Below are 61,931 nucleotides of genomic sequence, written 5' to 3'. Positions count from 1 at the left end.
TGCCCAGCCCCACAGAGTCCGGGGCAGCCCACCCGACTCCACCCCAGAGAAAACTGCACCCACCCCATCATCCAATCATCTCCCAAACTACACAAGACAATAGACACCCAGGTTGAGTTCATTCTCCCCCTCTCCTATATCTCTCCCCCCACCTGCAGAGTGAGCTCCTGTAGTGAGGAGACCACCTGCAAAGATGTAACAACCTCCCCACCAGTTAGAGAGCCCCCTAGTTGGGCTGATGCACCAGAGGTCCCCTGCACTGGGGCTGAGCCCCCCTGCACCCACCCGCCCACTACTCCGGCGACACAACAGCCAGGACCCAAGCCCCCAAGGCCCGGCCAGCACCCCAGACCGGGGGGCGGAGCACCCCCAGACCCCCAAGCCTCCACGCCCGTCCCGGACCCTCCCAGGGGCAGCCAGGCTACCAGGCCAGTAACCAACGTCCGCCAGCACAGACCACAAGGAAAACACCATCCAAGAGCCCCAGAGCTTCTAACCAGGTCATGGCCACAGCCCCCAGGTTAGGCCCTCCAGGGAAACGTCCCTAGGGACTCCCCAGACGCCCTAAGGCCGTCCCTACCCCCACATCAACCATAATAGCGAAGGCAGGACCAAACCATGACCCCCCACCCCCACTAGGTGATGAAGCCGATCAAAGGAGCCCAAAGGGATTGATCAAATGTGATGGCAGAGGTTGTATCAAGACTAATGTGATCTATTAGATGGTTTTTATATTGGTTAGAATTAAGATTATATTTATTTTTTACCAGTTAATGAGGACCATTTTCTTGGCAATGCATAGGGCCGTAAAAACAACGTGGGCTGTGTTTATTTCTGCAGTGACCTCATCCAAGTTGCCCAGCAAGCATACTAAAGGGGAGGCTGGAATGTTACATTTCAGACACTTTGATAAGTCTTCACATATCTCACGCCAAAATTTCTGAACTGGTGGACAGAACCAAAGAGCGTGGATGTCATTGTCCGGTGTATTTGCTGTGCAGTGTGAGCAGTTGTTGGAAGGCGTATAGCCCATCTTGAACATCCTATGACCAGTATAGTGCACTCTGTGTAATATTTTGTATTGTATTAATTGCAAACTGGGATTTCTGATCCATTGAAAGGTTTTTAAGCATATCTGAGACCAAAGGTTTGGGTCTACGTTGATTGATAAATCTGCTTCCCATTTTGCAATAGGAAGGGATATTGATTCATCTATTTTAGAAAGTGTTCTGTATATTTTAGACAATAATTTGAGGGGTTTTAGACTAAGAAATTGTACCACACTTGGTGGTGTTTGTAATTCAGCTTCACTGGGATTAAATTTCTTTTTTACTATGGATTTAATTTGTTGATATTCCAAAAATCGTTTCTTGTTGATCCCATATTGTGTAACTAGTCTGTCAAACGAAATAAAGTCTGTTCCTTCCAATATATGTTCCAAGTATTTAATTCCTTTGCAACTCCAATCTGAAAAGTTTATCATATTATTGTTTTGTAATATGTCCGGGTTGTTCCAGATAGGTGTACGTTTGCATGGGATTAATGAAGACTCTGTCATTTTTAGAAACTCCCACCATGCTGTCAGAGAAGAGCTAATATTGATGCTTTTAAAGCATTCATGTCGTTTGATGTTTGAGCTGATAAATGGTAGGTCTGAAATTTCTAGGTTATTACATAGTGCCTGTTCTACATCTATCCAAGGTTCATCTAAGAAGGTGTGTTTAAACCATCTAGAGATGAACTGAAGCCTGTTGGCTAAAAAATAGTGATTAAAGTTAGGCAGATCTAATCCTCCTTTATCCTTGGTCCTTTGTAGTGTTTTTAAGCTGATACGTGGGGGTTTATCTTTCCAAAGGAATTTAGAAATGTACGAGTCTAGAGATCTGAACCAATCTTGTGATGGCTTATTTGGGATCATTGAAAATAAATAGTTTATTTTTGGCAAGATCATCATTTTTATAGCGGCGACCCTTCCCATGAGTGATATGGGTAAAGATTTCCATCTAGCCAGGTCGCCTTCTACTGTCTTTAAAAGTTGGATGTGGTTTAATTTAGTTAATTCTGAAAGTTTAGGAGAGACATTAATACCTAAATATTTTATATTTCCACATTGCAGTGGGGAAGGAGAAGAATTATGGAAGGAGCAATTAATCGGAAGAACTGTTGATTTCGACCAGTTAATTGAATAATCTGAGACAATTGAGAAGGAATTTATCAATGCAATTACCCCAGAGATATTGGTTTGTGAGTTTTGGAGAAAAAGTAACACATCATCTGCATAAAGGCTGATTTTATGTTCTATATTCTTACATTTTATGCCCTTAATTGTTGTAGCCTGTCTAATTGCTGCTGCTAATGGCTCAATAAAAATTGCAAACAGTGAAGGGGAGAGTGGGCATCCCTGTCTGGTGCCCCTCAGAAGAGAGAAGCGGGAGGATGTTTGGTCATTTGTTCTGACACAAGCTGTTGGGGAGTTATATAATATTTTTAACCAGTTTATGAAACAGGGTCCGAAACCAAATTTATGTAAAGTTGCAAATAGAAATTTCCAGTTAACTCTGTCAAATGCTTTTTCTGCTTCTAAAGAAAATATTATGGTTTCAGTGTTTTTACTGCATGAGTAGTCTATTAAATTAAGTAATCTACGTGTATTTGTTGATGAGTGCCTACCTTTTATAAAACCAGTTTGGTCAGGATGAATTAAAAGGGGGGTTATTTTCTCTAATCTCTTTGAGAGAGCTTTGCAGATTATTTTAAGGTCTACATTAATAAGGGATATTGGACGATAGCTTGAGGGATATACAGGGTCTTTGCCTGGTTTTTGTAAGAGACTGATATTTGCAGAGTTCATATTTGGTGGTAGTCTACCATTTTCTTTGATTTCCTGCAACATCCTGTGAAAAACTGGTGCCAGAATTGTCCAGAATTCTTTGTAAAAATCTGTTGGAAAACCATCTGGACCTGGAGCCTTATTATTGGGCATACTTATCAGAGCTTCCTGGAGTTCACCTGGCGTCAGTGGCGAATCCAGTGCCATTGCTTGGGTGTCTAATAATTTTGGAAGAGTTATGTTGTCGAGAAATTGATCAATTTCGTTTTTAGATGGGTTTATTTGTGGTGTATATAAAGTTTCATAGAAATCCCTAAAAATGTTATTTATTTTTTTAGGATCTAGATATATTGTATTCCCAGATAAATCTTTAACAGCACATATAGTTGTTTTTTCTTTATTGATTTTTAACTGGTTAGCAAGAAATTGTCCGGATTTGTTACCGTGTTCATAATTTTGCAGGCGAAGTCTTTGTACTACGAATTTAGTCTTTTTATTAATAATTTCATTTAATTCTAGTTTTGTCTTGCGTATTTTGTTTAATATTTCTTGGTCTTGGTGTGACACATAGGCTTTTTCTAAGGATTTGATGTTTTTCTCTAGTTCCTGAATTTTTTTGTTTTCTTCTTTCTTCTTATGTGATGAGAAAGAGATTATTTTACCTCTCATCACGGCTTTCCCTGCTTCCCAGAGGACAGATGCTGATGTTCCAGGAATGTCATAAAAGCCTAAATATAGAGTCCATTCTTTTTTAAAGTATTTGATAAACTCTTCGTCTTTGAGCAGTGATGTATTAAATCTCCAGTTTTTTCTTGGTGTAGTATTATTCATCTGTATTAGTGTTAAAGATACAGGAGCATGATCGCTGACAGCTATAGGATGAATCTCAGTGTCTGTAATGTTACTCAGCAGTGAGCTGCTGACCAGAAAATAATCCAGACGAGAGTAGGAGTGATGGACATGTGAGAAGAAAGTATATTCCTTACTATTGGGGTGAAGGGAGCGCCATGCATCGCAAAGACCAAAGTCGCTCATATACTGTTTGATTATATTTGTGGACTGCCAGTTACGCTGAGTTCCTGCTGTATTGAGCCTATCCATTTCTTCATTTAGTCCCAGGTTGAGGTCTCCCCCCAGAACAATTGTGCAGTCTAGGTGTTCGGAGAGTGTACTAAAAAAACCGTGGAAGAATGAGGGGTCATCAACATTTGGACCATATATACCTACAATACCTAGCTTTTGGTTAAGTATAGATAGTTTGACGTTTAGGAATCTGCCCTCTGGATCTATAACTGTATCGAGTACTGTGAAATTAATATTTTTATGTATTAGAATTGCTACTCCTCTTTGTCTACAATTATAACAGGCTGAGAGGAAACTCAGGTGTTTTAAGTTTATTCAAACCTGTGACAGGCATGTGGGTTTCTTGTAATAAAACAACGTCTGCCTGTAATTTTTTAAGTTGGTTAAGTATTTTTAACCTTTTTTCCCTAGAGCCAGCTCCATGCACATTCCATGTGACAAATCTTAGCATGCCCATAGTTGTGTGTTTGTGGCTAATGATGTACGCTGTGTGTCTCGCTTAGACGGGTGAGGAAAATGGAAACACATCATTTTTTTTTTTTTTGGTAAGTAAAGAGAAGAAAATGCGCGGCAAGAAGCTCCATAGGTCTGACTATGTGTGTGCATAATAACTAATATGAGCAAATGTGTGCATGTGTCCTATATCTGTGTGCGCTGTGTGGCTGTTGTAAATGTGTTGCCTTTAAACGCATGTGTGTGTGTGATCGTGCAGAGTAAGCATGTAGAAATAGACAGTGCCGTTTGTGAGTGGATAGGGAAACAGGTGATCGACATAGTGATAGAAAAGAGAAGCAAATATAGATACTATGCTTATCTAGTCAAGCATGCAGGTGTGACTTCTCAAAACGTTGTGTTCTCTACAAGGTCGTTTCTTACTCTTGGGTGGCGGTTTCCTGTTGCTGACAGATAATATGACGGCACACAGTTTCCGTTATAGAGCAGAGAGACAGCGGTTAACTATGCAGCTGGTTGAGTACAAACAGAAATACAAACACTCTTAGCTGATTATTATATGAATAATAAAACCTTTAAAAGCAAAAATCCTTTGACATTTATATATATATATATATATATATATATATATATATATATATATATATATATATGTATGTATTAGGGGTGCAACGATACACAAAATTCACGGTTCGGTTTGATACTTTGGTGTCACGGTTTGATATTTTTTCGATACAAAAAAATGTTCATGCCTTTTTAATTTGTCATTTATTAAAATTATAAATATATATTTTAACTCAAAAGTACAGTTTTTAAATTTAATGTTGCTGAAACAACAAAGTAATAAAAAAATACATCTATCTGATCGAGGAATCACTCATCTTTGGAAAACAGATTTTATTACAGAGAAATGGCTCTTTTCAAAATAAAAGCTATACTATACGCTTCTTCTGGGCTATATTCTTAGCAGCATATTAAACATATCAGGTCCCCATAAGGAGAATCATGTGCTAACGGCTGTCTAAATGACTCGGGTAAAATTTGTAGCATGCGTGCTTGTTGTTTTTGTCTGCTGTCTTTGCACTAGGATGATGTCGGAGTAAATGTGCAGTCATATTCGTTGTGTTCCCACTAGTGCTGTCAGCGTTAATCTGAAATGACGTTAACGCCACAACATGGCAAATCTCCGTTAACGAGTTACCACGGATCGCCCCGTGCGTGGGGCTGGACGGCCAACACGTTAACGAGCTAACGCACTAGTTCCCACCAATGTAATTGAGCATTGCGTGGCACATCCAACATACTGTTTTACTTTTGTCCATGACGCGCTTACCCACATGGTCATACGTCACATGAAAACCAAAATAGTTCCAAACGCCACATCTGAATGAGGGTGGGGGAGGTTCAATTTGCCATGTTGCAAGGAGAGCTTAACTTCTGTCTCGCTAGCTTGCCCTGTGCTCAGTGAATCTGCGTTCAACTACTCCGCCTAGGCTGCACTGTCGAGCGCAGATCCACTGAGCGCTCAACACAGACAGCATCGTCAGAAGGAAAGTTGATCAAATAAATTAAAAATTTTGTATTGTTCGATACATATGCGTACCGAACCGAAAGCACTGTATCGAACGGTTCAATATCGATACGATACGTTGCACCCCTAATATATATATATATATATATATATATATATACTACTACGGAATGGAGCAGTTGTCAGCCACTTCCTGTACATGGATGACATCAAGCTGTATGCCAAGAGTGAACGAGACATCGATTCACTGATCCACACCACCAGGATATACAGCAATGACATCGGAATGTCGTTCGGGCTGGAGAAGTGTAGTCGGATGGTAACAAAGAGAGGGAAGGTAGTCAGAACGGAGGGGATCAAACTACAAGAAGGCAACATTGCAGACATAGAGGACAGTTACAAGTACCTGGGGATCCCGCAGGAGAATGGGAACCATGAAGAGGCCGCTAGGAAAGCTGCAACCACCAAGTACCTGCAGAGGGTCAGGCAGGTCCTGAGGAGTCAGCTGAATGGTAAGAACAAGATCCGGGCTATCAACACCTACGCCCTGCCCGAGATGAGGTACCCTGCTGGGGTAATAGGCTGGCCAAAGGAGGAGATAGAAGCCACTGACATCAAGACAAGAAAGCTCTTTACCATGCATGGAGGGTTTCACCCCAAGTCCAGCACCCTGAGGCTGTCCGCTAAGCGGAAGAAAGGGGGCCGGGGACTGGTGAGTGTCAGCACCACAGTCCAGGATGAGACAACGAACATCCACGAATACATCACAAAGATGGCCCCAACTAACAGCGTGCTCAGTGAAACCCAAGAAAGTGGAGGAAGGCGAGGAACCATCATGGAAGGACAGGCCCCTGCACGGTATGTACCACCGGCAGATAGAGGAGGTGGCTGATATCCAGAAATCCTACCAGTGGCTGGACAAAGCTGGACTGAAAGACAGCACAGAGGCACTAATCATGGCAGCACAAGAACAAGCTCTGAGTACAAGACCCATAGAGGCTGGGGTCTATCACACCAGGCAAGACCCCAGGTGCAGGCTGTGTAAAGATGCCCTTGAGACAATCCAGCACATAACAGCAGGGTGCAAGATGCTAGCAGGCAGGGCATACATGGAACGCCATAACCAAGTGGCCGGCATAGTATACAGAAACATCTGTGCCTGTGATGAGAGGTAAAATTATTTCTTTCTCATCACATAAAAAGAAAAAAGAAAACAAAAATATTCAGGAATTAGAAAAAACCATCAAATCACTAGAAGAATCCTACGCGTCCCACCAAGATCAGGAAACATTGAACAAAATACGCAAAACAAAACTAGAATTAAATAAGATAATTGATAAAAAAACAAAATTCTTAGTACAAAGACTACGCTTACAAAATTATGAACATGGTAATAAATCCGGTCAATTTCTAGCAAACCAGCTAAAAATAAAAAAAGAATAAACAACTATATGTGCTGTTCAAGATTCATCTGGGAACACAATATATGAACCGAAACAAATAAACAACATTTTCAGGGATTTCTATAAAACGTTGTATTCACCACAAATAAACCCATCTAAAAAGGAAATTGATCAGTTTTTGGACAACATAACTCTTCCTAAATTATTAGACACTCAAGCAATGGCACTGGATTCGCCACTGACATCAGGTGAACTCCAGGAAGCCCTGATAAGTATGCCCAATAATAAGGCTCCAGGTCCAGACGGCTTTCCTGCAGAATTCTACAAAGAATTCTGGACGATTCTGGCACCAGTTTTCTACAGAACGTTGTTGGAAATCAAAGAAAAGGGAAGACTTCCATCAAATATGAATTCTGCAAACATTAATCTCCTGCTAAAACCAGGCAAATACCCTGCATATCCCTCAAGCTATCGTCCAATATCCCTTATAAATGTAGACCTTAAAATAATCTGCAAAGCTCTCTCAAAGAGATTAGAGAAAATTACCCCCCTCTTAATTCATCCTGACAAAACTGGTTTCATAAAAGGTAGGCACTCATCAACAAATACACGTAGATTACTTAATTTGATAGACTACTCATACAGTAAAAACCTTGAAACTACAATATTTTCTTTAGATGCAGAAAAGGCGTTTGACAGAGTTAACTGGAAATTTCTATTTGCAACTTTACACAAATTTGGTTTTGGATCCTCTTTCATTAACTGGTTAAAAACATTATATAATTCCTCAACAGCTTGTGTCAGAACAAATGACCAGACATCCTCCAGCTTCTGTCTCCTGAGGGGCACCAGGCAGGGATGCCCACTCTCCCCTTCACAGTTTGCAATTTTTATTGAACCACTAGCAGCAGCAATTAGACAGAATACAATAATTAAGGGCATAAAATGCAAGAACGTGGAACATAAAATCAGCCTTTATGCGGATGATGTGTTACTCTTTCTCCAAAATTCACAAACCAGTATCTCTGGGGTGATTACATTGATAAACTCAAGAATAACAGATTACTCAATTAACTGGTGAAAATCTACAGTCCTTCCGATTAATTGCTCCTTCCATAATTCCTCTTCTACACCACTGCAATCGGGAAATATAAAATATTTAGGTACTAATGTTTCTCCCAAGCTTGCAGATCTAACTAAATTAAACCATATCCCACTTTTAAAGAAAGTAGAAGGTGATCTGGCTAGGTGGAAATGTCTACCCATATCACTTATGGGAAGGGTTGCCGCTATAAAAATGATGGTTTTACCAAAAATAAATTATTTATTCTCAATGATCCCAACTAAACCGCCACAAGATTGGTTCAGATCTCTAGATTCATGTATGTCCAAATTCCTTTGGAAAAATAAACCCCTACGTATAAGCTTAAAAACACTACAAAAGACCAAGGATAAAGGAAGATTAGAACTACCTAACTTTCAGCACTACTTCTTAGCCAACAGGCTTCAGTTTATCTCAGGATGGCTAAAACATACCCTCTTAGATGAACCTTGGCTAGATGTAGAACAAGCACTTTGCAATAATCTAGAGATTTCAGGTCTACCATTTATCAGCTCAAACATCCAATGACATGAATGCTTCAAAAGCATCAGCATCAGCTCTTCTCTGACAGCATGGTGGGAGTTTCTAAAATTGACAGAGTCTTCATTAATCCCATGCAAACGTACACCTATCTGGAACAACACTGACATATTACAAAACAATAATATGATAAACTTTTCAGATTGGAGAGGTAAAGGAATCAAATATTTAGAACATATATTAGAAGGAACAGAATTTATTTCATTTGACAGACTAGTTACACAATATGGGATCAACAAGAAAAGATTTTTAGAATATCAACAAATTAAATCCATAGTAAAAAAGAAATTTAAACCGGGTCAAGTTGAACTACAAATACCACCAAGTGTGGTTCAATTTCTTACTCTTAAAACACCCAAATGACTATCCAAAATATACAGAATGCTTTCTAAAACAGATGAATCAATATCACTTCCTATTGCAAAATGGGAAGCGGAAATATCAGTTAACTTAGACCAAAACTTCTGGTCTCAGATTTGCTTAAAAATCTTTCATCTAATTAGAAATCCCAGTCTTCAATTAATTCAATACAAAATACTACATAGAGTGCACTATACAGGTCATCGGATGTTCAAGATGGGTTATATGTCTACCAACAACTGCTCACACTGTCAAACCACTACATTGGACAATTATATCCACGCTCTTTGGTTCTGTCCACCAGTTCAGAAGTTTTGGCGCAAGATATGTGAAGACTTATCAAAGTGTCTGAAATGTAACATTCCAACTTCCCCTTTAGTGTGTTTGTTGGGCAGCTTAGATAATGTCACTACAGATAAGAATATAGCCCATATGGTTTTCACTGCCCTATGCATAGCCAAGAAAACAGTCCTCATGAACTGGAAAAATAAAAATAATCTTAATTCTAACCAATATAGAAATTATCTAATAGATTACATTAGTCTCGATACAGCCTCTGCCACCACATCAGATCAATTGCTCTGGGCTCCTTTGATTAGCTCCATCACCTAGTGGGGGTGGGGGGTCATAGTTTGGTCCCACCTTAGCTGTTGTGATTGGTGTGGGGGTAGGGACAAGCTTAGGGTGTCGGGGGATTCCCCAGGAGCATCTTCCTTGGGGGGCTCAACCCGGGGTAGCGGTCATGGCCTATTAGGGGCTCTGATGGCTCTTAGGTGATGGTTTCCTCGTGGCTGCGTGCAGCGGGGCTAGGGAAGGGTCTGTGCTGACGGACGTGGGTTACTGACCTGGTAGCCTGGCTGCCCCTGGGTGGGTCTGGGACAGGCGTGAGGTTCTTGGGGTGCTCCGTCTCTGGGCTGGGGCCCTGGCCGCGCCTCAGGGGCTTGGGTCCTGGTTGGTATGTTGCTGGGGTTGTGGGCGGGTGGGTGTATGGGGGCCCAGCCCTGGCGCAGGGTGCCGCCGATGCATCGAGCCACCTGGGGGGCTCTTCAACTGGTGGGGGAGGCTGTTACATCTTGCAGGTGGTCTCCTCTCTTCAGGAACTCACTCTGCACAAGGGGGAGATACAGGAGAGGTGGAGGAAGATCTCAGCCTGGGCGTCTAATGTCGTGTGTAGTTTGGAAGATGAGTGGATGACGGGGTGGGTGCAGTTTTCTCTGTGGTGGGGTCAGGTGGGCTGTCCCAGGCTCTGTGGGGCCGGGCGGCGCTGCTGTTCTGGGCCCCCTTTCCCTGGCGGGTTGCGGAGTATGGGGGTGCCTACTGGGGTCAGCGGGGGAGCTGGCCCAAGGGAGGGGTCACTTGCCCCTCCCTTCCTTCCCTCCCCATCTCCAGCTGCCTCCCTCTTCCCGCTCCACCACAATCATCCACACATGCAGGGCCTTGGGGTAAAGGTGTGTCACCAGGGTGCAGGGGAGGCATCCCCCCCCCCTCTGTCCCCTTCTGGCTGCCTGTGCCTCAATTTTATCTCACAACTTAGACACTCACATTACTCACACTCTCATAACACATACATATAGGATCTTGGGGGTGGGCACGCTACACGGACTCCAAAAAGATCATCAGGGTGTACACCTCACCCCTGACGTCGTTGCCCACCTCTCAAAGGGCTATCAGGAGGGGCTATGCGCTTACCTGCTGCTCTCTGGCAGGTAGCTCCATGCCCTCCTGGGTTTTAAATGCACCTTAGAACACACATGCCTCAACACTACATATGACTGAGCGGAGGGAGGTTTGGAGTCTTCTCACACCCCCGTTCTCTGCGACCTTCTGGAGTGGGGGGCCAGGAGGAGGAGTTGGCCGTCCGACTGGGGTCTGGAGTGTGGGGCCTCCCTGCTGCTGCGGAGTCGGGGCGGTCTGCTTCTCTCCACCGCAGGGAAAAGGGTAACACCACCTGGGTGTGGGTGCAGTTTCCCCCTCCAGGAGCAAGGGTACCTAGACCCGGTTCTTAGAGTACGCTTGGGGAGTGTGATTGTGTGTACAGTGTCTCTCTATGTCTGTCTCCATAATGGGTGAGTGTTGAGTAATTGCATATGAGAGCATGAGGGTGGGAATGGATGTTTGTATCTGTGTGTGCCTGTATGTCTGTGTCTATATGTCAGGTTGGGTATCAGACGCAACCTCTCTGGGGACATCTCAGGCACTCTAAGGTATGGAGGCCTATCTCCCCCCACCACTTCCCCTGCCGGTGGCAGACGCCCTCAGACATCGGTGCGCTGGTGGTTCTTTCAGGTGGTGGTTCTGTCCAGGGGTGGGCGTCCAGGTACACACCGGCTCACTCCTTGGTGGCTGCTTATCGGGGCCTGGAGACTGGGGCTCGGTCACTCTGGCACAGCTGGCTGCCGGCGGAGCTCACGGGCATGTCACTGCAACCCCCCCTGACTTCTGCTCCGCGGCTGCTGAGTGACCCCTCATCTGGGACTCTCCTCAGCTCTTTCTTGGATAGTGGCGCAGCTGCCCCTCTGTTGGTCTTCCTTGGTCTCTTGTGTTCTGGGGGCCTCTGGACGTCTGGAGTCTTGATCTCCTCCATACCTGCTTCATGCCCTGGAGGACAGGGCTGTGGCTCCCCACACCCTCTAGCAGATCATTACATGAAGGAACCTTTTAAAAACAAGTGCGTCCATGCTCACAGGTGTACACACGGGTGCTCACACACAAAAACGACACCCTTTTTGGCTCCTACCTCAAAGCACACTGTGCGCTGTCGATATTACGTGCTGCACAATAATGTTTAATATTTAGTATTTACTGTTATATTCCCATATATCATTGTGATGTTGTTTATTGTATTGCTCTCGTTTTCTTCTGCTTGTTTTCTTTTCTTCCTCAACAGGTGATCCAGGTGATTGATATATGTATATTTTTTTTTTTGTCTGCTTATTTAGTTGGTTTTTGTTTTTTTGCCCTTTATCCCCGTCCCTCTTCTCCACTGTTTTTTCCCCCCTCTTCCTTTCTCCCTTTTCCTTTCCTCATTCAAGTCTGTCCTGTATCTAGCAAGTGAAAATAAAAAAATAAATAAAATAAACAATAAAAGGTGAATCAAATAGACCATTACGGCAAGTCTGGGATGGTCAATTTGGTAAAGTAAATCCGTTGGGTATCTTTCTTTGCCTTTAGACAATAATTCTGATGGCAAAAGAACCAAACGGGACAGGCAAAAAAAACAAAAAAACCCATCTGTGCCGAATATTGCCTGGAAGTGCCGAGGCCAAAATGGGAGACGCCCTCAAGGGTGGTGGAGAATGACCGAGCTAAGATCCTGTGGGACTTCCAGATACAGACAGACAAAATAGTGGTGGCTAACCAACCGGACATAGTGGTGGTAGACAAACATGAGAAGACGGCCGTAGTGATCGATGTAGCGGTTCCGAATGACAGCAACATCAGGAAGAAGGAACAGGAGAAGCTTGAGAAATACCAAGGGCTCAGAGAAGAGCTCGAGAAGATGTGGAGGGTGAAGGTGACGGTGGTCCCAGTGGTAATCGGAGCACTAGGTGCAGTGACTCCCAAGCTAGGCGAGTGACTCCAGCAGATCCCGGGAACAACAGCGGAGATCTCTGTCCAGAAGACCGCAGTTCTAGGAACAGCTAAGATACTGCGCAGGACCCTCAAGCTCCCAGGCCTCTGGTAGAGGACCCGAGCTTGAAGGATTGACCGCCCACAGGGGCGAGTGGGGGAAAAAAAAAAAAAAAAAAAAAAAAAAAAAATATATATATATATATATATATAATAATAATAATAATAATTATTATTATTATTATTATTATTATTATTATTATTATTATTATTATTAAATAAATAAATAAATATATATATATATATATATATATATATCCTCCTCACTACCAGCAATGCAAATTTGTCCTCTGTAGAGGACCTTTCTAAACCTGAATATCTCCCATGCACTGCATACTACAGAAGTGCCTCCTTTTGGTATCTACAGAGGACATTTAGGGCTTTCCAATGATACCAAATGTGAAGGGGTGGAGCTTTGGGAACTTTAGTTTTTTCATTAAGGAACATGGCAGCCATCGCTGCAAGCACATTTTATGGGAAGAAGAAAAGTAAGTGCATAAAACTTCTTATTAAGCAATTTTTAGCTATAAATGTTGTTAACATATTTTAAATAAGTCTCTTAATAACACATTAAAACATAGTATGCTTAATTCTAACTTCATTTTAGTATAGTATTGAAGTGTTTAAAAAATGTCCTCCGTAGTGGACATTTGTAGTCATTTCCTCCATTTTGTTCTGTTTTTTTAAATGACCAGAAAAGGAGTCCTTTTTAGAAGCAGAAAGAAATTTATTGCAGTTTGATGAGGGAAACCCAGATCTTGAGTTGTCTGATGAAGAAGATCATAGGGAATAAGCCCTTGAAGAAGAAAGAAGGAGGAGCATCAGAGATGGTACTCAGACCTGAACTTGCTGTCATTAAGTGGTTGGACAACAAGCCAGTTGTCATGGCATCCTCTGCCTATGGCAATCAACCTCAGGACAGACGCACAAGATGGTCTAAGAAAAACAAAAGGTTTGTCCATGTGCCAAGGCCACTGGCAACTGCTGAGTACACTACCAATATAGGTGACGTGGACCTTGTTGCTGAATGTTGCGTTTCTACAGGATGGTCTCTCATACTCAGAAATTGACAGTATGTGCAGTTCTCTACTTTTTGATCTGGCAATCACCAACTCGTGGCTTCAGTATAGCAATGACTTGCAGTTTTGGGGGAAGAAACCACTACAGTTCCTTGAGTTCAAACTTCTCCTTGGTGAACAGTTGAAGCAAATATTTGCCATCAAAGTTCATTTTTACATGTTTGGCCTTCCAATGTCCTCTGCAGTGGACATGTGATATCTAAAAAATGTAAACTTTTTTTTCCCAAAAAATTATTTCAGTCTTCTAATTACCTTACAAACATTGGGGGATTTAAATTTTTTTTTGATTGGACAACATTTTTTTTCCTGGTAGTCAGGAGGATATATATATATATATATATATATATATATATAAAGCTCTGACTTGTATTATGAGTATGAGTCTGTGGTCTGGGATAGAGTCCTGTAACTCTGTCTGCAAAATACAGTATATAATGACCAATGTTGGGCAATTAATTATGTAGTTACTTCTTCAAAAAAGTTACTGAGTTTTGCAAACAAAGTTTTTTGCAGATGTTTACCTAAAAATGCAGCCAAGGCATTTCAAAATATTTACAGAACAATCAGCTCTTCTGCATCAAATTATTTGTGCCACTCCAAAAAAAAATTTCTGTCAACACGTGTTGAATTCTATAACATAAAGCCATAAATATGTTTCTCTGAGTGTTTTCTTAACAATTACAGGTATCTTCATAAAGTTGTACAAAAACGCTTTATTTCGCCAAGATGACGCTATTCTTACTTTGAAATGCATTTCAATTTGAGTTCTCACCCAAAACAAAGTATAGGTTTTCATTTTGTGAATAACTTGAAAATCTTAGCTCAAACAGTGGCAAAAACCTATTTGCCCAACACAGGGGTGTTGAATTCTAAGATTAGGCCATGAATGTGTTTGTCTGAGTCTTCTTCGCCTCTGTCAGTGCGCCCCAGGACAGCTGTGGCTACAATGTAGCTTGCCATCGCCAGTGTGTGAATGTGTGTGTGAATGGGTGAATGACTGAATGTAGTGTGAAGCGCTTTGGGGTCCTTAGGGACTAGAAAAGCGCTATACAAATGCAGGCCATTTACCATTCTTTCAATAGTTATAACTGTCTATATGAAGTTGTTCAAAATTACTTTATTTTGCAAAGACAACTCTATTCTTACTGTGACATGCATTTGAATGGAGTTCTTGCCCAAAACAAAGTATAGGTTTTCATTTTGTGAATAACTTGAAAATCTTAGCTCAAACAGTTGTAAAAACCTGCTTGGCCAACACGGGGATGTTGAATTATATAAGATTAAGCCAGAGCATCAGGTTTACATGTAAAGTCAATGGAAAAGTGCGATGACACGCGATCGCGGGTCCTGCGAAAATTCGGAAGCAGATTTGCGACGCGAAAACGCGTGAAACGCGCGTCAGTTTACCGCGTCTGGCGAGTTTGACTCGCGATTAAAACCACGCGCGTCAGTTTTTGTGTTGCATTTTGTGCATACGCACGTATCGCGTCAACCGCTCAAGTTGGAAAAATCTGATCTCCAGCATCAATTCGCTCCGCGACAACCAATCAGGGGCCTGGTGACGTGGCTCTGAAGGGGTTAGATCCAGCCAAAGCCCTTCATTCTTCATTCAATATGAAGGAAAGGATAATCAACGCCGTAGCAAACAACCCGGAGCTGTACGACACCAGCTGCTTTCTTTACCGAGACAGGAATATAAAGGACCGAGCTTGGAGTAAGATATGTGAAGAGATCGGGCAACCTGGTAAGTTCATTCATTTCTCTTTTGAAATCTTTGACTGACCCGGGGAAGCCGCACAAAAGTTAGCAAGCCACCGCTATTTTCCCACTGATGTACAAATACCGTTCTGCTTTTATGCATGTTGTCATATAGGAATATATTTTGTTTATTAATGTAGCACCCCACCCGTGATATGGAGTCTAAATCCACTTACCTCAGTTTGGACTGAGGTAAGTGGTGTTAGGTTCATTACAGCCTAGATACCACAAATGGTTCTGGTATACAGGGAGTGCAGAATTATTAGGCAAGTTGTATTTTTGAGGAATAATTTTATTATTGAACAACAACCATGTTCTCAATGAACCCAAAAAACTCATTAATATCAAAGCTGAATGTTTTTGGAAGTAGTTTGTAGTTTGTTTTTAGTTTTAGCTATTTTAGGGGGATATCTGTGTGTGCAGGTGACTATTACTGTGCATAATTATTAGGCAACTTAACAAAAAACAAATATATACCCATTTCAATTATTTATTTTCACCAGTGAAACCAATATAACATCTCCACATTCACAAATATACATTTCTGACATTCAAAAACAAAACAAAAACAAATCAGCGACCAATATAGCCACCTTTCTTTGCAAGGACACTCAAAAGCCTGCCATCCATGGATTCTGTCAGTGTTTTGATCTGTTCACCATCAACATTGCGTGCAGCAGCAACCACAGCCTCCCAGACACTGTTCAGAGAGGTGTACTGTTTTCCCTCCTTGTAAATCTCACATTTGATGATGGACCACAGGTTCTCAATGGGGTTCAGATCAGGTGAACAAGGTGGCCATGTCATTAGTTTTTCTTCTTTTATACCCTTTCTTGCCAGCCACGCTGTGGAGTACTTGGACGCGTGTGATGGAGCATTGTCCTGCATGAAAATCATGTTTTTCTTGAAGGATGCAGACTTCTTCCTGTACCACTGCTTGAAGAAGGTGTCTTCCAGAAACTGGCAGTAGGACTGGGAGTTGAGCTTGACTCCATCCTCAACCCGAAAAGGCCCCACAAGCTCATCTTTGATGATACCAGCCCAAACCAGTACTCCACCTCCACCTTGCTGGCGTCTGAGTCGGACTGGAGCTCTCTGCCCTTTACCAATCCAGCCACGGGCCCATCCATCTGGCCCATCAAGACTCACTCTCATTTCATCAGTCCATAAAACCTTAGAAAAATCAGTCTTGAGATATTTCTTGGCCCAGTCTTGACGTTTCAGCTTGTGTGTCTTGTTCAGAGGTGGTCGTCTTTCAGCCTTTCTTAACTTGGCCATGTCTCTGAGTATTGCACACCTTGTGCTTTTGGGCACTCCAGTGATGTTGCAGCTCTGAAATATGGCCAAACTGGTGGCAAGTGGCATCTTGGCAGCTGCACGCTTGACTTTTCTCAGTTCATGGGCAGTTATTTTGCGCCTTGGTTTTTCCACACGCTTCTTGCGACCCTGTTGACTATTTTGAATGAAACGCTTGATTGTTCGATGATCACGCTTCAGAAGCTTTGCAATTTTGAGACTGCTGCATCCCTCTGCAAGATATCTCACTATTTTTGACTTTTCTGAGCCTGTCAAGTCCTTCTTTTGACCCATTTTGCCAAAGGAAAGGAAGTTGCCTAATAATTATGCACACCTGATATAGGGTGTTGATGTCATTAGACCACACCCCTTCTCATTACAGAGATGCACATCACCTAATATGCTTAATTGGTAGTAGGCTTTCGAGCCTATACAGCTTGGAGTAAGACAACATGCATGAAGAGGATGATGTGGACAAAATACTCATTTGCCTAATAATTCTGCACTCCCTGTAGACAGGAATCAAGGAAACTATCAGTAAACCTTTGCCTGCAAGTTAGACTTAACCAGTAGTAAAAGAATCAACCCCAGACAACTCTTTAACACAAACCAAACGTTTACTGAATGTAAGGGCCGGAAAAGTAATGTACAACACACCCTTTTCTTAACTCAACTCAAATGATATCCAGCTCCATAAACAAATGAAACGTGCTGTGTAAATGAAATAATTCCCTTTGAAATTATGTTAAACAACACAACTTATGTTATCACCTCTTGGTAAGTGACTCACTAATATACACTCGAAAATATGCTATATAAATCCACTAGATACACAATATTCACACATGGGCCCCACACACACTCACATTCACACTTGTTGCAGGCCTGTTTGCTGCTCATGGCGGACGATGGAGAAAAATCCTCTTCTCCCCAGTAAGAGCACAAAAGTCCGACTTACAGTTCAGTTGCTCGGTAGGTTGCCGTTCACCAGTCCCAAACTAAATCCACTCTCCGCTCTCCCTGCGGACACGATGCTGTCTCTGCTACAGCGCGTTAGCCAGTCACTGTCCAGCTCTCCGACAGTCCATCGCGGCTACCTCCGTGGCGCAGCCAAGCAGTCCGGGCTAGCCTTTAGCCTCGGCGGTCATAGCTGTAAACACAGTTTTTCACGGTGGTGCGACCGTTGAAACAAAAACTCACTTCATCCACACTCTGTTGCGAAGCTCTCACACGGTTAACTTTCTAGTCATACACTCTTTTGTGCTAGTTAACCTCAGTAAAACTAGCTGAGTCTCTCACTTTGGTCCAGCTAACCTCGTGCATCTCTCCATGCCGTTCTCTTCTCCTCCTCCATTGCAACAGATACACAGGTCCCGTTCTATGCTACCTTCACGGGCCTCCAGAAACTCTCTTCAGAGTTACATACCATAAAATAATACTTTATGATTAACATAACAGTTTCATTGCTCTAATTACCTGTATTTATCTTGTGACATATTACAGGGCAAATTACATTCAGGGTACAGTTACATCACATAAAATTAACTGTGAACACCTTATGTTACTGTGGCGTTTATGTCCATGGGAATTATGAGTATCTACTCCCAAATTCCCATCTGGGCTACATTAATAAACAGCACACAGTGGTCCTGCTGTTCATCCGTCACTGCCTCGCTTTTTCGCAGATTTTTTATTGCACCGTACGGCATTGCATTCTGCAGGCCGATTGACAAATCTCCTCCGTGCTGTGTCTCCTGCGCTTGCCAAATTTATCATGTTTGGTTTTGATAACCATCACGTCCAATAGAAAAAACAGCACAAAAACACCCATAACTATGATTACTGTATTCAACCTGTTAACATTTAATATTGTCTTGATAGAACCAACTGATTCTGCAGCAGAGCATCCCCTGTTGCTTCTCCTGGCTCCCCAGTCCTTGAGCTCCTGCTGCTGCACCCACAGGTATGCAATTGTAGCATCAGATGTACAGCAAGCACTGATAGCTTTTTACTCGGTGGGATTCCCTTATGATCACCTTTACTAAATATCTACAACAAATCTGATTATATCCTGGGGTTTTTTTCAATGTTGAAATTAAAATCTAGTAGCAGCCTTCTCATTTCTTTGTGTTTTGTGCTGTGTTTTACAGGCCCACAGAGGAGGACAGCTCCGAGGCAGATGAGGGACGGGTCCCAGGACGGTCCATCGGCGGTGGAGCTGGCCATCCTGGTGTCCCTGAAGAGGCCACACCAGTCTCCAATGGAGTATTTCCTCCTCAGCCTTGTTCCTGTTCTGGAGAGCAGCTGGGTCCTTTTTATTCCTGTCTCTCTGTAAGTACTTATATTTTATATATTTGTGTTTTATGTTTTTCTGTTTGAGAATCTTAATGTTATTTCAAATAAATTTTTATAATGACTAATGTCTCAGTTCTATTACACAGCAAATGTTGGCACACAACTTGACACATGTAGAATTTATTTCATGTTATACTAATGACAAAATATACTAATACAGTGGGATGCAAAAGTTTGGGCAACCTTGTTAATAGCCATTATTTTCCTGTATAAATTGTTGGTTGTTACAATAAAAAATGTCAGTTAAATATATCCTACAGGAGACACACACAGTGATATTTGAGAAGTGAAAAGAAGTTTACTGGATTTACAAAAAGTGTCCAATAATTGTTTAAACAAAATCAAGCACGTGCATAAATTTGGGCACCACAAAAAAAGAAATGGAATAAATATTTAGTGTTTATCAATGTGTGTGTCTCCTATATGATATATGGGGTGCCTTTGTCTGGACGTGCTTCCCATCCAGAGCTCCACAGCAGAGAGGGTAGTTCCAGCGCTCCTGGAATCCCTCTGTGATGGACCGCCAGTCTCCAGGTGAAGGCACAGCCATGAAGTCGTCCACTAGACAGTCCCAGATGGCCGTCGCTACCTGGGGGGTGATCTGGCACACCGTGGACACACCGACTCTGAAACTGAACGCGATGGTCCTGAAGGAGTCCCCGGTGGCAAGGAACCTGGACAAAATTGTTCAAAATTAGTATTATGTGTACTGCAGTTACAAAATACATTATTCAAATTCCAAAATATTTTTGTGATGTCAGATTTAAATTACAAAACATAAATCTTACATAAAACATTTTGTAATTATAAGGATAATTGCATAATATATATTAGATATAATATAAAACAGTCAGTTGTGTTTTGTTTTAACTTTAACATATCATAATTTGATTGGTAGCAACTTTTACCACTACAGTGTGCCAATCACTCATAATTCCTAGACATGTCAATCAGGTAGGAATGAAGTAAGACATTAATAGAAATAAAGAGTTGTATGTTGACATGTAGCCCTTTCCTTGCTTAAATCATTGTTAATATTTTTGAAAAATTAACCCGTGATAAGACATAGCATATTAAGATAGAATATGCTAGATAGAACCATATAACTAAAGATGAACCAAACTGTTCACAATTTTATCTGGCTCTCAGTTTTAAGAAAGGCATGCAGATTGACAGGCGCTCTGCAGGTGGGATTGAGCGCCTGTAGTTGGTGTCTAGGCGGGCGATGCTTGGACCAACGCGGGACAGCAGGTACTCAAACTGGGTGAGGGAAAGACGGTGGTACCGCTGAAAGCCGCGGTCGTCCAGGCGCAGCTCCTGGAGCAAATGGTGAAACTCACCAAACTGCTCACGCCTCTGGAGGACCTGATGGACCCAGGTACAGCGAGGACGTCCTTAACGCCGCTGCTCTGCTCTCCACAGTAAATAGAGAAGGAAGACTCTCTCTTCAAACGCTAGCTAGACAGCTGCCATCTTGCAAAGATACCATCTGGCACAACTTCCTCCCACATTCCTCCCACATTTACGGTTCACGCGCGATTGATTTGTGTTGGACACGCGTCGAGGTGCGAATGTGCTCCCATCAAATTAGGGGCGTTTGGCGCATTTTTCGTTCGTGTCTATGGCATTCGGTGTGAACACACCGTAAAAAGAGCCGGAAATCCCATCACTAGAGCACTCGGCTGTCGGGGAAACTTGTTTTGTAAAGTCCGTTTAGCTCATCTGTGCAGGTGAATGACTTTAGCCTGATTAAAGAAATCAAGAGAAAAGCACCGGGCTGCTCAGTCACTGACTAACTACCGTTACTGTACTGTAGTATTAGTACTTTAGTATTATACTGTAAGAGCATCAGGCTTCAGCTCCTGTGCAGAGCCGATCATTAAATATGTGCAAACAGCAGCATGTTTTCAGTCTCTTGCCACATCTGAAAAGACAGTAACACCAAATTTTTAAAAAAGAAGCTTGCACTTAAGTACCATATTTTTCGGACCATAAGGCGCACGGGATTATAAGGCACACTGTCCACAAACGGGTCTGTTTTCATACATACGGCGCACCAGATTATAAAGCGCATTAAATGAAACAAAACTGTCTTCTTGCTTCCTCCACTTCCGTACCATTGATTAATTAATGTTGAATTCTCTGGTAGCTGCTCTATAAACACTGGAACAACAGTATATGTTGTTCAGTATATGTATATGTATAACAGTATATGTATATACACACCACTCAGGAAAAGGGCAAAGCCCACCATCAGAACTATCAACACCTTTTCTGAAGATGCTCGGGCTCAGCTGCAGGACTGTTTTGCCCTCACAGAGTGGAGTGTCTTTGGATATGTTGACATTGAGACTCACATCACTGAGGTGCTGGGTTACATCAATGGACACTGTCATCATGGAAAAGTGGGTCCGGGTCTATCCCAACTGTAAACCCTGGATGACAAGTTAGGTTCAGGCACTGGCATACAACTTTGCATATAAATCTGGGGTCCAGGATATGTACAGCAGAGTAAGAGCAGACCTTAGAAAAAGCACCAGAGCAGCAAAACTGGACTATTCAAATAAACTATCGGATCATCTCTCAGATAATAACTCCAAGAAGGTATGGGAGGGCCTGAACACATCACCAACTACAAAGGCAATGGGACAAATACAGATAACATGGACATTTCATTAGCACAGGAACTTGACTACCTCTTCACCCGCTTTGAGAGAACTATAGACACCCCTACCATGCACACTGCCCTGCCCATAGCCTCCCCTGAGCACAGCCCACACACACTTACTCTCCAAGAACATCAGGTTTGCAATGTGTTCAGAGCAGTTAATCTGTCACGGTCTGGCTGGCAGACCGTGGGGGTGTAGGGAAGGAGGACCCAGGCGCGGTGCTCTGTGTATAAGTGGTGCGTTTATTTACAGTGTGATAAATATCAATGCACAATTAATCCCCGTGTTCCCCAAGACTCCCGTGTGTGTCTTCCAGTGGCGTCCGTGTTTGTGCTCCCTGCTGTCGTGACTCTGCACACCCTGTGCGTGCTGTCCTTCCTCTCCACGCTCCTCCTGGGGGAAAACAATGGAAGCAGCCGTTAGACACTGACCCCTGCGGGCCAACACGATCAGTATTTCCTGGACTAACACACTGACTTGGAAGTCTAACTCAATGATCCCGCGTCGGTGGGAGCTCCAAGACTCTCCTAAGTACCTCCCCCGATGAGCCCTGATCAGCAGCAGGTGTCTGGCTTTGGGTGTGGCCAGCAGTGTTGGTCAAGTTACTTGAAAAAAGTAATCAGTAACTAATTACTGATTACTTCCCCCAAAAAGTAATCCCTTTACTGATTACTTATTTTCAAAAGTAATTAATTACTTAGTTACTTAGTTACTTTTTAAAAACACGATTTACAACCTGAATAGGTGATAAAGCGATAGATCTGTCAGCCCAATCCTACTTTTTCTGCATAATACATCATACAAAATGTAATCAAATGGAAAAGTCTCTTTTTTTTAAACTTGTTTTATCAGTTTTAATCTTTTAACTTTATGCATCAAGTAAAAATTTAATTATATGCACCATTCTCTGACTTGAAGAAATTAGTTTAACATTTAAACCTATTTTCTGCACATTCCAGCACATAAAATAAAATATTTTTTGTGTTTACACTCACTCTTTCAAATAGATGCAAGTAAAACACAGCAGAAAATAAATAAAATCAAAGACTAGCGGTCCTGTTGCTCTATTTTCACCTGTAAAGCAGGAATGGGGTAGGCGGTGTGCTCTGGTGCAGGTGTGCCGCAGCGGTCAGTTGAAGAATCCGCGAGTTTCTCTGTGAATTTCCCATTACGTCGTTGCGCACTCGGAGCTTGTTTAGGGTTTTTTTCGCTGTAAAAAGAAGTTTTCTTCCCACGCACAACGGACGCTAATGTTTTTGTCACTTTTTATGGAATCAAACTCAAAGTAAGGTCAGTACTTCCACGCTTTAAACGCTGCACGCTCATACTCTCTCCCGCACTCGATATATGATCCATTGTTGATCTGCACACAGCTGTTGTCACGAACGTCGCACTCGCTTACGTCACTGTCATGAGACATTCTCGCAAAAAAATCACGGTTTTAGTAACGCAGTAACGCAGCGTTCCTACGGGAAAGTAACGGTAATCTAATTACCGTTTTTGCAATAGTAATCCCTTACTTTACTCGTTACTTGAAAAAAGTAATCAGATTACAGTAACTTACTGCCCATCTCTGGTGGCCAGTCCCCTAGCAGGGCCACACCCACCAGCCCTGAAGGCGCCTTTAAACAAGAGTTCAGACACACCTGCACCCATACACACACCCACACACACACTCATATCTACAAACATGGAGAAGAGGGGCAGCAACACCAAAAATACATATAATATAACAAGTCCATAACTGCTCAGGGATCCTGGGTCGCTCAGACCCAGGACCCTGACATAATCAGAGAAAAGCAGCTGGCCCTGGCAGAATACCTGGGAGAGTTCTCCACCAGCTGGGTCCTGTGTTCACTAGACTATTCAACCTCTCCCTCACTGCCTGAAATCAGCAACAATAGTCCCAGAGATCATCCTCTCTGTCACTCAGCACTGACTCACCACAGGGATGTGTGAGTCCTCTCCTATACACCATTTACACCAGTGACTGCATCTCCACACATCCCTGCAACATCATCATCAAATTTGCAGATGACACCACTCTGATGGGACTCATCACCAACAATGACGACACCGCCTACAGAGATGAGATCCAACGTCTGACAGAATGGTGTGACTACAATAACCTAACCCTCAACACCAGGAAAACCAAGGAAGTGGTCATGGACTTCCACAAGACAAAAACTGATCCCCCTCCCCTCTCCATGAAAGACAACTTTGTGGAGAGAGTGTCCTCCTTTAAGTTCCTCGGTACCCACATTTCGAGGACCTTACAAACACATTAGCCCAGGTGAAGAAAACCCAGCAGAGCCTCCATTTCTTGTGGGTTCTGAGTTGGAACAGGCTGCAGACTGACCTACTAGTGTCCTTCTATCGAGCACACCATCCCCGTATGGTACGCTGGTTGCACAACAGCCAATAAGAAGAGACTCCAGAGGGTCATCAGAACTGCAGAGAAGGTGATCAGGTACCCACTCTCCTCCCTGCACTCCATTGCCAACTCCATCCTAACGACCATCTAGTCAACATCCTGCCCTCTGGAAAAAGGTTTAGATACATCAGGTGCAAAACCAACAGACTAAAGAACAGCTTCTGCCCGTGGGCTGTCAGAATGCAAATTAAGAGTGTGAGCAGACCTCTCCCACACAATCATTCTGTCGCTGCTATTTGCTATTTATTATGTTGCTGCCATGTTTTTTCTATGCAATAGCCCTTCCATCCTTATTTATTATTTATCATACTTTATTACTTTATTACGATGCCCTTGTACACACCCCCACAATGCTTTCTGTAACCCAAACATCGTGTATATACATAGGGTTCTTATATTGTTTTTCTCTCAGGTCTAACAACTGTGTGTTGACAAAATAATTACACTTGATAGTAAACATAGAAAAAGAACTTGAAAACAGAAAACCACTCACTCTGTCCCCAGCTCCATTCACTCCGCCATTCATTCCACACAAAACAGAGATGGTCACTGATCTTAGAGCAGTGAAAGTTGAACAGGCAGCAGCTTGCCTATGATTCTGCTCTACGCCACCATATTTCCAACTAAAAACTTAACCACACTTAATCTATCAAATTAACCCAGCATCAACCAAATACTTCAGAGTAACAAAATTTTGCCTTGTTATGTCATCTATTATGTGTACTTGTAGACACATATAAATGAGAAGAGAGAAAGAGAGAGAGAAAAATGAGGCAGGCAGGAAGGGAGATAGGGAAAGGAAGAGAAAGGGCAAGAGAAACAGCTGAGAGGAGAGAAAAAAATGGGGGGGGAAAGAAAAATAAGAGAAAGAGGTGTAGTTACAGAAGACATCAAGAGAGAAAAGACAATGAACAAAAGGAGAGGTTAGAGAGACAGAGAGAGATGGTGAAGGACAGCAGAAGGAAAGAAAAGTGAGGGACAGAATTTGCAGAAGATCCCATAGTCAATCCACCAGAGATCAAGAATGGAAAAGGGAGAAGAAAAAAGGAGAAGAAAGGAAAAAGAGACAGACAGGGAGAGAGAGAGAGAGAGAAAAAAACAGCGAAAGGGAGAGGGAGAGAGAAACAGAAGGTTGAAGACATGGGTCAGTAGTGGTAGATGTGGTTACATCTGACAACCACAACCAGGCTTTCACTGGCTCCTCCCTCTACCTTAGCCCAACTGCAGCAAAACTGTGGTTATGGGTTTAAAAATCATACTCCGGGTTGCGCTCTACCTTTACGCTGCTGATTTCATTAGTTGGGAGGCCAAAGAGAGGTTGAAGACAGGGACCAGTGGTGGGAGATGTTGTTACATCTGACAAACAGAACCGTGCCACATTAGGATTTTTCAAATGGAGGACTTTGGATAGATAGCTGGGTGCTAAATTGTTTAGAATTTTAAAAGTAAGCAAAGCACATAGTGCGCGGTCTATCTTGCGTGCTGCACAATAGCGTTTAATATTTAGTATCTACTGTTATCTACTGCTAGCTAGTTTATTGTGATGGTGCTGTATTTATTATGTTGCTCTTTCTTTGTTTGCTTTCTCTTCTGTTTTTTTTTCTCCATACAGGTGATCCAGGTGTTTTGTTTGTTTTTCTTTCTTTCTTCCCCCCTTTCTTACCATCTCTTCTCCCCTCTGTTTTTCTTTCTCTCCCTCTCTTTCTTTCATTCTTTCTCCCTGTCCTATCCCCCAGTCATGTCTGTCCCGTTTGTAGCAACCGAAAATAAAATAAATACATAATTATAATAAAGGTCAATCAAATGGACCAATATGGCAAGGCCATGATGATCCACTTGGAAAAATAAATCCGCTTGGCATCTTTATTGATCTTAAGACAACAATTCTGATGGCTAAAGATTCAAACGGGACAAAAAAAAAAAAAAGTAAGCAAAAGAATTTTTTAACAGGAAGCCAGTGTAGGTTGGCTAAAACCGGAGTGATGTGATCATAGATTCTAGTACCACTTAAGAGACGCACAGCTGCATTTTGAACTAACTGGAGCCGGTAAAGAGAATCGTGTTCGAGGCCCAAGTAGAGGGAGTTACAGTAGTCAAATCGGGGAGTGATAAATGTGTGAATATGCTTTTTGAGGTCCTTCAAAGGAAGGTACGGCTTTGCTTTAGATATCAGGCACAACTTGTAAAAACTGTTTTTTTTTTACCACAGTGGAGACCTGTTTCTCAAGTTTAAATGAGCTTTGCAGGAACACTCCGAGGTTTCTGACGGTGAGCAAGAGATGGCTAGCAAGAGGACCTAGGGCATCAGCTAACTAGTCCTGCGGAGTGTGACTATGAAAAACTATGACTTCTGTCTTATTCTCGTTCAGTGTAAGAAAAGTATGTGATAACTAAATTTTAGCCTCATGGAGACAGTTGAACAGAGGTTGCAAAGAAGCAAAGACATCAGATGTCAAATGAGAATAAATTTGGATATCATCACTGTAACAGTGGAAGGAGATGATACATTTTTTAAAAATTATTCTCAATGGCAGCATATACAAGGAGAAAAGAGCTGGACCGAGCACAGACCCTTGAGGCACACCACAGTAAATAGAGGCAGAGGCCGAGGAGTGTTGCCCCATGGCAACAGAATGACCTCTCAGAGTGATAAGATTTAAACCACAACAACAACAACAAAAAAAAGAAAAAGAAAAAAAAAAGATTTAAACCAGAATAAAACTATGCCTTTAAGACCAACAACATGTTCCAATCTAGATAAAAGAATGTTTTGGTCAACCGTGTCAAAAGCAGCAGTGAAGTCTAGTACAACTAAAACCGCGGAATAGCCTGAGTCAGCGGTTAAAAGAAGATAATTTAAAAAACTCCAAGTAATGCTGTCTCAGTACTGTGGTGAGGTTTAAAACCAGGCTGAAATTTTTCGTTGATGCTATTTGCATCTGAAGGTCTAAAGTTTTAAAAGTTATTTTAAAACTACTTTTTTCCAATATTTTGGGTATAAAAGGGAGTTTGGAGATTGGCCTGTAGTTAGTGAGAGGTTGATAAGCAGTTAATGAGACACTTGACATCTTGAGGAATAGGAACAAGTCCAGCAAGATTTCTGTATTTGTCTCTGCTTTGCTGATCATTCACTAGCTGCATGTGATTATCTTTTTTCTTTATCTTGCCAGCTTGTGCTACGTAATGTTTGCTCTCAGAGAGCCTCTTGGAGACATTAATGATGACCCAACATTTCTTCTAACAAGCAAGAATATTTTGTGTCATGGTCCTGAATCTGGTGAGTCAGTGTTTGTGTTTTTGATTATTGATATTCTTTGTTTCAGTTAGTTTCTGGTTATACTTTTAGATCTTAGGTTTTTGTTACTTTGCCTCACGTGTGTTCCATGTGTCACATCGAATATGTTTTCTTGTCTGTTCTTTCCCAGTCTCTAAGCTCATGCATCTCCTGTGTCTCCCCAGTCAGTCGTGTCTCCATGTCACAATTTGTTACTCTTGTCTCTGTGCTCCATGTTCGCCCTGTTTTCCTGTTTTATTACGACAGTCTCATGTCCTGTGTTCAATGTTTTCAGTTTTGCTTCCACCCTGTCTCATTTTGTCAGAGTAGTCCCAATTGTGTGTCCCTCCTGTTTCCCATTCCATTGTTACTCCCCGGTGTATTTAAGCCCTTTTCCTCTGTCCATTGTCACGTTGTTACATCATGTCTCTGTGATTTGCCCTGTCTTCTTGTTCCCCATAGCTGAGTGTTTCCTCCGAGTTCCCAGTTTTAGTAGAACGAGAAGTTGTAGTTCCAAAGTCTCTATTTCTAGTTTTGGTTATGTTTTCTTGTATTGAGTTTTTCACAGCTATTAAAGCTGCCTGCTACAGTTAAACTTTTTGTTTCGAGTCCTGCATTTGGGTCTTCCTGCCATACCACTAGTCATGACATTGCTGTTGGGAAGTTCAAGACATGAATTCAGGAGGCTGAAAGGTCACCCTGCCACCTATTACAAAATGTAAATTCTTAACTTACTGACATATACAGTATACAATCTGAAGAGGAGTATGTTTTTAATGAATGAGATGTTGCATCAGAAGAACCATGTGAAATTACTGATCTTAGACGTGAAGGATAAAATGAAGATGAATGAAACAGTCGGAAGATAAATGGGTGAAAAAAGAGTAACCATGGAGAGCTAACAATATGTCTAAATCCTATCAGCTGGGAGCACATTCCACTGATTGATTTGGTCTGTCTGCCCTATTTGCTTTGATGGGAAGAGTTCTGGCCTGGTGAATCCACTTCATCACTTTTTTCCTGGGAAAATACAGAATGTCTGCAGAGAAAGAAAGACAAAAAAAGACTATTTTAGGAAAACTCTGCATTTCCCGTGATGGAGACAGATCTCCGTGCTGCTGTCTGTTCCTCCTCTGGGCTGAATGCTTGAAATGACAGCTTACCCAACGGCCACTGACAAGGATGACATGCCCTCACATATGCTTGTATGTTATCTTGGCTCTTGTTATCATGTTGAGAAATCTTCCCGATGCTGTCAGTCATGGTTTTATGCCATGCCCACACAGATAAAGCTATGCCAAATAGTCCAAACATTTATTCAGTTTAATCCTCTACAGCAGGGGTGTCAAACTCCAGGCCTCGAGGGCTGGTGTCCTGCAGGTTTTAGATCTCACCCTGGGTCAACACACCTGAAACAAATGATTAGTTCATTACCAGGCCTTTGGAGAACTTCAAAACATGTTGAGAAGGTAATTTAGCGATTTAAATCAGCTGTGTTGGATCAAGGACACATCTAAAACCTGCAGGACACCGGCCCTCGAGGCCTGGAGTTCGACACCTGTGCTCTACAGCCTGTACTGTACTTCAAGAATGTGGGCCTGTTTTCGAGAATGTGGAATTTGTGTAAGTGGATCACATTCTCTTTCATTTTTTCTTGCATTGTAACAAATACTGAAACCTGCCAGTATCACAGGAGGTAGCGATGAGATTTTTAGAAAAGGTTGTCTGATATGAAGTTTTTGGAGAAGTGGTGCTATTGACCTCTTATTCATGAAAAAACGTACAAATATGGAACATATTCATCACATGAATTTGTTTTGATGACATAATATAACAGTCAAGTTATTAAATGTACTTCTCAAAAGAATTAAAGAAAAACCTAAAATCACAGATCAGATCTTGATGAACGAAAGCTGAAAATCTCTACAGATACAAATTGCATCATTTTATGACAATAAAAAGACAGCAACTGAAGAAAGTGTAGCATTAAAAAAAGAAATCGGTTGAAAGAGGCATCAAAGGGCAAGAACTAGTTATAACAATAGTGTTCGATGCTGTTACTTGCTGCCAATTACAGAAGAATGTTAAATTTTTTGGATGTGTTAATAATTCAATTTATCTCAGTTCAATTTGTATCTAAGTAAATTAATCTAATCTGAAAAATATCATCTAATTGAAACAACAACATTGATGTTCAGAATACTTGCCCTGTAATAGTTAACTTAACAAGAATGACATTTATATGTGTCTACAAAGTACACATAATAGATGGCAACAAGGCAAAATTTTGTTACTCTGAAGTATTTGGTTGATGCTGGGTTAATTTGATAGATTAAGTGTGGTTAAGTTTTTAGTTGGAAATATGGTGGCGTAGAGCAGAATCATAGGCAAGCTGCCGCCTGTTCAACTTTCACTGCTCCATCTCTGTTTTGTGTGGAAACAGGACTACCATTAGCAAGTAGACGAGTAGTCTCACTTGTCATTACAAAAAATTAGTTTTCCTTTCCTACCATGTGAAAGAAATTTTAGGCAACATATGATGTGAGAAACTTTTAAAAACTTGTTTATCATGCTAGTAATGAATGCTTTGATGATGAAGCGGCGAATTTTACGATTGATTATTAAATTCTGGCTCTTTACTCATTTACTTATGAGTGCAAAGATAATTACATCAATAATACCAGGTAATTATATATCATTATTATTATAATTATTTTTACTATTGAAATATAGTAAACTGTGAATAAAGCCTTTACCTATCCTTAAAGATGGTTCAAATAAAAATGGCTCAAGTGACCCTGTCTCTATAGAAGCTAATGTTGTAAACAGAGATTATATCATGTCCTTCTGTCCTTGTTTGTCTGTGTTCTAACCCTGAAGGTCTGCATCTGTATGTAGTCTGTGTCATATTTACTCCCCCAGGTCATATGAAAGGTGTCTGGATTGGTGTTTGAGAATAGTATACTGCACTTAGGTCTGTATTTATATTAAATATTAAATCCAATTTAAATACAAAATTACCATATGAAATATTAAGTGAGACTGTAAATATTTAATGTGAGCCCTTTACCAATGGCCTGGCATTCATTAGTGCTAGATTTTAACAGGCAATTTCCCTTGAGACTGTGTGCACAGGGGTCCGTACTCATCATGTGAAGCAGCAGGGGACGCTGTTGCTCTGCACTCCTTTCGACAGTGCCTCCAAAAATTGAAAGAAAATAGAGGAGATGAACTGAGAGACAAGTCTGAGTAAAAAACTTGCATGCTTTGCAAAGTCACAATAACTGTTATGCTAACTCTCTCACTGATGATGGATTTTTCAACGACTGAATGAAAGAAGTTACATGTATTGTATTATCTGTTTTATGTGAATTAAAATAAGCTGGAGTGAAGTCTAACTTTACAGAACAAATAGGTGAAGAACAGAAAATATGAAGCAGACTCTTTCCTGGTAACTCCTCTACAGAACCTTCAGCATTTCTATTCCCATTTCTGCCACTTGGGGTCAGGCTTACACTATGAGATGACACCTTTAAGACACAGTTTATGTTATTTAAATGACAGTTTTTAGAGGGAGAGGTGCCTGACTGTTTCTGTTTGGTTCTGTCTATGATTGATCCCTTCAGCACACAGCCCTGGCGTTTATTGTCTTGCCATATTACAGTATGAGGGGATTTCCACCTAAACTTTTGCACTGTAGTGGCTTCAAATGAAACTGGATGTACTTCTCAATACACTGTCTTTACAAAAAATTAAATCCATTATTTAGTAACACTTGACTTGTTAGAATTGAATTAAAATAAAAGCAGATGTTTCACAAAAGAAATATAAATTAAAGAAAAGACAATATGAAATGCAAAAAAAGAGAAACTGTGGGGTGAAGAAATTGGCTTTATTGAGTGCTGCGGAGGTGTACAGGGTTAGAGATGCATAGGCATGCAACCCCTCTGAGGAAAGTCAGGGAGGAACATTAATCATTGGGAAACATCTGTTCATTCTGCTGCTTTAAAGTTCTGTCAAAGAACTTGGACTCCCCCCACCATCCCAGCCCCAAACCATCTACTCACAGAAAACTTGTCTTCTGTTAAGCATGGACAGGCAGAGTGAAACATCAGAGCTAGTCTCCACTAAGCACTGACTTCAATTTGATTTCAATTTGATTCCTTTTTAAACAAACAATACACATGAATAGAGGAAAAGGTTGCAGTACATAAATAAGTTCTGTTATCGCTGGGGCCATAAGTTTCATGGGCAGACTTGCACATCATGGGGCAAACTGCTGGGCATTCTTATGTGATGCATGGTTAAAAGCAAACTTCAAACTGCGGTATGAAAAGGGGGGAAAAAAACCCAAAACTCTTGGACACTGCTAGCACGGGGCGCCCACACAAACGCAAAGCAGGAGATGAAGAATCGCTGAATATGTTTCCAAACCAACTTCATTCTAAGCCAAAGACTAGAATATATGGTTCCCTTTTGTTTCACCTGCACAAGTGCCAAGGTAGGTCTCCCCAGCATAATTGGTTTTCCCTTTGTCGGGAGCACACACTGGGCTCTTCAAATCACGGACAAACAGTATCCCACATTCTTGATTTTTAGTTCACAAACACTTGTTGTAATGACTAACTATTCCTGACATTTCGGAGATGTTAGCTCTTTATACAGTAAAGTTACATCGGGATACAAACAATATCAGGCTGATCCTGCCACGATTTGTTCCCCAGGTTCAAATCGCGGACTAACAGTATCCCACCGTTGTTTATGTTTTTGAACCCATTTTGCACAGAGAGGCATTTTTTGAAAAATGTATTGATAGCAATGTTGAATATTACACAGGAAAAAAACAACTACACGTAAAATAATTACACTGTGACGCCTCTGCCTTTCTAAATGGAGGGACAGTAACTGCGTGTGTATATGTAAGCGTGTAAAAACTGAAGATAGTCAGATTAACAGTAACAGTATTTTGTCTCTATTTGCCATTCTGCAATTCATTTCTGTCATGGGCTGGGTCTGTGACCCAGTGTTTGAGTTCTTATATATTTTGGTATTCATTTGTGCCCTAGTTTAGTTCATCTAGTTAATTTCGAGGTTGCTGTTTAGTCCTTTGTTTCTTAGTTGTTTATGTCATCTCCTCCTGTATTCAGTCTCCCTGGTCCGTGCGTCTACCTGTCATGCGTCATGTCTGTGTAGTCAGTGTTGGGGAGTAACGGAATACATGTACCGCCGTTACGTATTTAAAATACAAAATATGAGTAACTGTATTCCGTTACAGTTACCATTTAAAAAGGTGGTATTTAGAATACAGTTACTTTGTTGAAATAAATGGATAACACGGTGGTATTTTCCTGTTTCATATTGTCGCAGGTCAGGACTGTTTGGGTTTTGTTTGACAGCTATGTTCTGTTGTTCCAGGCGGCAGCGTTACGGTTGCCATGGTTACAGGATGACGCGCTCTCTGGGACTGTGTTTCCTGGGTGAGAGAGCACCTTTATGTTGTTGTGCTAAGCTAATAGGCAGAATGCTACAGGTATAACCCTAAAGACTGTAGCCTCACGGGCAGTGTAGTCCGTGCTGCAGGGGGAATGGACTGCCATACCCGTTATGTGTCTGTGAGCGCGAGGAGGGAGAAAAAGGAGAGTGGAAAAGTAGGAGCTGTCATCGAGCAGAAACGGGAGCTGGAAGCATGTAAATATAATAATAACCACTGCAGCCAAGAAGAGTGCCTGATGAGCCCAGTTGTAAGTAAGCTATTAAGACTCGACTGTACACTGTGTTCGTGTTTTCCTCCGAAACAATAAGCTCCTTTGGAGCAGCCTTTAACCGCCTCTCTCTGTCTCTGGCTAGCAAAGTTGACCCAGACAACAAAGTAAAGCTAGTTTTCGGCTACGAACCCGACGTAATAGCAAGAGGTCCCTTTACTACGGTTCGGAGCCGCGGACCATCAGTAATAGTAATACATCACACAGTAATAGTACATTCATGTAGTTGTAAAAAGCATGATAATATATTAAGTAATCCAAAGTATTCAGAATACGTTACTCTCATTGAGTAACGGAACGGAATACGTTACAAAATACATTTTGGGGCATGTATTCTGTAATCTGTAGTGGAATACATTTTAAAAGTAACCTTCCCAACACTGTGTGTAGTTATGTTCAGTTCAGGTCACGTCTAATCCCCATGTTTCCTGTTTTACTTTGAAAGTCTGTGTCTAATGTCAGTGTATGTAGTTTCACTTTCCCTGTCCTGTCATTAGGTTCATGTGTATCAGCTGTTCCCCCTCATGTGTTTCCACTTCCCTTGATCATCCCTTATGTGTATTTAGTCTCTGTGTTTCATTCAGTCTGTGTCGTGTCGTCTGTGTTCCCACCCTCCATGTTTTCACAGCCAGTCTTTGCAGTCATTGTCATAGTTCTCTGAGTCTCCATAATTTATCACAGTATTAGTTTCCCAGTTTAGCTATAGTTTAGTCACGGTATTTCTGCTTTGTTTGAACTCTATTATGGCTGATGACACAAAGGCTCGCTTTCAGTTTAAGTTCACTCCCGTCTACTCACTTGTGTTCGCACCTGGGTCCACCACACACACCACCGCACGGCCTGTCTCCACAGACCGTGACAGTACGACGCAACGACACAAGCGACACAAGAGAAGGAGATCACCCGGACAGTGGAGTCGCTATGCGGCAGATGGCTGCAGTGTTCCAGAGAGGAGGAACGGGAAAAGTTAGCTTGCCAAGTAGGGGTAAGCGTGTCCGTATTCCCCTGCCTGCAACAGCAGCTGCCCTGTGTGTGTGATTCGTCGCCAGAGCCATGCTGTTGCACTGTTTCCCTGCTGCCTCGCGAGCCAGAAGCAGTCAGAGTCGGAACGGTGAGACTCACCGCCGACACACAGTTGGCTCACGCTTCATCGGCTTCCGCATCTTCGCCACCGCCTGACTGCACTACGCAGGAGGAGCTCTCGCCAGCCGCCCCGCCTCGAACCGGCCGCCCAGCCTCGTCGCTGTGATGGACTACTCATCTCCTGCTACCTTTCTAGCATGGATGTGGTCGGAGGACGAGGAGCCGGTCGCCATGGAAAGTCACGTTTTGTCCACAGCCGCTTCAAAGAGGAAGCGGCGTTCACGCCGTCGCGCATCACTATGGCATGTCTCGCCCTCCACAGTGTGACAGGAAGCTGCTGTGGAGATCATTTAATGTTTGTCCAGGAGCCTCACCCTAATGGTCTAAGTCTTGTTTTTCGTATGGACTGTTTTTCACCTGCTCTCTCTGTCTGTGGGATTATGCCTCAACAGCCTGTTTTTCCTCAGCCTTTACCGCAGTTAGCAGCTCTGCTCCCTGCCCATGTGGAAGCTCTGCTCCCGGTCAAGCCAGGGGCCTCCATAACTGTTCATCCTGCGTCTGCTGCTGGATGCCCGGGTGTGCCTACCCGGCACCCTGCAGCATCTACACCACTTCACATCATGTCAGCTGGAGGGCCCGAAGAGCCCGTCCAGCCTCTCGCCCCGTCAGCTGGAGGGCCCGAGGAGCCCGTCCAGCCTCAAGTCTCGTCAGCTGGAGGGCCCGAGGAGAACCGGGAGAACCCAGCCAGCACATCCTCATGTCTGCTGACGGTCCGGGGAAGTCTGTTCAGCCGTCACCTGCTGTGTCAACCCCTGCGGCTGCCAGCTTCTGCTTCGCCGTCGCCTGGTCCAGCTTCAGCTTTGCCTTCGCCTGGTCCTGCCAAGCCATGTCCACGACTGTACAGTCACTGGCCGTTTTCTGGGCCATTAGCTGGACTTCTTTGCCGTCCACACGGTCGGCCGCCTGAGCTGCCTCCGCATCGCCGCCACAGCATTTCTGCTTTGTTTGAACTCTGTGTCATCAGCCATAATAAAGGCTCGCTTTCAGTTTAAGTTCACTCCTGTCTACTCACTTGTGTTGGCACCTGGGTCCACCACACACACCACCGCACGGCCTGTCTTCACAGACCGTGACAATCTCATGTAAACAATAACGTGGCGCACAGCGTGACGTGAAAAAAGGCACATACCTTTGACGTTGCGTGACAAACTCTGTATTCCTCGTCCACACGTAAACGCAAAAAAGGAGTTTTAAAAAATGTCAGTTTTCGGTGATTTGAAACGCCGTTTATGTGTGGACGAAACAGCTGCGTTTTCAAAAATACCCATGTAGGTGTGGACGTAGCGTAAAAGAGTTAGTAGTTTATTTTATTACTACCAGTAATTTATTGCAGATTACTTGTATTTGCTTAATTGTTTACTAAATGTTTGAGGTGTGAAATAAACCGCAATGGAGCAAAAGATGGGTGTGTGTGTTTGGAGGATGTGTTTGTGCGTGTGGTGCGCACGCGTGGGGGGGGGCATGTTTCTCGTAAAACATAGGGGGGCCTAGCAGAAAAAGTTTGGGAACCACTGGCCTACAATATGTTCTGTGTTATGTACATGTAACTTGTAGTGCCAAGAACTACAATCAAGCATTTGTGATAACTACATTGTGACACCTTAACAAGCTTTCAAGCTTGTTTTCAAGCTTGTGTGTCCTGTTTAAGGTCATGCCAAAGAATCTCAGTCAGATTTAAATCTGCGCTTTGATTCGACCCTCTCCAGTATCTTCTTTTTTCTTTTTTATTGTGTTGGTGGTTCTTTGGAACTTTGTTCTTTCTTTATAGAGAGAGTAGAATTCATAGTTCTAGCAGATAAATCGTGAAAAGGTCCCCAGGTCCTAAAGCCACAAATATCTCACACCTACATCTAAGTTTTTGTTCTTTTTATGAAATTCTTTCATTTTAGACCTGATGTAATTGGACGCAGAAAGTACAGCTTTTGTCTTGTCAGCCGCTAGTAAAACGTAGTTCTATTAATCTGCGCTTGATTACTCTTGAACCGGAACCGGATGTAAGTCCCAAAAAACTGAATTTTGGAACTGAAATTGAATTGTAGAACTGAAACTGAATGGTGAGAAGTGAATCTGAAATTATTCCAGAGCTAAATTTTTAAAGCATAACATACGGTTTCAAAGCAAATTAATTCATTTTCAAAATATAAATTTCAATTTCAATTTAGTGATGATCATTTTCAAACCAATAAATTGAATTTTAAAATAGGCTAATTCATATTCAGTTTTTAAAAGCATTTATTCAAGTTACAATTCAGATTCAATCCGAGCAATTCAAATTCGAATTTAACTTATTCAAATTCAGTTTCTGATGGCACAGATTTCTGTCCATAGCAGTCTCCATCGCGCTGCACTCTGTCCTCTCACACCTGGACAATAACAACACCTACGCCAGAATGCTGTTTATAGACTTGAGTTCAGCGTTCAATACAATCCTCCCCTCACAACTCATCAGGAAACTGACAGACCTAGGCATCAGTTCCCTCATGTGTAAATGGTTACTGGACTTCCTGACCAACTGGCCCCAACATGTCCGGCTGGATAACCACTGCTCATCTACAGTCACGATGTGGCACAAGGCTGTGTGATGAGCCCTTTCCTCTACTCCCTCTTCACCCACGACAACAGACCTACCAATGGTTCCAACACCATCATTAAGTTTGCAGATGACTCCACGGTGATTGGCCTCATCAATGACAACGACGAGGCCGCCTACAGGGAGGAGGCGGATCGTCTGGCTGAGTGGTGCGACACAAACAACCTGCTGCTCAACACCGAGAAGACCAAGGAGCTCATCGTGGACTACAGGAGAAATGCTGACCCACATCCACCCATCTACATTAAAGGGACGGCTGTGGAGCGTGTGAGCAGCTTCAAGTTCCTGGGTGTCCACATCTCCGAGGATCTCATCTGGATGACCAACTGCTCCAAGCTGTTCAAGAAGGCTCACCATCATTCTGTACAATACAATAATTATAATTCTACAACTGTTTAAAACTGTTTATAACTTGCATATTTCTGTATAGCTTTATATTTCATATTTCTGTATAGTTTCATATTTATATCCTGTTCATAGCCTGTACATAGCTTGTATACCCACTACAGCCTGTACATACTTATAGTTATAGCATATTCATAACATACCTTCATACCGTGTACATTGTAACATACCTATAACAGACCCATTTGCAAGAATCCTAGTTGGATTTTTGTTTCCACTCATTTTTTGAACCAAATATTGAGAACAACTCTGATAGACTGGATACCTGGCCAGGGTGTACATTACCTGTCACTCAAGGATCCCAGGACAGAGCCCTGCCCCACCATGAGCCTGGGTGGATATGTGGTTATAATATAAAAGGACTGATACTGAATATGAATATTTCAAGAAAATCGAATTATAATACAAATTCCTAGGTGTTTGTTATATCCAGCAAGAGTAATATTGATTACATATTTCTGAATTGCTAACCCTAACCCTAGCTCAAAAAAACCACAATTCCCTGGACTGTCAGTATTATTACATGCTGTGAACATAAGTAGCTTTGATCAAAGTTTCAATTATAAAAGAAAAGGAAAATAAAAAACACTAACATTGTGATATTATTTCTTCCAAACTGATGAGAAACATACTTGCCATACTCTTACAGCATAGGATCAGACTCACTGTGCATGATGGCTTGGGCCAATAATGTCTGTCATCTGTTTAGTATGCTTCTGTACAGTTAGGGTCACCATCTGTATTTCAGTATAATTAATATGCAAAAAACACTAAAAGTTATGCACGAGTTTAACCAACAGCATTATTAATTGCATATTTTTCTTCCTATTTTCTAACATGATTAGAAAAACTAGACTAAATACATGGAAATCTCATATTGCTACAGTCCTGATGCCAAATTGATTCTTCATAACTCTTTTTGAACTGAATTTACCTAATGAAAGAAAATAATTTACAGTGGCACTCTGTCAGGATAATTCTGACTTTAATATCACTGTATTAATCTGAATTATTCTCAAATGTGCTGTGAATGAATGCTGATGCAACTCACTGTGGGAAAGCTGTGTTATAAAATGAATCTGTGACACATGTAACACATTCGCAGAGGAAGAGGACACAAAGGGAGGACACACAGATGCTGTGTTAAGAAATCCAAATCGTTAGTCAAAAACAGGCAGCGGTTACAAACAGGAAGACAAGCATTAAACAGTCTATAGGGTCAAACATACAGAGAATTCAAACAGCAGTAAAAAATAACTTGACACCGAAAAACTTAAAGCAATGTGTGACGCAATAAAATGAAGCAGCGCAGTATATTCAATGAATTATCATCGATTACAAAAGATAAAAATAACAATTTCTTTCTTAATTGCAGTTAGAGTGTGGCTGGTAAAGATGAAAACACATACAGAATGTAAACTGGGTGAGTTTGGTGAACTTTGTTAGTAATTAATGAGGTAAAAAAACAAAACAAAACAGACAAAACACAGAAAGAGGCTCTCAGTATTCATTAATAATTAGAAAGCATCTAAACATTTTGGTTGTGGATTTTTACAGTCTTAGTTCCGCTCGCTGTCATCATTATAATCATCATGATCAATGGCGAGGTCCTGAGGTGGGCGGGGCTGTCTCTGGTGATGTCACCATGAAAGGCAGGAACAGCGTCTGGAACGTGTTGGTGAAACATCCCAGTACACTGGTGTAGTTTCCTCTCCAGCTGTTTGACATTTGACACTTCAGCATTAAGGGGAACAAGAAAAAACAGTGTTAGGTCAGGTGACCACATGGTTTCTAAAATAACTGACAGGAAGTAACCAGGCCGTTAGAAATGGATGGCATGTGTTTAGAGTTACTGTAGTTAGGTAACTCTACTTACCAAAAGCAGAAGCACACAAATGAAGGATGAGATGCTGAATGTTGCAGGAACATGCTCATGTGTGGTGGTCATTCAATGCTGCTTTGGCAGGTCAGATAGTCCAAGAGTGATATCCTGCTCATCTGATGAAGTTTTAAAACATACATGCAAAGCTTTTGTCACTGAAAGTTGTATATTCATTTTTGTCCTTTAAAAATGTATGTGTATTTGAAAACACTATAATTTAAGGATGGCTCAGATAGTCTCTCTCTAAGAGTATCTCCCTTGAAAGTGGAGACAGGTTTATCCACTGATCCACGTCACTTTACCTGGATGTTTTCTTTGACGCTGGATGATGGCTCCTCTCTCCCTCACTCAGAAACACTCCTAAAATAACCAAGCAAATAAATAATATTGAAGATTTACTCATGTCATTACAACATGATGATGTGCGATACCACTGATTTCCTTTCCGATCCGATACCAAGTAAAATTTGGGGTGGTATCGACGATACTGATCCGATACCGATACTTTGTACAAAAACGTATTTTATTTATTGTATCTTTTATTGTATCTCAAATTATAGCTTCATAATGATTAAAGGATATCAGATTACTTGTTCTTACTGCTTAATAATGCAGAATTATCATATAGAAATAAAAAACCTGAAGTTGTGCGCTATTTGAACATGTTGCCTGCCTGCAGCACTAAAGGACTCCGTGAGAGACGTCTGTCTCGCCCTAGCAGCGCCTGTCCCTCTCCTCCGCTTCAGTTCGCCTCAACATAGGCTCGTCATATTCTGTGATATGATTTACTCTGAGGTATTTGATGAGGTTAGTGGTGTTGCCACAACACCTCCCTGTCTTGCCACATGTATCGCAAACCACATCTCGGCTGTTTGTGGAGGTAAAATACGTCTAGCCAAACAGCCATTGTTGTGAGTGCACACGCTAAGGGGCTGAACACATTTATACAGCTGTATTTCGCATATGACTATGAAAGGCGGAAGAGGAAGTAGTTCCTTCTCATGTAGACAATCCGAATGATATATGGTAAATGGCCTGTATTTGTATAGCGCTTTACTAGTCCCTAAGGACCCCAAAGTGCTTTACACATTCAGTCATCCTCCCATTCACACACTGGTGATGGCAAGCTACATTGTAGCCACACTGAAAGAGGCGAGGCTGCCAGACACTGGCGCCACCAGGCCCTCTGACCTCCACCAGTGGGCAGCAGGTGAAGTGTCTTGCCCAAGGACACAACGACTGAGACTGTTGGAGCCGGGGCTCGAAACGGCAACCTTCCGATTACAAGACAAACTGCCAACTCTTGAGCCACGGTCGCCCCATAGTTTTTTTCCCACTGTGTTCCTGTTAATGATGAACTACAAATTTACCCTAAATTACTAAAATATCAATATTTTAATATGAGAATCAATTCTAGAACATAAATGACTGGTATCGGAGGAATCGATATTTCAGTATCGATCCGCACATCACTAACAAATATCCCAGTAAATCACAGTAAAATGTAACGTACAGGGTGGGCGATTTATATGGATACACCGTAATAACATGGGAATGGTTGGTGATATTAAAGTCCTGTTTGTGGCACATTAGTATATGTGAGGGGGCAAACTCCTCAAGATGGGTGGTGACCATGGTGGCCATTTAGAAGTCAGCCATCTTGGATACAACTTTTGTTTTTTCAATAGGAAGAGGGCCATGTGACACATCAAACTTATTGGTAATGTCACAAGAAAAACAATGGTGTACTTGGTTTCAACGAAGAAGTTAACACGTGAGGAGCGGATCGAAATCGTGTTGATATCTGGTGAACTCAGTAACCGGGTCATTGCAGCAGGTTTCAATGCAAGACATCCTACGAGACCACCCATCTCCCATGCTACAGTTAGCAAACTGCTTGCTAAGTTTCGTGAAAGTGGTTCAGTGTTGGATTTGCCAAATTGTGGATACAAGAAAACTGTCACTAATGAAGAAACATCAGTGGCTGTCCTAGCTTCATTCAACAAGAGCCCACAGCGTAGCACTCGCCGCACATCACTGGAGAGTGGCATTAGTCGAACATCCCTACGGCAGAAATTAGCTACTCACAAATGGCACCCTTACAAACTCCAGCTACTGCAGCATCTCAACGAGGATGACCCAGATCGGCGCACAGAATTTAAAGAATGGGCAAAACAAAAATTGGAACAGGACCCTCACTTCACGCAGAAGATTTTGTTCAGTGATGAGGCAAACTTTTATGTGAATGGTGAAGTTAACAAACAAAACCACCGCTATTGGTCTGACACTAACCCACATTGGATGGATCCCTCCAAGACTGTTGGACCAACAAAAGTGATGGTTTGGTGTGGTATATGGGGTACAACGATAGTGGGTCCATTCTTCATCAATGGAAACCTCAAGGCCACTGGACATTGGATGTGTTTATGCACTGAAGCTGGCATATTCCCTGAGTTTTTCCAGCAAGATGGTGCACCACCACATTATGGGTGCCAGGTCCGAGCATTCCTAGATGAACAGTTTCCTGGAAAGTGGATTGGTTATCGTGGGCCAGTTGAATGGCCCCCAAGGTCTCCCGATCTGACCCCCTTAGACTTTTATCTTTGGGTCATCTGAAGGCAATTGTCTATGGTGTGAAGATATGAGATGTGCAGCACCTGAAACTACGGATACTGGATGCCTGTGCAGGCATTTCTCCTGCGGTGTTGCTATCAGTGTGTGAAGAGTGGGAGAAGAGGGTTGCATTGACAATCCAACACAATGGGCAGCACATTGAACACATTTTATAAGTGGTCAGAAACTTGTAAATAACTCATGAAAGAATAAAGTTACCTTGAAACCAAGCACACCATTGTTTTTCTTGTGACATTACCAATAAGTTTGATGTGTCACATGGCCCTCTTCCTATTGAAAAAACAAAAGTTGTATCCAAGATGGTCGACTTCTAAATGGCCACCATGGTCACCACCCATCTTGAGGAGTTTGCCCCCTCACATATACTAATGTGCCACAAACAGGACTTTAATATCACCAAACATTCCCATCTTATTACTGGCTGAAGAAGCTGAATGCAATCCACGAGCATCTGGCAGCACAAATGAACCAGCTGCTAGTTGACGAGAGACACCCGGAATGGCTAACCGAAGGCCGGACAGTCCTGATCCTCAAGGACCCCCAGAAGGGACTGGTCCCCTCCAACTACCGACCAATAACCTGCCTCAGCACCACGTGGAAGCTCCTGTCAGGCATCATAGCGGCTAAGATGAACAGGTACATGGGTCACTGACATCAAGACAAGAAAGCTCCTTACCATGCATGGAGGGTTTCACCCCAAGTCCAGCACCCTGAGGCTGTACGCTAAGTGGAAGGAAGGGGGCCGGGGACTGGTGAGTGTCAGCACCACAGTCCAGGATGAGACAATGAACATCCAAGAATACATTGGGAAGATGGCCCCAACTGACCGAGTGCTCAGTGAATACCTCAGGCAGCAGAAACCCAAGAAAGAGGAGGGAGACGAGGAACCATCATGGAAGGACAGGCCCCTGCACGGTATGTACCACCGGCAGATAGAGGAGGTGGCTGATATCCAGAAATCCTACCAGTGGCTGGACAAAGCTGGACTGAAAGACAGCACAGAGGCACTAATCATGGCAGCACAAGAACAAGCTCTGAGTACAAGATCCATAGAGGCTGGGGTCTATCACACCAGGCAAGACCCCAGGTGCAGGCTGTGTAAAGATTCCCCTGAGACAATCCAGCACATAACAGCAGGGTGCAAGATGCTAGCAGGCAGGGAATACATGGAATGCCATAACCAAGTGGCCGGCATAGTATACAGAAACATCTGTGCCGAATATGGCCTGGAAGTTCCGAGGTCAAAATGGGAGACGCCCCCAAGGGTGGTGGAGAATGACCGAGCTAAGATCCTGTGGGACTTCCAGATACAGACGGACAAAATGGTGTTGGCTAACCAACCGGACATAGTGGTGGTAGACAAACAGAAGAAGACGGCCGTAGTGGTTCCGAATGACAGCAACATCAGAAAGAAGGAACACGAGAAGCTGGAGGATACCAAGGGCTCAGAGAAGAGCTCGAGAGGATGTGGAGGGTGAGGGTAACGGTGGTCCCCGTGGTAATCGGAGCACTAGGTGCGGTGACTCCCAAGCTAGGCGAGTGGCTCCAGCAGATCCCGGGAACAACATCGGAGATTTCTGTCCAGAAGAGCGCAGTCCTGGGAACAGCTAAGATACTGCGCAGGACCCTCAAGCTCCCAGGCCTCTGGTAGAGGTCCCAAGCTTGAAGGATAAACCGCCCGCAGGGCAGGGGCGGATCTAGAAGGGTGGCAATGGGTGGCAAGTGCCACCCTAAAATGATCCCTTGCCACCCCAAGTGCCACCCCAGTTTTGACTATGACAATGTTGTTTATTAAAATAAGATAGCATTAACAGTTTGAGCGTAGTTACAGTCAACAGTGAATATAAATGCTAAAACTGAATATATTGCATAGTGTTTCCCACCTCCACCATTAACAAGTGGTTCAGCCCATAGCAGGACCGGCTTTTTTCTTGTTTTCAGTAGCAAGCGATGGTTATGATTGTGCCAGAACACATTTTGAACAACACCATGGGAATTTCGCTTTTTACACAGGTGGTTGGATGTTACACTGTGGAAATGGAAGGAAGGTGAGTGTCATTAACCCTCCGTGGTCCACGGACACGCTGCACCTCCAAATCACATGACTGATGTAAGCTGACATAGCAACAAGCTGCAGCCACACTGAGTCTCTATTTCAGCCCACATTGAAAGTTCGGACTTCAAAGTTTTTACATTTTAATTACAGGCCAGTAAATCCAGAGTTATGATAATATATATAAGCCATGCTTTTTTTTCTAAATACTGTTTTTGTGTGTGTGTGTTTTAAGCGTTTTCTAAGGACAGCGCGAAAACAGTAAAGAAAGAAATAAAGCCACGTTTCCTATCAGTGGAAAAATGTACCATGTCGACCAATTAAAAAAGTCAACACGTGGGATTTGGTTGTTTAGGAAGAGGGGAGCGTTTTGGGAGTGACGGTAACGGCAGCAAGACAGAGGGAGCGAGCGAGCAAGAGAGAGAGCGAGAGAGAGCGAGCGAGAGAGTTTTAAGATGTGGGAGATTTGTGATGTTTAGTGTTGAGTGTATACTTAGTGTGTTGTGTTGTCTTGTGTAGTTGTTCTGTTGTGTAGTCGTTGTTTTGTTTTATGTGTCAGTGAGGGCACTAATGAATGTCACAAAGGCACATTTGCAACGTAAACACTGTCACTAAGTAGAAAACCAGCGGAGTGATACAACTCCTGTTGTCAGGCCTGCAGGTTTATCCCTGTGCTGTTCTCCTCTGTATTTTGGTGGACAAACTTTTTTTTTTTTACTGGCACACACCATTTGTGGGGCATCTTATTGCAACACCTGATTGTTCTCTCATTTTAGTTAGAGTAATATTTATAAATGGTTGTACAAAATGAAAAAAAAAAAAGGCAGGTGTATTAGCTGCATTTTTAGATAAATTGTTGTTTATGTTTACAAAATGTACATTTTATATTTGCATTTCAAGTTATAAAAATTTACTCAACATGTCTGTGGTTTTTTTTTACAGTAAAGAAATACTACTAGGATTTTAAGTTCTTTGTGTGATTTCAGATCAGTAATACTAATGCAGTATGTTAGTGAAAAAAAACCCAACTAAATTCAGTTGAGCTGAAAAGAATGATACCAAACAAGGCAAGGGGAAAAAAATAAAATGAAACAATTTGAGGGTGAAATACAAATGTAAACTCAAACGGAGTCAAAAATGGCCGGTTGTATTTCAGACCTCAGTGGGTTAATCCAACAAATCATGAAAAATTAGGTTAAATTTTTGTTCATGACAGTGCAGATTTCTGACATTTTGTGTAATTTAAGCATCTAACAATGTGATTGTTTTCTAACAAAAAACAGTGTGAAATTTAAGTTAGACTTCTGTTTCTAAATGAACTGCCCCATGTTGTGTAGCTTTCTGGATTTTATACTTATTGGGCTACATATTTATTTATTATACAGGCTATACAGTACATAAGATCAAAACTCACATGTTTTATGTAACTAAAGTGTGTAATTATGTGGGCTACAGACAATAATTAAGTTATAGACTATATTTATATGAAAAACGTGTATACTTACTGCATTTGAATTATTTTAACCATATGTAACCACCTGCATATGTGTTTGGAAAAAAAAGGCTTTGATTTTGCCACCACATTTGATTTCTTTGGCACCCTCATGCCACCCTAAGAAAGTTTCTCTAGATCGCCCCTGGAAAAGCTGGGTGTTTTATATATATATATTAGGGGTGCAACGATACACAAAATTCACGACTCGGTTCGATACTTTGGTGTCACGGTTCGATATTTTTTCGATACAAAAAATGTTCATGCTTTTTTAATTTTTCATTTATTAAAATTATAAATATACATTTTAACTCAAAAGTACAGTTTTTAAATTTAATGTTGCTGAAACAACAAAGTAATAAAATAATAAATCTATCTGATCGAGAAATTGCTCATCTTTGGAAAAGAGAGTTTATTACAGAGAAATGGCTCTTTCCAAAATAAAAGCTATACTATACGCTTCTTCTGGGCTATATTCTCAGCAGCATATTAAACATATCAGGTCCCCATAAGGAGAATCATGTGCTAACGGCTGTCTAAATGACTCGGGTAAAGTTTGTAGCATGCGTGCTTGTTGTTTTTGTCTGCTTCCACTTGTCTTTGCACTAGGATGATGTCAGAGTAAATGTGCAGTCATATTCGTTGTGTTCCCACTAGTGCTGTCAGCGTTAATCTGAAATGACATTAACGCCACAACACGGCAAATCTCCGTTAACGAGCTGCCACGGATCGCCCCGTGCGTGGGGCTGGACGGCCAACACGTTAACGAGCTAACTGCGCTAACAGTAGTTCCCACCCATGTAATTGAGCATTGCGTGGCACATCCGACATACAGTTTTACTTTTGTCCATGACGCGCTTACCTTCAGGGTCATACTTCACATGAAGACCAAAATAGTTCCAAAGGCCAGATCTGAATGAGGGTGGGGGAGGTTCAATTTGCCATGTTGCAACGAGCTTAGCTTCTGTCTTGCTAGCTTGCGCTGCGCTCAGTGGATCTGCGCTCGACAGTGCAGCCTAGGCGGAGTAGTCGAACGCAGATCCACTGAGCTCTCAACACAGACAGCATCGTCAGAAGAAAAGTTGATAAAATAAATTTAAAAATTTTGCATTGTTCGATACATATGCGTACCGAACCGAAAGCACTGTATCGAACGGTTCAATATCGATACGAGTATCGTTGCACCCCTAATACATATGTATTAGGGGTGCAACGATACTCGTGTATATATATATATATATATATATATATATATATATATATATATATATATATATATAGCTATATATAGTATAGCTTTTATTTTGGAAAGAGACATTTCTCTGTAATAAACTCTCTTTTCCAAAGATGAGTGATTTCTCGATGAGATAGATTCATTTTTTTATTACTTTGTTGTTTCAGCAACATTAAATTTAAAAACTGTACTTTTGAGTTAAAATATATATTTATAATTTTAATAAATGACAAATTAAAAAAGCAAGAACGGCTGATGTAGACGACCGGCCGGTCAACTCCCCCTACCTGCTGGGACAAAACGGCCCCCAGCCCTCTGCTCGAGGCGTCAGTCTGCAGACAAAAAGGGAGGGAGAAGTTAGGTGTGAACAGCAGCGGCTCTCCACAGAGAGCCCGATTCACCTGCACAAACGCCGCCTGGCACCGTTCCGTCCACTGGACCAGATGCGGGGCACCCTTGCGGGTGAGATCAGTTAGGGAGCTGGTCAAGTCCGCGAACCCTGGTACGAACCGCCAGTAATAGCCGGCCAGCCCCAGAAACTGCCTCACCCCTTTTTTCGTCTTGGGACGCGGGCAGGATGCAATTGCCGCCGTCTTATCCACTTGAGGTCGCACCTGCCCGCCCCCCAAGTGGTACCCCAAATATTGTACCTCCCTCCGTCCAGCTGCACACTTCTTCGGGTTGGCCGTGAGCCCTGCCTGCCTCAGGGACTCCAGCACCTCGGCCACAAGCCGCACATGCTCCGCCCACGTGTCACTGTAAATGATGATGTCGTCTAGATAGGCGGCAGCATAGGAAGCGTGGGGCCGCAGCACCCGGTCCGAATTGGTACAACTCGTACGGAGTGGAGAAGGCCGTCTTTTCCTTGGACTCTGCAGACAAGGGAATCTGCCAGTAGCCCTTGGTTAAATCCAGTGTCGTGAAAAAGCGAGCGGTGCCCAACCGGTCCAGGAGCTCGTCGACCCGGGCATGGGATAAGCATCAAAACGTGACACCTCATTCACTCTGCGATAATTGACACAGAACCGTATAGACCCATCCTTCTTCACCACAAGAACGATGGGGCTACACCAAGCACTGTGTGATTCTTCTATTACTCCCAACCTCAGCATTTCCTTCTATTCCCGGAAAACAATTTGCCTCTTATGTTCCAGCAGCCTGTAGGGCCGTGAACGCACCATCACGCCAGGCTGCGTCTCCAAATGGTGCTCTATGAGAGAAGTACGGCCGGGCAAGGGGGAGAACACATCGGCAAAGCGCTGTTGCAATGCAGCAACATCCGCCCTCTGGGCCTGTGTGAGATGGTCACTACAATGTCACTACTAAGTTTCACCCCTCTGTTGTACAGGCGTTGCTGCCGCTGCTGGGCCTGGGGCAAATTCGTGAGAGCCTCCCCAGCGTGTGCAGCTTTGCCCGCAGGTCCAGCATGTACTGAATTTCCCTTTTCGCAGGGCTCGGACCTTACTCCCAGTTTTCTTTAATCAGGTCGAGCACCCCCCGCGGCTTTCTGCCGTACAACAGCTCAAAGGGAGAAAATCCCGTGGAGGCCTGGGGCACCTCCCGCACTGCGAACAACAGAGGGTCTAACCAGCAATCCCAATTGCGTTCATCCTCGCGAATGAACTTACGAACCATGGATTTTAAAGTCTTATTCAGCCTCTCTACCAGCCCTTCAGTCTGAGGGTGGTAGACGCTGGTCCGAATAGATTGAATACCCAGTAATTCGTACAGTTCCCGCAATGTGCGCGACATGAACAACGTGCCCTGGTCAGTCAGTATTTCTTTCGGAATAGAATAGAATAGAATAGAATAGAACAGAATAGAATAGAATAGCCTTTATTGTCATTGTACAGAGTACAACGAAATTGGAGTGCCACTCCCTTGGTGCAAGATTCAATAATAAATATAAATGTAAAATATAAAAAGTACAATAAAACAATCGTAAGTACTCAAACAATAGTAAGTACGATATATACAGGATAGCAGCATTAATATAATGACAGTATGAATAGCAGCATAATATAATGGCAGTGACGGTATGGTATAGCTAAGCAGGTTCAATTGTTTTTGTGCTTATTTACTACGGTGATAGCTCTGGGAAAGAAGCTATCCCTGAATCTGTTTGTCCTGGTTTTATGTGACCTGTACCGTCGGCCTGACGGTAATAGTTCAAACAGTTGATTGCTGGTGTGAGAGTAGTCCTTGATGATATTGCCAGCTCTGCTGAGGTACCGAGAGTTTGCAGTGACCTCCAGGCTGGGCAGAGAGCAGCCAGTGATCTTCTGGGCTGTGTTGATGACCCTCTGCAGTACTGTCCTGTCCGCAGCTGAGCACCCTGCATACCATGTTGTTATGCCGTATGTTAGGATGCTCTCTATGGTGTCTCTGTAAAATGTCACCAGCAGCCTCTCCTCCAGGTTGTTCCTCCTGAGCACTCTCAGAAAGTGGAGACGCTGCTGGGCCTTTTTTACCACCGCCGTGGTATTTGCAGTCCAGGAGAGGTCATCAGAGATCTGCACGCCCAGAAACCTCATGGAGTGTACCCTCTCCACACAGTTCCTGTGAATGTAAAGTGGGGCCGGGTCTGCTCTGCCCTTCCTGAAGTCCAAGATAAGTTCTTTAGTTTTCGTGGTGTTCAGTTGGAGGTTGTTAACTGAACACCACTTTGGACCCGATAAACATACGCTGGAGCGAATATGATGACAGCAGAACTTTTTATTTGACACTGTGGTTTTTGTACTGTTCACTGGGACACAGACACTCCCGCTCTCTCTCTGCTGTCACGTCCGCTCTCCTCCCTCCGACTGTCACTGCCAATATATAAAGAGACACAATCACTGTCAGATCCCAGCACACCTGTTCACCCCGCCCCTGCGCCGCCCCGGGAGCTCACTGCGTCACCCCTCCTCTGCAGCTGGCCAGAGACCACACCCACGCCACAATATATATTAAGGGTGCAACGATACACAAAATTCACGGTTTGGTTCGGTTCGATACTTAGGTGTCACCAGTGTTGGGGAGTAACGGAATACATGTACCGCCGTGACGTATTCAAAATACAAAATATGAGTAACTGTATTCCGTTACAGTTACCGTTTAAAAAGGTGGTATTTAGAATACAGTTACTTTGTTGAAATAAATGGATTACACGGCGGTATTTTTCTGTTTCATATTGTGGTGGGTCAGGACTGTTTGGGTTTTGTTTGACAGCTATGTTCTGTTGTTCCAGGTTGCAGCGTTACGGTTGCCATGGTTACAGGGTGACGCTCTCCCTGCGACTGTGTGTTTCCTGGGTAAGAGAGCGCCTTTTTGTTGTTGTTGTTGTTTTGCTAAGCTAATAGGCAAAGTGTTACAGGCATAGCTCTAAAGAATGTAGCCTCATGGGCAGTGTAGTCCGTGCTGCAGGGAGAATGGACTGCCATACCCGTTATGTGTCTGTGAGCGCGAGGACGGAGAAAAAGGAGAGTGGAAAAGTACAAGCTGTCATCGAGCAAAAACGGGAGCTGGAAGCATTTAAATATAATAATAACCACTGCAGCCAAGAAGAGTGCCTGACGAGCCCAGTTGTAAGTACGCTATTAAGACTCGACTGTTCGGTTGGAGCAGACTTTCAACGCCTCTTTCTGTCTCTCACAAGCAAAGTTGTCTCTTTCCAAAATAAAAGCTATACTATACCGTTCTTCTGAATACCACGTGTACTCTGTGACAAAGGACAGTACAAGGCTGCAATGTCTTAACATTACTGACTTGGTTGATTTTGATCCATTACCAGCATACTTTGTTAATGGCCACCAAGTCATTCCTCTTAAACACAGTGTGTTGTCGTCTAAGGAGCTTGGAACACACACTTCAACATTGAAGTTTACCGGAAGCCCACACACACGGACCAGTACCTCCTCTTTGACTCCCATCACCCTCTGGAACACAAACTTGGAGTAATTAGGACCCTACACCACCGGGCAGAGCTTGTTCCCCCTAAGCCTGAAGGGAAAAAGAAGGAACACACACATGTAAAGGAAGCACTCAAAACATGCAGTTATCCTAATTGGGCGATTATAAAGTCAGCAAAGAGGCACAGAAAAGAAGATCAGACACCAGCTAGGGAGGATAAGAAAGATGGATGCAACAACATTGTCATCCCATATGTAGCTGGTGTATCAGAGAAACTCAGGAGAGTTTTCTCCAAGCACGACATCCCAGTGTACTTCAGACCCAGCAACACATACAGACAGAAACTGGTTCACCAGAAAGACAAAACTCCAAAACACAAACTTAACAATGTGGTGTATGCTGTACAGTCTAGCGAGGAATGCCCAGACCTCTACATTGGAGAGACCAAACAGCCACTTCACAAGCGCATGGCACAACATAGAAGAGCCACCTCCACGGGACAAGACTCAGCAGTCCATCTGCATATAAAGGACAAAGGTCACTCTTTAGAGGATGCCAGTGTTCACATTTTGGACAGAGAGGATAGATGGTTTGAAAGAGTAGTGAAAGAAGCCATTTATGTCCACTGTGAGCGACCATCTTTGAACAGAGGCGGTGGCCTACAACACCAACTGTCTCCCATCTATAATCCAGTTTTGAGATCCCTTCCCAGATGCCTTAACGCCCACTCACACCCTGGACCATCTAAACTCAGGAAATCACATGATGGAGTGGGGCCAGGTTTCACAATGGGCTCACCCGAAACCCTGGCTGATGGGTCTGTCTAGCACAACCCCTCACTGGAACGAGACAATTCTACTACAACAGCAAAAAGCATTGAACACCAAGCAGAGCTCTTTGATCTCGTGCACGAGGGAGAGAAGTATGACAAGCGCCGTTCCTTCGCTTGACCCCAGTCGCTCTCGTCTGCTCCCTCATAGCACTGCTCTTTATTGACGTTACATGAATATGCATAGGTTCATTAACATAGGATATCTTACATAGGTATACATGTGAACAAAGAGTACCGTCTGTGTGTATGTGTGTGTGTGTGTATGTGGGGGTCAAGATGTGACCCCATAAATGACTTCCCTAAACCTGCTGGCCTGGAAGTCCAGCACTTCATCTAAACAAAAGGCACTTATGCATAGATGTGTTTATCATACCATAAAACAATAAAAGAAGGTACGACCTCTCTCATGACCCCAGGATGTGAGTGTGTATGCCAGAGCACTCTGGAATGCACACAGAGTCTTTGCAGACTACTAAGGATCACACGTCCTCTCACTACACAATCGATTATACACCTGTAAGTATATATGGTTATATATTTCTCAATACAAATGACAATAATAAAACATAAACCCAACACTGGCTGATTGTGACCCACACCCGTTTTCACACCTTGGCTCATGTGATTAGGTAGAGGATCATCAGGGGGTCCTTTGTCCCTCTTTGGGGGGATACTCCCACTGGGTTTAAATCTGGGACTCTCCACCATTTGACTCTTAGAACTGAAGAAGCTTCTCGGATGAGAGGTGAAGCGTCTTCAAGCAACTTAAAGAAGTCCAGACGCTGTTCTTTCCAAGCTCCTTAGACTACAATTACCTGGATGACTGAGAACCTTCACAGACACAGTGTGTTGTCAAAATAAGATTTTTTTTTATGTCACCACTGTCATTGGGAAACCATATTAAAATGTATGTGTGCTTACTACAATGATTAAAAAGAAAATGTTGTGATGGGAGGGGAAAAATGAAAGTGAAATACCTTTTCCTTTTATATATGCAGAAAATAAAAGGTGTAAACAATCCCTTATATTATGCCCCAAAAGCAGAAATTCATCTTATTTATATATGCACAGTGTTACTTGACTAAATATAATATTACTTTTGCCTTTTGTCAGCGCCTCATTCTTTGTTGATTCCAGAAATGACTGAATTTGAACCAATGTTTCTAAGGACTGCAATCAATGAGGTCCTCCCTTACCTTTCAGAAGTGAAAAATGATATTCTTGAAGAAACCTTACTTATTGGGGTAGAGACAAATGATGATTTTCAGTTCATTGAAGAATCTGATTTGCACTCGGCTTTGAGGCCAGTTCAAGCACAAAAAGCCATTGCCACTTCGAAACTGAGATGTAAGTCAAGTATTGTAATGAATGATACAAATAGCGCTAGAAGTTGCCTACATAAATTGAATCCTTTTGCACTGTAAAATGTAATATTGTGTTTAATTAAAAATATTTAATAGGCTGAACTCAGTTTTTGTCAATTTTCAATCCATAGCCATAACTAACTAACTAACTAACTAATTATATATATATCATGTTTAACCTGAGTAGCAAAAGACCGCAGGGGGGGTTGAAAACAATACGCCAGGAGTTAGCTGTGCTAGCGGACTCTATCAAGCTTTGACCTCTATCGCGCTGGTGGATAACAGAGCTCTCCGAAAACGTGGAAGCACTTTTGCAAATATGTGATATTTTGATAAATTAAGTAGATAGTTGAGCATTACATAGCTACATTTTTGGATGAAAATATCTTAAAAGGTTATTTTGTGACCCAGAAAGGGTAGTCTGGGGAAAAGGAGGATCGCATTTGTCGGCCATGGTTGTCAGAGCCTGTGTACTTGTAAGCGCGGCAATGGCGGAGGAGCGCAGCTAAAAAACGTATTACTTTTTCTGGGTCACAAAAGAAACTTTTAAGATATTTTCAGGCGAGAATGTAGCTGTGTAAAGTTCAAATATCTGCTCGATTTATCAAGACATCACATATTTGCAAAAATGCACCAAAGTTTTCAGACGCCCATGTTTTTTCATGCTTTGTGGCAGCTTTTGAACATCTGTGACATCTATTAATGTCAAATCTAGCCTTTATTTAACAACATAAGCAAACTCTATGTTACAATGATTGCACAGCCATTAAGGATCACATCAGTTTCTGAAAAATGTTCTGCTTTTTCTCCCTCTGCTTGCTTCTTACTGTCTTTGAGGCTCGGGACCAGCACTCCTGCTGTTGGACAGAAAGACATCAACTCAGTGGTAAGTATTTTGGTTTTCCAATGTATTAGCAACTGTCAGTGACATTTATATTAATCAGGCTGAACTTTAATCATACTTTAGATCAGCCTGTTTTACTTATTGTTTTATTTGTGCTTTGGTTTGGGGAAGTTGTTTCTTTACTGATCTTTTCCTGTCTTCTGTTATTAGACTTGAGATATGACTGCACTATGCTGTTGCTGGTGACTCCAGTTAATTCTACAAGAAATGCTGTGTAAGTAAACAAACAACAACAGTTTGGTCTGCATTTCTTGAAAGATCACATCCCCCAAACTTAGTTTAGAGGGTCTACACTGTACAGGGAGTGCAGAATTATTAGGCAAGTTGTATTTTTGAGGAATAATTTTATTATTGAACAACAACCATGTTCTCAATGAACCCAAAAAACTCATTAATATCAAAGCTGAATGTTTTTGGAAGTAGTTTTTAGTTTGTTTTTAGTTTTAGCTATTTTAGGGGGATATCTGTGTGTGCAGGTGACTATTACTGTGCATAATTATTAGGAAACTTAACAAAAAACAAATATATACCCATTTCAATTATTTATTTTTACCAGTGAAACCAATATAACATCTCCACATTCACAAATATACATTTCTGACATTCAAAGACAAAACAAAAACAAATCAGCGACCAATATAGCCACCTTTCTTTGCAAGGACACTCAAAAGCCTGCCATCCATGGATTCTGTCAGTGTTTTGATCTGTTCACCATCAACATTGCGTGCAGCAGCAACCACAGCCTCCCAGACACTGTTCAGAGAGGTGTACTGTTTTCCCTCCTTGTAAATCTGACATTTGATGATGGACCACAGGTTCTCAATGGGGTTCAGATCAGGTGAACAAGGAGGCCATGTCATTAGTTTTTCTTCTTTTATACCCTTTCTTGCCAGCCACGCTGTGGAGTACTTGGACGCGTGTGATGGAGCATTGTCCTGCATGAAAATCATGTTTTTCTTGAAGGATGCAGACTTCTTCCTGTACCACTGCTTGAAGAAGGTGTCTTCCAGAAACTGGCAGTAGGACTGGGAGTTGAGCTTGACTCCATCCTCAACCCGAAAAGGCCCCACAAGCTCATCTTTGATGATACCAGCCCAAACCAGTACTCCACCTCCACCTTGCTGGCGTCTGAGTCGGACTGGAGCTCTCTGCCCTTTACCAATCCAGCCACGGGCCCATCCATCTGGCCCATCAAGACTCACTCTCATTTCATCAGTCCATAAAACCTTAGAAAAATCAGTCTTGAGATATTTCTTGGCCCAGTCTTGACATTTCAGCTTGTGTGTCTTGTTCAGTGGTGGTCGTCTTTCAGCCTTTCTTACCTTGGCCATGTCTCTGAGTATTGCACACCTTGTGCTTTTGGGCACTCCAGTGATGTTGCAGCTCTGAAATATGGCCAAACTGGTGACAAGTGGCATGTTGGCAGCTGCACGCTTGACTTTTCTCAGTTCATGGGCAGTTATTTTGCGCCTTGGTTTTTCCACACGCTTCTTGCGACCCTGTTGACTATTTTGAATGAAACACTTGATTGTTCGATGATCACGCTTCAGAAGCTTTGCAGTTTTGAGTCTGCTGCATCCCTCTGCAAGATATCTCACTATTTTTTGACTTTTCTGAGCCTGTCAAGTCCTTCTTTTGACCCATTTTGCCAAAGGAAAGGAAGTTGCCTAATAATTATGCACACCTGATATAGGGTGTTGATGTCATTAGACCACACCCCTTCTCATTACAGAGATGCACATCACCTAATATGCTTAATTGGTAGTAGGCTTTCGAGCCTATACAGCTTGGAGTAAGACAACATGCATGAAGAGGATGATGTGGACAAAATACTCATTTGCCTAATAATTCTGCACTCCCTGTATATAGTGAAGTCTGCAAGTTTTCTAACAGAAAAATTTGTTTTGTGCCCAAATCATTTTGCACATCATTAGAATGAAAGTTATTGGCCATGTTTGCATAGCCCTTTTTAAAATTATGCTTTCATGACATTATTGTGTGTTTGGTGGTGGTCAGGGCTATCCAGACTGACAATTGGGACATTGAATGTCAGCTCTCCGGTGGGGAGGGAGCCTGACATTGTCTAAATTGGAGTCTGTTTTATACCAAATGCAGAAAAATTTTTTTTAAGAAAGCAATTAAGTTCATGTTCCAAAAAATATGATTGTTTTCTTGCAGGACAACAGGAGAGATGAGTCCTCCGTCACAGATGGTGTGGTCAGTGAAGATGGTCGCCTGCAGGTTCAAGCTCATTGCATCTCCAATCCACATCCACTGCCACTGTACTTAAGGGAAGTTAAAGACTTTCTTCTGCACCTACATTTGGATCACCTCGATCTATGACAGTCATTCAGGCAGTAATGCCTGGACTGGAAACAAGCCATCCTTAAAATAATACAACATTCCAGCTCCTGTGTTGGAATGAAATGAATGTTGTTTTAATCAGAGACTGCACTTGTGACAGAACAACAAATATATTTTATTTTGATTATATAAGTAAGTACAAAACAAACTTGTGGTAGGCCCAAACTTATTTTCAGAATAATTACATGTGAGATTTTGTTTCATTGTAAGATTACAGTGATGACAATATAATTGTTTGTTGTTCAGCAGAACAGTGTCCAGCATGTTGGCTGTTATACTTTGTTGTGTTTGAAAATAAAAGTTGGGGTGATTTTAACATCATTACAAAAAGTGTTGTTAATTATTTTTAATCATATTCAGGTTACCACAAATTGTTTTTTCATTTAGTTGAACTTGAAATGTTTGTCAGTAAGTAAACAATTAGTATTGTACAGTCAGAAATATCAAGTTATTCTTAATACTGTAGACTTGCAATGTATAAGTTGTCCTAACAGTCATCTTAAGTAAGCTTTACTTAGTTTTTTTGAGGCAACGAGTTTCCTTAATTTTTTTGAGTTCTGGGAACTAACAAGGTTGTACAGTGTACTCAAAATGAGTAAGTTGCCCTAACTTGGTCATCTTACGTAAACTTGATCCAATTTTTTTGAGTTCTGGGAACAAATGAGCTTGTACAGAGTACTCAAAATAAATAAGTTGTCCTAATTTAGTCATTTTTAGCTAAGCTTTACTCAATTATTTTGAGGCAACGAGTTTCCTCAATTTTTTTGAGTTCTGGGAACTAATTCGATTTTACAGTGTGGTGTGTGTGTGTGCTTGTTTGCAGGTCATACTCCTGAAAACAGCAGCTCATCACTTGGTGCCTCTCCACAACCTCCTGAATCCTCACAATCTGTTTAACCTAAATCACCCTCAACCTCCAGCAGCAGCCATGGAGCAAGTTTCCAAAGGAATTGATGCAATCACTGGAGAGAGGAAAACGGCCAAGTCCACGCATGAGAAGAGAGATGGTTTCTGAGATGATGAAAAAAAAAAGCTCTAGGATAAGTAAAAGGAACTCTACTGAAGTTGCCAAAAAGATGGTGGCAAAATATCCAAAATCTCTGCAAGACATAATAGAGGGAGATGTGATTGGTCCAGGGTATCACTCTCTAGTCAAGCAATTGGAGTACAGAATTGACAATGTGAAGTGATCTACGACCCCAAAAATAAGAAAACGAAAGCATCATACTGATGAGTCTGACACCGAGTCTGTCCCTCCAGAACAGAGAGCAGCAATCCCTTGGAGAAACTACAGAGAGCCAGCAACTGAAAAAAGACAAACTTAAGATGATGTTTCAGAAAACTGATGCAAATAGAATAGAATAGAATAGAATAGAATGCCTTTATTGTCACTATACAGTTGTACAATGAGATACAGAGCATCTCCTACTCAGTGTAAACATGCTGGGGGGGGGGGTACAGTTCTGCAGCGCTATGTACATATGGACAGTATTAACATAGGGAAAAACATATATATATATATATATATATATATATAAAATGTACAATATACAAGCCGTAAGTAATATGTAATAAATAGTGTTATGTATATACAGTTGAGTTATTGCACATGGAATTGGTATAAATAGAGTTATGTATATACAGTTGAGTTATTGCACATAGAATTGGTATAAATAGTGTTATGTATATACAGTTGAGTTGTTGCACATAGAATTGGTATTGCACAGTGGTGGTCCATAGAGGAAGTGGGAAGTGGGGGGGCTGTGTTATCTGTGCATGTGTGAGTTCAGGGTGGTTATCGCTTTGGGGAAGAAACTGTTTTTTAGTCTGTGGGTTTTTGTGTTGATGCACCTGTAGCGCTTCCCTGAGGGAAGCAGGCTGAACATGTTGAAGCCAGGGTGGGAGCTGTCCTTGATAATGTTTGCTGCTCTGGTGAGGCAGCGGGAGGAATAAATGTCCATCAGGGAGGGGAGAGGGCAGCCGATGATCTTTTGTGCTGTCTTGACCACACTCTGAAGCCTCACTCTATCTGCTTTGGTGCAGCTGCCGTACCATACCGTGATGCAGTAGGTTAGCAGGCTCTCAATGGACGAGCGGTAGAAGGTCAGCAGCAGGTTGGAGTTCAGCTTGTACTTCCTGAGGACTCTCAGGAAGTGCAGCCACTGTTGGGCCTTCTTGATGACTGCTGAGATGTTTCCTGTCCAGGAGATGTCAGCAGAGATGAGGACACCAAGGAACCGGAAAGTGTGGACCCTCTCCACACACTCCCCGTTGATGTAGAGGGGGGCCAAGTCGGTGCTGTGTCTCCTGAAGTCAACAATGAGCTCTTTGGTTTTCTTGGTGTTCAGTGCCAGGTTGTTTTCTGAACACCATGCTGCCAGCTTCAGGACTTCCTCTCTGTACTCTGCCTCGTCTCCCTTCGAGATGAGTCCGACTACCGTGGTGTCATCAGCAAACTTGATGATGAGAGTGTTGTTGTGGGTCGAACTGCAGTCGTGGGTGTAGAGAGAATACAAGAGGGGGCTCAGCACACAGCCCTGTGGGGAGCCGGTGCTCAGTGTGCGAGTGGAGGAGAGATGAGGGCCGAGTCTTACAGTCTGGGGCCGGTTTGTGAGGAAATCCTTTATCCAGGCACATGTGAGAGGAGGGAGGCCAAGAGTGACCAGTTTGGTGATGAGGATGTCCGGGATGATTGTATTAAAGGCTGAGCTGTAGTCCACAAAGAGCATTCGGACGTAGCTTTGCCGCTGCTCTAGGTGACTCAGCACAGCGTGGAGGGCTGTGGCGATGGCGTCTTCTGTGGATCTGTTTGCACGGTATGCAAACTGGTGGGGGTCGAATTCTGGGGGGAGGTAATCCTTGATGTGCTGAAGGGCTAGTCTCTCAAAGCATTTCATGATTACCGGTGTGACGGCCACAGGGCGGTAATCATTCAGGCTGGAGATGGGAGACTTCTTCGGCACTGGGATGATTGTGGCTGATTTTAGACAGGATGGGATGGCTGCCTGATCCAGTGAGAGGTTGAAGAGTCTGGTGAAGATGAGGGTGAGCTGGTGTGCGCATGCTCTTAGTACCTTGCCAGGTACTCCATCTGGACCGGCCGCCTTCCTGGGGTTCACTGCTAGGAGCACACGTCTGACATCGTGCTCTGTTACAGTGAGTGGAGCGGTGCAGGAACCAGGTGAGGATGAGGATGGGAGCAGGGCTGAAGCAGATGAGTGTTGCTGTTGTGGTGTTTCAAAGCGGGCGAAGAAGCTGTTTATTTCCTCTGCCAGCTGCCCACTCGGGTTTTCTGTTTTCGCAGTGCTGCCTCTGTGGTTGATGATGTCTTGCATTCCCTGCCACACCTCTCGTGTATTGTTGCTGGACAGGTGGGACTCGATGTTCCTTTTGTGGTCTGACTTGGCTTTTTTAATCCCTCTTTTCAGGTCAGCTCGAGCAGCCCTGTACAGAGCTCTGTCACCTGACCTGAAGGCGGCATCACGGGCTTTGAGGAGTGAGCGGACCTCGCTGGTCATCCAGGGTTTTTGATTTGGGAAAACCCGAATGCTTTTGTCCACTGTCACATTTGCAGTACAGAACTTGATGTAGTCCAGTACTGATCCTGTGAATGTTTCTAGGTCCTGGTGTTCAAATATGTCCCAGTCTGTCTCTGTGAAGCGAGACATGTGAAGCGAGAATCCTGAAGAAGTCAAAAATCTAATTAAACTGACTTTCTACACACAGCGTAAACAAGTCAACCAGGGAAAAAATATAAAATACCTCATGGACGAATGGCCATTTTGGTTTAGAGAACTTGGCATGGCAGTCCACTTCAAGGAACTCACTGGAATTGGACTTAAAGAAACTTTGATACGCAACGTGGATCTGAAGGGGGAACCGCTCCTGAACTACATGAATACTGTCTGTGCGAACAAGAACAAAAAGCTCCTACAGCCAAGCTTAAAGTGGTGAGGGGAGAGCTGACTGGTTGCTCTGAAGACGTCAAAGACATAGTGCTACTTCTGTTGTCCTACTTTGATGAGAAAGAAGATGTGATGTTCTGTTATGTGGAGGATACATGCCTGGCAGGGGAAGTACAGATGGACCAGCTTTACTTGACTCCCACAATTGTGGTGTGTGGCAAGTTATTATTTTTGGTCTCTCATTCTGTCTTATATTTTTCTGTTCCCTTTTTTTATTTTCATTGTATCTGGCAACAAATTTAAGTAGCCATAATCCATTTAAGGTTAGTCAAAGTGGCCTTCAAAGTACTTATATTTCTCTCCCCTAAACCCGCAGATATACTGATATCTGTACTGATCATATTTCTTATTTGCTTTTCAGGACGGTCCTGTTTTTTTTTCTAAACGGTTTATGCCGAGCGTGGACCGAAACATTGTACACGACAACATCACCTATTTCATTTCTGCCCTGTGTATGATGTTCGAGAGCTATTATTGCTTCAACATTCATTACCCATCACAGCTGGCATCAACCCTGGAGTTTCTGCAGAGGTACTTCTTTTTGGATTACTTTAGCGAGCACTTAACTGGAAAAAATAGTAGTTGTGAGTTTAGGGGACTTCATTTTGCCATTTAAATAGCTTTAAAGTAATTGTTGGAATAAAGAATTATTATTGAATATATTATATAATGTTAGTGATGCAAAGTTGTTCTCCATAAAATTTAACTAATCATCTGTTTTTCTTTTTTCCAAGATGTTTTTTGGAGAGGACGAACACATCCCGTCTTCACGTGAAGCCATGAGTCCTTACCTTGATACAGGAACTTTCAGATTATGAATGGTGTGATGTCTGAACATGGACTAAACACACTAAGAGTTATGTAAGGGGCCACACTCACAGCATGAAGGTTTATTTCAGCCCTTTATCAGGTCAGTTCTTCAAGCTTAAGAGGAACAGAAAAGTTTCAGACAATGTTATTCTGTTCTGTATGATTGTTGGTTACGTAATTCCTCGTTTGCATTCCTGTACCTTAATTTGAAAAGGATATATTTATATTAGTACAATTGTTCTATTTCGAAAAGGCAATACAGTAATTCTTATTGGCTGTTTAAAAATTCTTAAATTTATTGATTAAAAGTAGTGCCAGGGGTTCTGTCATTGTGTTTTTGTTTTTTTATTAACACACATTTTATTGAAACAATTTGTGTTTCAGACCGATGTAACAGTTCACTGTTTTTTAGATCAATAAATAATGAAATTGTAAATTGACTTGGCCTAAGTTTTTTAACATATTAACTCTTAAACTTATATCTAGCTTTGGTTTCCAATTTTAAATGCTTACATTTTGTACATTAGGTTACTGGCTTTAATATATTCATTTAGATTTTTTTCATCGACATAACATTTTAAAGCAATAAATTCATAGCGTTATTTCTATTTTCACTTTGTTAGAAGTCAGAACAGGGTTCTAACTCAACTTACAATGAAAATTTAAAAATAAGTTAGATGTTATCGTGACTGTAATGCATTAAAGTTGCAGACTTGCTAGAGGTACAGAACATCAGAAACCTCTTTTGAGTAAACCAGAAAAGACCAGAAAAATTTGGATAAATAGCAGTTTTATAATGAGGCTTTCAC

The 61,931-nt window shown here is 42.3% G+C and overlaps 2 long non-coding RNA genes across 2 annotated transcripts; one reads left to right on the top strand and one right to left on the bottom strand.

The window, feature by feature from the left end:
* Positions 1-19,524: 19,524 nt before the first annotated feature.
* On the bottom strand, positions 19,525-24,676 carry LOC146377107 (uncharacterized). Its single transcript, XR_014801741.1, has 2 exons — positions 23,164-24,676; positions 19,525-22,482 (listed from the first exon to the last, which is right to left on the bottom strand). It is a non-coding gene; the product is annotated as an uncharacterized LOC146377107 (long non-coding RNA).
* An 8,592-nt stretch (positions 24,677-33,268) lies between these two features.
* LOC146377106 (uncharacterized) lies at positions 33,269-56,668 on the top strand. The gene is made up of 5 exons (XR_014801714.1): positions 33,269-33,538; positions 50,222-50,285; positions 53,917-53,965; positions 54,134-54,197; positions 56,162-56,668. It is a non-coding gene; the product is annotated as an uncharacterized LOC146377106 (long non-coding RNA).
* Positions 56,669-61,931: the final 5,263 nt, after the last annotated feature.

The sequence above is a fragment of the Perissodus microlepis genome, chromosome 11, assembly GCF_051167445.1.
Source record: "Perissodus microlepis isolate ML-2025 ecotype Zambia chromosome 11, ASM5116744v1, whole genome shotgun sequence".
Lineage (NCBI taxonomy): Eukaryota > Metazoa > Chordata > Actinopteri > Cichliformes > Cichlidae > Perissodus > Perissodus microlepis.
The sequence above is the reverse complement of the archived record's forward strand: the minus strand, read 5'-3'. Positions and strand labels throughout refer to the sequence as shown.